The 63,507-nt window shown below is 40.6% G+C and overlaps 1 protein-coding gene across 2 annotated transcripts; it reads right to left on the bottom strand.

Annotated features, from left to right (window-relative positions):
* Positions 1-3,559: 3,559 nt before the first annotated feature.
* LAPTM4A (lysosomal protein transmembrane 4 alpha) lies at positions 3,560-28,548 on the bottom strand. Of its 2 annotated transcripts, none has more exons than XM_087437112.1 (7): positions 28,267-28,548; positions 20,489-20,609; positions 17,244-17,320; positions 17,019-17,141; positions 14,339-14,434; positions 13,701-13,799; positions 3,560-3,817 (listed from the first exon to the last, which is right to left on the bottom strand). In XM_087437112.1, the coding sequence occupies exons 1-7, from the start codon at positions 28,375-28,377 to the stop codon at positions 3,770-3,772; spliced, it is 675 nt and encodes a 224-aa protein (XP_087293238.1). In that variant the 5' UTR covers positions 28,378-28,548; the 3' UTR covers positions 3,560-3,769. The 2 variants fall into 2 exon arrangements, with proteins under 2 accessions (XP_087293238.1, XP_004418353.1); XM_004418296.3 differs by lacking the exon at positions 3,560-3,817 and adding an exon at positions 11,755-12,373 and having other exon boundaries at positions 28,267-28,545.
* Between the last annotated feature and the right edge of the window lie 34,959 nt (positions 28,549-63,507).

Genomic DNA, 63,507 nt, shown 5'->3' with positions numbered 1-63,507 from the left:
TCAGATGCCGGTGTACATGTTACACCATCTTGAATGAAGTGGAAATTGTCTGATAAGTTGTGTCTCTGGAATTCTTCCCACCAGAGTTCATATTCTTACATCTGAGATCCAATGATTATAAAACAAAACAAAGGCGGCTTTTCTGGCAGAAGGGTCTAAGTGGCCCCAGGGGCTAGTTAGTGTGTCACTAACTCATTGGCTGGCCCTGCGTATAGCCCAGGTTGTGGCCATGCTCAAGGAAAAAACTAGAATAATTTTTTGATAATCTAAAGATTTAGTTAGTGAAAAAGCCAAACAGAAATTTTTGAACTATTAGAAAATCAAAGAAATAAAAGTAATGAAGACTTACATATACTTTGCTTTGTTTTAAAATTTTTTCTTATTTTTTGAATAGGTAATGCATGCCTTGGTCCAAACTTTGAAAGGCAAAAAAATCTACCAAATGCTAGCATACTTTAGCTTTGCATCACTTCTGATATGCAAAGGATTCAACATGTTGGGAGGGTTATCTTTCTCATATAATTAGGATTCCGGCAGTAGTGTTAAGTCTTGTGACCTAATCAAAGAACCATTTTCTCCTGCCCTGCCACCCTTAGTGTGTGGATTTTGTCCCCAAGGCTGCTAGACCTCCAAGTATTGTGTTGCCATTTAGGCCTGAAGGAACAGGGAAACACAAGGGCAAAGAGCAAACTGTAGAGATTTTCTGCTGATATCTCATTGGCCGGAACTACATCACATGGCCACCCCCGCTGCCAGGGAGCCTTGAAGGTAAGTTTTGAGCTTTTAGGTCTACAATGAGGAAGGCAAAGAAAAAACTGGATTGGAATGGGGGTTGAGAGCTAACCTATGGTATCTACCACAGATATTCAATGAAAAGTAACCATCCCTACTCCACTTATCCCCACTGTGCTGGCACCACTGTTACCAGTATCTTGAATACACATGTACTTCTATGTATAAATGCTTAAAAATACTGACATATACATATTCTCTGAGTGTTCTATTGAAAGAGATATATGTGTCTATCTTTAGACAAAGAAGCCAAGGGTGCAAAAGAGCTATCCCTGAACAAGATGAAAATGTCTTAGATTCTGTGGATGCATTAAAGAAAATATTGTCCAAAAAATGTCTTAAGACTACTTAGGTCAGGTAAAGAAAATGTGAGACCAGGTACCTGGAGAACAAATACAATTTTTTTTTTTTCAAAAACATCTGAAGCCCAGGGTAGAAGTCTTTTCTGGAAAGTATAGGATGCTTTACTTGCTGTATGGTTTTTTGCTACTAAAATCCACCTGAGTAAAACTCAAGTGAATATGCAAAAATGAATGTGTTCAATGGCTTGTAAGTTGTGTTGCTGTCTTCTTTTTTAATTGCTGCAGATGTTAACCTGGTACTAATTGTGGAGTGGTCATGATTCTATTAAATCTTTGAGAATGAGCAGAAAACATGGGAACTAAATCTAGACTGTATGTTCTAATGTCTGTGCTACTTTTTAATACCACCCTCTTAGCTACATGAGAGTTGCTTGAGAACGATATGAGGCTTCTGAAGGCACTGTAGGCTGCTCTGGAAAAGAAAAGGACTACATATATATATTTTTTTTTTGCTGAGGAAGATTCACCCTGAGCTAACATCTGTGCCAATCTTCCTCTATTTTGTATGTGGGTCACTGCCACAGTATGGCCGCTGATGAGTGGTGTAGGTCCGCACCTGGGAACCAAACCTGGGCTGCCAAAGTGGAGTGCACTGAACTTAACCACTAGGCCACAGGGCTGGCCCCCAGAAAAGGACTATTTTTGAAACATATTTATTCGTTATTTTATTTTGTCTTTGTATTCATATATATTTTGTAGCACATTTTTATTCTTGCCAATAAGTTCTGAAGAGGTCTGTTAATGACCTACTACTATTAATTAACATTTAGAACACAAGATAAAGGAATTAATATTTGAAAAGAGCAACTCATAGCAATTTTGCTTCCTTTAATAAAAGATTGGCATTAATTTTTATTGTTTAATTTTACAGGTATAAGCATGAGCATTAAGTTTCACTAGTTAATAAAAATAAAATATCAAATCAACCAATTCATTGGTCATCAACGTAATGTCTTCCTCAGACAGCCTTCCCTGAGGCCATATCTTAGTTTTTTCAAACTTATTTTTACCACTATCCACTGTAACAGCTACATTTTATATTATGAGCCAGGAGCTACGGAAACATATAATTCACGTAGACAACAGAAATGACAGTTTCATGAAACAATATTTATACTTATCACATGTGATGCACCTAATGTCTTCTATTTTATTCACCTCCATTCAGTTCTATTTCATTTTTTTAAAAAAGATCTGATCATGAACATCTAAATAGAGTTCATGATTCACTGATGTTTCCCAGTCAGCAGTTTGAAAACTCTTGTTTTAAATAGATTCTTTCCTACTGTCTCTGCCTTTCCAATCTATTACATTATCCTGTTTGTTTCTTTTGTGGGATTTAATTTGTAATTATTTGATATACATTAAATGTATTTATTCCTATACCCCCACTAGATTGTAGTCTTCAAGAGGTCAGAGCTGATGCCTGCGTTGTTCACTGCTGAATTCCTGTAAATTCTACTTTACCACGTGCAGGTTCACAGTCTATGGTGGGACTGAGAGTTCAGGAAATGGAAGATTGTAGAACAGGGCTGATATTTAGCCCCGCCTTGGCTGGATAGTAAACTGGCATGATAGAGTGTTGGCAGGAAAAGAAATAACCTGGCATTACATTTTTCCAAGAGTCGAATGATGCTGAGGAAATGGCTTTGCTCCGTTTCACTTCACTGCCTGACAACAGACGGCTCTGTGCTGGGCACTGGCTCTACAGACAGGCCTTTCCTCTGGCCTCCTCTAGTGAGGAAGTTGGTCCACCTCCACCACCAGGCTCCTTCTCTGAAGTTCAGGAGGAGAAGCAACATAAAGTGTAATGATCTGTTTCAGCACGATGGCATGTAGGCACATGTAAAAATTAAAACTATTTGGTTAAGCTAGGGAATAAATTATGGGTAGCTTTCTTTAAAAATTCACTTTAATACGGTTTTTTTGTTTTTACAATTCTAAGAGACCATTTCTTTACTAGTCAGCTCTGGCTAGAGTACACTATGGTAACTAATGACTCCACAATCTCAGGGTCTTTTAACAACAAAGATTTATTTCTTGCTCTGTTACGTGTCTTTCATAGGTTAGCTGCAACTCTTCTCTACGTCTTCTTCATTCTGGCACCCAGACTTGAACGGCAACCCCAAGCTGGGACATGCCGGTCTTGTAGCCAAGTAAAGACACGAGAGATGGTAGAACCAGATGACTGATCTTAACGTTTCTGCAGGGAAGTAGCTTACATCAATTTCACTGGCATCTGATTGGCCAAAGCAGGTCATGCAGCCCAGCCTGATGTCAGTGGGTGGGGAAAAAAAGGCTTTTACGAGAGGGATAGCAAATCATTGAAAACCGTAATACAATTTTAACTGAGCAAGGGCTCATTCTGCTCGCCACAACCTGATACTAACCAATTGCAAGAAGAGTCAGTTGCTGAGAAAGGGTTTTATTCAATTAGGTCACAAAATTGGAAGATGGTGGACTCATGTCCCAAAGACCACCGTAAGCAAGCACAAGATCTTGAGGCAGTTATATGGGGAAGAGGGAAGAATAGGGAGGAGGTCAGGCTATTTCTGACATCCATTCTCCAGATTTATCTTCTGTTCTGCCCGCAGAGTCCAATGGTATTTCCTTCCTTAACAATGGGTTTCAGTCTCGGGTGGCCTCCTCATCCCTTTTGGTTCCTGAAAAATACCTCATTCCGATATCAGCAAAGTTTCGTGTCAGATTTGAGAGCCTGATGAAATGTTAAAACACGTCACTGTGGCTTTTGTACAATAGCCTCGTTACATTAAAGGTTAGTGATCAGCAATACGTGATTAGCAGTTACATGATCTAGTACAATTGATTTATACATCTTTTATAATGGGATGGATGGCTACTGCCTGAGGTCTCCTCTCCTGATTCAGTAAGAACCTTTGGTGTCTGAATCCACATCAGCCTCTCGTCAAGAGGCCCCTCATTTTGGTTGATCTAATCCTAATCACTTTCTAACAGCTTTCCAGCTTCCTAGGTAGAGAGCCTCGGGGACTGATTTCTTTGTTCTTGCTGCATGGCGCCCTGTGAGTGGGGGAGTGCACAGCTCTCAGCTCAGACCAAATGGGAAACATGACTGAAAGTCTCTTCCAACAGGCTGTCACTCTGGGAGCCCAGCCCTTTCTTGCCTCTGGCTGTGTACTGCTGCCCGGCTCCATAAGGCTCCCAGGACACATGCAAGGCCATGGTGTCCGTTGGATTCCAAGAGTATTTTCTCCACAATCTGGACTGACTGATTCCTGACCAAAACACCCAGTCATGCTGTTACAGAAACTCTCAGGTTGAATCCTCTCTGACTCTGTGCAAAGGAAACTTAAGGGAAGGAGGCCCGTTGCACACGCACCCTAATGCAGAGGTTCTGCTGCTTGCCTGTACATAAGAATCACCAAGGGGCTTTTATAAAGGCAGATTCCTGGGCCCCCACCCCAGATAATCTGATTCAGATGGTTTGGGACTGGAGGCCCAGGAATCTGCATTTAACAATCTCTGGAGGCAACACCCACACTGAGGGGCTTTGCTATGTCCTGGTTCTGTCTTAGCAACAGGCCTGAATCGCACTGCAAGGGCAGGTGTGAGAAAATGGCTGCCCAGCAGGGAAGGTCATGGTGGGGCCATGTCCCTGTCCAAAACTGGCCTGAGGGACAGGGTCATGAGACATCTTGGGCCAGGGAGTGACCCCCCTCTCTCCTCCTTCTCTCCACCACACTTCTCCAGAGTCACTACTGACTCAGATCACCAAACCCAAAGGCCTCTGCAAGTTCAGACGGCTCCCCTTTCGGCAGGTGCCCTGGGTTCAGCCCCTTCCTACCAGGCTGGTTTGTAATCCTGATTCTACATGAATTGTCTGTTTCCTTTGCCACTTCCTTTTCCACTTTCCACACTCCACACAGTCTGGAAATCCAGAGGCTTTTTTCCAGGTCAGCTTTCACAAAATGATAATAGATCTTTCCTTACTGTAAAAGTAATATTACTGTAGAGAATTCAGAAAATGTAGATAAGCAAAAATAAGAAAATAAAGACCATCCATAACACTACCACCCAAAGATAAGCTATGTGGCATTATCTCTTTTTCTGTGCTTGAATATTCATATATTTTTATTAAAAATGAGGTCACACTGTGTATTGCAGTCTTGTAACTTGCTTTCTGTACTTAATGTATAGTGAACATTTTTCTGTTACACATATTCCTCTAATACATCATTTTTAATGGCTATACTGTATTCCATTGTATATTCCATTTATTTAACCAATTGTCTATTGCAGGACCTTTAGTTTCCTCTTGTTTTTAATTATAAACACTGCTTCAATGCATCTCCATTTGTGAATCATTGCGAATTATTATTCTTTGCCTAGAATAAATTGCTGGAAGTGGAATGTCTGACTGACTAGGCCTTCCTTGGATCTTTGTATAGCATCTGTGTCTCTAGTGTGGTTTCAGCTACCACCTCTCTAGTGGTAATTCCCAATCTGTCTCTTGTCCCAATCCTGCTCCTGGGCAATAGACCCACATTAATAATTCTGCCTGTGGGACTCTCTACTCAAAAGTCACAAAAGTACCTCAAGCTCAACCATAGCCAAGGATGGCCTCCACATCTTCCTCTTTAACAAACTCCCTCTTTTATTCCTCATTTCTGCCAGTGGTACCAGTATTCTCCTAGCCACACAGGCATGAAATTGTGATGTCCTCTTTCCTTTCTTGATCCCCTTATACTAAATAAGTTACCAAGTCTTCTACCCACAGCTCCACCAGTTCAAATCCTGTCCAATTCTCAAGGCTTATGCCAAATCACCTCATAATAGGAAGCTTATCCTTATCTTTTCAGCCAGACATGATCCCCAAAGGAGAAGGAGGAAAGACAAAAGAAATATTTGAAGAAATAATGGCTAAAAAAATTTCCAAACTTGAGGAAATCTGTAAACCCACAGATCCAAAGTCAATGAACCCCAAGGATAAGAACACACAGGAAAAAAAAAAAAACCACGTATTTTAACATACATTGTACATTTTTTAAGATGTCCAAGAACATCATAAACAACCGTTCAAAACCAGTGATAGAGAAAAACTTTTAATCACTTGAAGGAAAAAAAATGATGTTCCATACAAAAGAATAAAGTTAAGGATGACAGCAAATTTCTCAGTAGAAATGTGTGCAAGGAGACAGTGGAGCAACTCCTTTAAAAGAACTGAATGAAAAAAACCCTGACAACCTAAGGAAAATATCTTTTGAAAACAAAGGTAAAATAAAGACATTTTCAGACATAGAAAGGCCAAAGGAATTCAGCAGCAGCAGAACCACACTGCAAAAAATGTTAAAAGATGTCCTCTGGCAGAAGAAAAATGATAACAGATGGAAATGTGGATCCACAAAAGGAATGGAGAGCACCAGAAATGGTAACTAAATGGGTACATACGTCGACTTTAAAATTATTTTTCTCTTTAAAAGATAACTGTTTAACCAAAAAATAAGAATCACAGAAGGTCAGAGCAGGAAGGAATCTGGTCAGCCACTCATTTGCAATGAGTTATTTACTAATGTCACTCAACTGGTGGGAGAGCCAGGAATATAAATCAGGTCTCCTGCTGCCCTGTCCAGATTTTAAGCTACCTAACTGAATGGTGATACAAAGCTCCTTTCTAGCAGACCAGAAACAGATACTCTTTTGCTGGTTTCCAGGTCAAATACTTTTCCTTTCCCTCTTCAGTCCTTCCTCCAGCCATTCCTCGCTCACATACCCTCTCAAGATAATATTTGCACTGTTGTACAGCTGCCAACCCTTCCACGTCTGTTACCTCACTTGATCCTAAGAACAACTCCAAGAAGTGGGTAGGTCAGGGGTTTGCATCTTCTTGATTTTACAGATGCAGAAACTGAAGCTCAGGGGCCGGCCCAGTGGCGCGGCGGTTAAGTGCGTGCTCCTTTTCAGCGGCCTGGGGTTCGCAGGTTTGGATCCTGGGTGTGCACGGACACACCGCTTGTCAAGCCATGCCGTGGTGGCGTCCCATAAAAAATAGAGGAAGATGGGCACAGATGTTAGCCCAGAGCCAATCTTCCTCGGCAAAAAGAGGAGGATTGGCATTGGATGTTAGCTCAGGGCTGATCTTCCTCACAAAAAAAAAAAAAAAAGAAAGAAAGAAACTGAAGCTCAGATCCCAGTTAAATTTCCCAGGATGAGGGAATAACAGCTCGGTGAAGTTAGGAATTGAATTTCAATCTTCTGACTCCAGATCTTGTGTTCATTCCACCAGCCCCATACTGCCTCTGTCATGTGCCTGAATTCCATGTTATTTGGCAACGTTGATCTTCTACATTATTTTCTTATTCTTGAAGTCACGACTTTCATAGAAAAACAAAGCAACCTCAGAAAAGCAAACATACAGTTTTTTCTTTCGGTCAACTCTTGGGCTTATTTATAACACATTCCTTCTCTGAAAGCAAAGGGAGTCCTGAAAATGGCAACTCTATCATTTGCCTCCAAGGAACACTGCAACAATTAGATTTAGACCAAACTAAGTTCCATGATGACTGTGAACAATTAGGTCACAGCCTGAAAAACAGAGCAATTAAGACATCACCAAACAGAGGGAAGAAACTGTACAACTGATTGATGATATCTTGGTTTCATATTCCAAGAGCCTTTAAATGTAGGTGTGGTATACCCTACATCGAGATAATATCCAATTTATATTGAAAATAATCTATTAGCAGGGTAAAAGTTGTGGAGGGGAAACAAACTTTCATCTAGCAAACATTTACTACTCTACCTCTCCCCCTTCCAGCTTTGTGTGGATCACTGTGCTAAGCGTTTTAGATGGAAAAACAAGAAGCCCTTATCTCCACGTTGTCCACTAACAGAGACACAGATACAAGATAACATGAGCTGTAATGGAGGTATATCTTAGGTGCTGGGGGTAGAGGAAAGGAAGCAGGCCAATTCACCAAACCATCCTCCAAAGCTAATTCATTGAAAGCCCATTTGCCAAAGGATCAAAGGAGAGAATGGTCAATTTACAGAATTTACTAAAACCTTCTTTTAAGTAATATTTTAAAATACAGGCATATCCCTCGTTGTATTGCGCTTTACAGATTGCATTGTTTACAAAACCCTCTACCAGCAAAAAGATTACAACTCACTGAAGGCTCAGATGATGGTTAGCATTTTTAGCAATAAATTATTTTTTAATTAAGGTAGGTACAGTCATGCGTTGCTTAACAACAAGGATATGTTCTGAGAAATGTGTCATTAGCCAATGTTGTTATTGTGAATATCATAGAGTGTACTTACACAAACCTAGATGGTATAGTCTCCTACACACCTAGGGTATATGGTACTAATCTTATGGGACCACTGTCATATATGCCGTCCGTCATTGACCAAAACGTTGTTGTGCAGTGCATGACTGTACATTGCTTTTTTAAACATAATGCTATTGCACACGTAATAGACTACAGTATAGTGTAAACATAACTTTTATATGCACTAGGAAACCAAAAACTTTGTGTGACTCACTTTATTGCAATATTGGCTTTATTGCAGTAGTCTGGAACCAAAACTGCAATATCTCCAAGGTATGTCTCTATTTCATATACATAGATGCATTCTTTTGAGTACTTACTACAAGTCTGCCATTGTGCTAAGCACTGGACACACTGTCTTCGTCTTAAGAGCTTATTGTGCAAATTAAAGTTTAGAGGTTAAGTAACTTGGCCACACTCATGGTAAATGAGTGGCAGAACTGGGATTTAAAACCAAGTTTGAATCCAACATCTGATTTCTCAACAACTCTCCTACACATCCTGCCTTATAACACCTACTGATTTTTTGTTATGTGCTAGGCACTGCACTAGGGTCTGCACATGAATTATATCATTTTTTACTTACAAGTCTGTGAGGTATCAAAGTCCTTCTCTACATGGGAAAACAGATTCAGAGAAGTCGTATCTAAGTCATTTCAGGACTCTGATCTGTTCAGAACTGTCCAGTAGCTTCCCATCCCACTAAGAGTAGGAGACAGTCATCGTAATGAACTACAATGGCCAATTCAATACCTCTCTGAGCCTATCCCCCACCACTCCCCACTCTTCCCCCTCTCTGCTCACTCAAGGTGGCTCTTCTTTGAACACACCAAGCCTGCTCCTGTAGGTCCCTCTGCCTGGGATATTCCTCCTCCTTCATCATTCAGGTCTTACATCTCACCTTCTAAGTGCAGCCTTTCCTGACACCATTTAAAATTGCACCCCTCCCCAACCCACCCAATTCCCACCCCCTTTTTCTAGTTTCCTTTTTCTCCATAGCTCTATCACTAACTTACTATATAGTTGATTTTATTATTTTTAATAATTTTATTTATTTATTTATTTTCCCCCCAAAGCCCCAGTAGATAGTTGTATGTCATAGCTGCACATCCTTCTAGTTGCTGTATATGGGACACGGCCTCAGCATGGCTGGAGAAGCGGTGCGTCGATGCTCGCCTGGGATCCGAACCCGGGCCGCCAGCAGCGGAGCGCGTGCACTTAACCGCTAAGCCACGGGGCCGGCCCAATAGTTGATTTTAAATCATCTCTCTCTCTCCACCAAAATGAGACTGGGGAATTTTTTTTTACTGTTTTGCCCATCACTACATTTCCTGCACCTGGAACAAAGTACATGCTCAAAATATATTGGTTGAATTGAATTAAACTTTTGCTTAAGGTTACACAGAGTGTGAATTGGGTATTGAATCCAACAGAAAATCCTTAAAGCCACGCTCTTTCCATTACACCAAATGTGCTAAAGATGCCAGGGAGACTGTGTTCCAGTGAGTTCAATTTTGAGATCATGGGCCTCCCAGGACTCTTGAGTTGTTTGACACACTTGGAACTCAGACACACTTGGAACTTTATAGAACTTTTGCAGCTGCCTTCATAGTGGTAAGTAAAAGTTGAGAAAGTGAAGCGAGGGGGCCAAAACCAGAATACAGCGTGGTGCAGACTAACATACACGCAGGGGAAAGACCTATAGCAAACTGAATAGATCAAAATGAGAGGCAAACCTCAATAAAATATTTTGAGAAAAGAGTGACTTTTAAGGTTGGGTAGTCGACAATGTTGAATAATAAAAACCAAACTGAAGTTAGAAAGGGTTAACAGGACTTTGTGATTAGGAGGGCATCAGCATCTCATGAGGCTTGTTTTGGGAATATGGAGCCAGTATCAAACTTAGGAGACAGAACAGTGAAATTTATGAGCTAATCATTAAAGGTGAAGTTGCTACTTATTTTAAAACACAGGGCTAAATATTTATCTTTCAATGTTACCTCTACTTGAATTTTAAAATCGAATATTCTAAGTAACCTATTCAAGTTTTTCTCTAGCACTAGCAGAGGGGAAAAATTCACAGTTTAAGGCAAACTATTTTGGCATATTTACTAGGATATTTAATTGTTATGTGACAACAAATTAACAATCACAGATTTTTCCCCTTCCTTGAGGGAAATGATTGAGATGAACACATTGTGACTGTTCTCTATTAAGTCTAAGGCCTGTGTCCTTTTCAGAAGATAAACCTGCTCTGAATGAATCGTAAGGAGAGGTAGTGACGGCCCCTCATTGCCGTCCCAAGGGGAAGAACAATGCCCAGCTGGGCCCACTGAGTTTGGCTGTGGGTTGTGTGCAAATCCCTTTGCGTCTACCCCCCAACAGTAAAAGGAGCCCCACCAGGACAGAGTCCTGACGTGTTCATATGCTGACGTAATCCCATCATCAGCAAGGGGCTAATAACAATGTGGTTAATATCTAAACACTGCTTAGCATGATCTTCAATGGAGAACAGAATTAAACCAATAATAACAACTAAGAAAACTTGATGGATCTAAGACTCCATTTCAGTTTTTATACAGAAACAAAGTGAGACTTAGCCCACAGAAGCCATCCCTGATTCTGAAATGTTCTACAACCATAAAGTTCTCAGTAAACCATCTGCCACTACCGAAAACCAAGTATGCGCCCACATACCATTACGCTCTTCTCACAGTTCACTCTTTATTTTGATTGTGGTAGTAGGTGTTCCTAAAAGTGAGATTGCAGCCAAACAATTCTGTTCTCCTTTTAAAAAATGTGTAAAATATATTCAAGCGTCTATATGGTAGATGTGTATAACGCCACCACTGCTGCATTCTTAGCAAGAGGCAAGGTGGAACACTTGCAGAAGAAAATTTTTGTTGTGGGATCTATAAGCTGCAGTTTGCTTCTGCCTTCTCTTTGGTTCCCCTCTGGAGGTCAACTGATAAATTTTAACCTGAATTGTTCTTGCTGCACTCATTACCTAACTAGATGATCTAAACATAAAAACATAGCTTGCTAATCATATAATTTTTCTATCAAACCGTCAATATTCATTTCTAGCCTCTGATTCAACTAATATCTTCACCATAACTTTAAATAATACTTCTGAGTTACTGGATTAAACAAATGCTTTCTAATGAAAAGTCTAGTGTGGCATTCTTGAAGGACCAAAAAACCCTGGCAGTCTGACTTTACTGTAATGGGAACATTAGCTTTTATCTACAAAAAAAAGGGTAACAGATTTTTTAAAAATGACAACAGTAAATACTTAGGAGATTTATTAAAGCATCTTATCACAAAGACGGAAACATACAAATTAGAAACATGCAACCATCATCTTCCACAGTCAAGTTAAAAGGTTATATATTTTTCCTGTTTTCATAGCTGAAAATTGCAGATCTTACACCCAACTCACTCACCCTGAATATCTAATTCATTCTTCCTGAAAGTATCCAGGGCAACAAATAACCAAAATGCAAACTATTACATAAGGAAAGTGCAAAGTTAAAAAAGAAAATGTGTAGAGAACACCCCCTTCCCACCCCCCAGTTAAAGGCAAAACAATGGCACTTTGCTCTTCCTTAACCTAGATTGTCTTTAAAAACTACTAAAATTTAATAGACTTAACAAAAAAAACTGACTTTTAATAGATGTCCAAAAAGCTTGTTAGTGTTTGACAATAAATGCTTAAACAAAGGAAAATGTATTTTCTATCAAACAAGTTTGAAGAGCCCTGTATTGCAGCATTCTGTAAAATAAACAAGACAAAAAGCTGGTATAGGGTTTATTGACAAAGGCAGAATTTCTTCAGGCAGGTATGTAAGGAGGCGGTGGTTCTTTCTCAGGCATCTTCACTGCCATTTCATAGGTTGGCAAAACATACTGAAGAGAGAAAAAAATTATATTGGACTTAATTCTCCTTTAAAATCCTACCCAGAATAATTAAGCTTTCAGATTTTATGTCGTAAAAACAGGGGTATATAAACCCATAGAGAAGAGCTGAAGAAACCAGTAGCTAAGCGGTTCCTGAGAGGAGAGATGACTAGTAACCTGGAACTTCACATGCAGGTGAGATGTCTGATCCCAGATTGCTAGGGAGGGAGGGCTGGCCAGCGAACAGGCAGAAGTTTGCTTCTGAACTAACCCTGAGGGTACCAGGATGCCCTGACAGGAAGTATGTGCCACTGCTCTCCCCCTGCTCCACTGTGACAGATAAAGTACCAGTGCCAACTACACCTCAGGGGCTGAAGATCTAGGTTAAGGGTCCCAGTGAACCAGGCTAAAGGAAGCCTCCTATAAGACGCTGGATCCTAAATTTCATCAGAATCTGTAGTCATGGACTGGCCCCGTGGCTTAGCGGTTAAGTGTGCGCGCTCCGCTGCTGGGGGCCCGGGTTCGGATCCCGGGCGTGCACCGACGCACCGCTTCTCTGGCCATGCTGAGGCCGTGTCCCACATACAGCAACTAGAAGGATGTGCAACTATGACATACAACTATCTACTGGGGCTTTAGGGGAAAAATAAATAAATCAAAAGAAAAATTTTTTTTTTAAATAAATTTGCATTTCTTTAAAAAAAAAAAAAAAGAATCTGTAGTCAAAGGATCAGGTACTTAAATCATGTCCTCTAGGGTAAAGGGCACATCTATGTAGGAGTCGCATTCTAACCTAAGTGACTCCAAGTGTGACAGGTTGGCCTTACATGGGCCATAATATTCTACATGTTGAAAACCTGGGAAGACAGTACAGCAGCAATTCGAGGGCCTGAGAGGTACGCCTCCCCAAAAGACTCATGGAAAGCACTGCATTCCTCTCCCTACAGAAAAACCAGCTGCCCTTTTGGATCATATGGATGTTTTTTTAAAGCAACACTAGCTTCAACTGATGGTACCCCATCCTTAAAAATTCCAGAAGCCATGGGTCTGGCATGGCTCACACTGCTGTTTCCCGTCTGACCTCCCCCGAAAAATGCAACACTCTTGGAGACTACTTATGAATCAAATCTAATAGCCAAACTGAATGAGATGAGCAGTGCAGGGTGCCTCTCACCCAGGTACCCAAGATTCCAACCGGGAAATGCCAAATCTTGTGGATTTAAGCTACTCATGCCCTAAGCCATAGTTATGGCATTGAAGAGAAAGGCAAGATACAGGTTCTTGAGAATCATCAGCAATGGCTGGTGAAGTTTTAATATATTAAAAGGTCATTCACCTGTGGAGGTGCTTCAAAGGCAGGGTACACAGCAATCTCTGGCATGTTTCTGTTGTTGATGTATTTATAGCAATTCCAAACACAGTTGATTAGATAAGCCTAAAAGAATACAGATTAAATTTACATATGCTAGGAACTTACCAGACTACCTGCTCTAAAATTAAGGTGACTTATAATGCCTTCCCCCACATTTTCTCTATGGAGAAGGGAACTGACATCCATTTAGACCTAACACAGGCCAGGCCCTTTGCCTATCTACTCTCATTTAAATGTCACAAGTTTTATTACCATCATTTTATAGAGAAATCATAGTTGGGGTTTCAATTCACATCTGATAACCATCATGCTGTAGAAGAAATTCTGTTTCTGAACCTTAGGAATTTTAATAGAGTTTCAATTCATATCATGAACCACTTCCAAAAACATAATGATGTTCCTTACACTTGGGAAGGATCCTGGCATTTCCAACCACTCTCTAGAAACGAGAGGGAAGATATTCCCTAGAAGCTACCTCTACTACTGTGTCAGAATAAACACTGTCACTTCCTGTGAACTGTAAGGAGATAGCACAACAAAAAGGTTTAGATGGACAGCGTCACAGTCTAATTGGCCCCCCAAATATTTAGTCAGCAACTCACCTTAAAAATGATGAATAAGGCAAAGAAGGTAAGAACAATGAACAGGAGGCTGCTGGAGTCCAATGCCAGGAGGTCATCTTTATAGGGAAAATCAGGCTATAAAAAACAACAAGGGAGGGATGAACAGGCAGAGCAGAGAGGAGCTTTAGTGAAACTATTCTGTATGATACTACAATGACGGATACATGTCATTATACACTTATCCAAATCTATAGAATGTACAACACCAAAAGTGAACCCTAACGTCAACTCTGGACTTTGGGTGATAATAATGTGTCAATGCAGGTTCATCAATCGTAACAAATGTACCACTGTGGTTTGGGATGTGGATAGTGGGGGAGGCTGTGCGCGTGTGGGGACGGCGGGTATACAGGAACTCGCTGTACTTTCCATTCAATTTTGCTGTGAACCCAAAACTGCTCTAAAAATAAAATTTATTAATTAAACACATACACACACTTATAATTCAGCCATGGCCCTTGTACTTTGAGATAACCTGGCAAGCATCTAAGAATATAAACAAAAGGCACCAAAGTCAGAACTAATATTCTAACAAAAACTTATAAACAGAATTTAACTCAAAGTGCTTTTAAGCCTTATTATCACTAATGCATGCTATTGATCACTTAAAATACATTTGTTTGAATACCCAGAACACTCCTAGAGTCCAAATTGAGCTCATTTGCTCTTTAATTTTCACTATTTTACATCTTTCTGGCCTTTGGAAAGTACAGGACCCCAGATTTGTCCCTGGGTCACTGAGTCAATAAGGCAGGAGGTGCTGAGATTTACCTAAGTTCCCTGGGCCATTTAGTCCTATTTAGGGAAACTAATTTTTCTAAAAGCCATTTGTCAGTCTCAAGGCTCATCAGAAAGGAGCAAAACAAAGGCATGCCCTGGTTATAAAGCCAGGCAAGATTATATGCTTTACTGCAGACATACTATGTTCTACTGAGAAGGATCAGCTATGTATTCAGATATTTATTTAGCATTTACTGTGTGCAAGGCAATGAGCTAGGTTCAGAGAGAAGGGCATTCCAAAGGGTAATTTAGGATTTACAAGCTGGCCAAAAGAGAAATATCTTCCAGTCTGAGAGATCAAATGAATAAAACCGAGGGAAGAAACCACTGGGGTCCGTAAAAGGAACCGTAATAAATTCATTTTGATGTTTTTTTATAAAGCTCATTTAATTTTTCAAAACTTATATCCAGTTTTAATGGAAGTGTCAACACAAATGCCCAAATAATTTCACATTTTCATAAAAGAGCAGCACACAGAAATCTCAAAAAAAAAAAAAAAGAAAGAAAGAAAACGAAAAAATAATCCATATACTAACCCCAAACCCTAGCTAAGTGTCTCCCTGGGATAAAACTGTTCTTTAAGCCTTCATCTATAAATAAATAAAACGACAAAAATTGAATGGGACCAGCTCACATGGGAATGCTATAGATTTTATTCAGAAGGCTTGCAATTTTTCAGCCAGAGATGACATGATCAGAGAGAACTATGCTTAGGAAGCCTCTGACCACAGCTGACCAGGCCAGCAGGCCCTGGCCCCGATCACTTCTCTCCAGCCTCAGCATATGCTGCTGCCCCTCCCTTACACTGTGTGCGAGCCACCACGGGCATCTTTTCATCCCCTGACCATACCACGTTCCTTTCTGCCTCAAGGTGTCCTCTTACCTGGAAGATGTTCTTCTGTACTTTCCCATCTTAATTCCTAATCAGACTCTTGAGTGCAATTCCAATCTCGCTTCCCAGCCCAGGTCTGATACCTGTGTGATACCTACTCACACAGCAGCCTCCACTTTTCCTTCACAGCTTTTATCACAATTTTAATTCAATAATTGTCAATTTTACAATTCCTTCACTAGGAAGTTAAGTTCTACTGCTGTATCTCTAGGACCTACAAGAGTGCCTTGCAAATAAGAAGCAATCAACAAATGTTTTTTGAATGAACGATAAATTTGGTAGTATGCAAAATGGACTAGGCAGGAAATCTGGAAGCAGGGAGAAAAGCCCTAAAAAACAGCATTTTTAAAATGAACTTTCATTTATCTGGACCCCATACTTCCTTCCAGACCTTACTTCAGCCCAGAGTATTCCCTGCCCCTCCATCATTGGGCATTAGTCTAAGCTCCTCATTTACTGCTGTCGTGTGACAGCTCTAGTTCATTATTACGATAATGTCTTCATATCTTGACTCCCCAAATACACAGTTTGCTCCTCGAAGAGAGGAAAGTTATGTTTACATCTACACCATTCACCAATGGTTCGCCTAGAATAGAGTGCAGGATACAGCAAACACTCAAATATTTGCTACAGATGCCTACAAAGACAAAAAGCTAATACTTCAATAAGTGCCAGCTACAGTCAAATTATTATACTTTTAGTATATTCAAAACAAAAGCTGAACTACTCCTAAAGTTCTAAGATATCCATCTTTAGGGACTTCTAGTATTGGATTATCCAAGGTACGGTAAGAAGATATTCTACCTTCATCTTACTGGTTTTAACATGGTAGTTAAGAGGAGTAATAGTAATTATATTAAAACACTTTAAAAAATAAACAGGGTAGGTTAAAATAAAAATTGCACCTAAAGCTGACTCAGAATTTCTATTTAAATATTTTACTTAAAATGAAAAAAAAAAAAAAGTTTAATTAGCATACACACTTACTAATTGATCCAGATATTCTTTGATTCTTGGCAAATAAGTGAGAGAACTGATAGCAACCAGGCAACTGAGAACAAAGTCAAAAAGCCGGTAACAGAAGAATGGGATCAGCCAACCCACTTGATACTGAAAAACAATACAACCACAACATCACATCACATACATGAAATTAATAAGTACCACTCAGTAAAGGTCAAGCTCTAAAAGTTGAAAACACAGGATACTCACAGAAATCGCTCCATATACCAGCATTGAACTGATTATAAACATAAGAACAGAGACGGCAAAAAGAACACAGGCATTATCTAAGAAAACAAAAACAGAAATCTAATTAAGCTACTTACATAACAAAAAGAACACAACTCTTCATGACAAAATAATGTTTTAAAGCTAGCTTTAAAATGTCTAAATATTTTCAAGATTGGCTATGAAAAGATGTAAGGTCAAGAGGGTAAAAGAAAAACCTGCCTCAGTATTAAGTAATGAAGCATGAAAAAGTCACACCTCTGTTTTCTCTGCTAAATTGCTACAACTCACTGACACGTATTTAGGATGGCATGTGAACCAGGTTCTCTGCGAGAAAGAATGATCTCTGCCCAGAGTCTCCGAGTCTGAAGATATGCAAACAGATAATTATAACCCAACGAGGCAAGTGCTACAACGGAAGCAAACAATTAGCTTTGCCTGGAAAATCAGGAAAAAAATACAAAAGAAATGACACAAGTCGGGTCTTATGAGATGAGCAGGATTCAACTGGAGGAAAAAGCTGGTATCTGCTTAAAAGACAGATGTTTTAAACCACAGAATGGCACACATGCCTCCTCCTGCCTTAGATAAAATACATAATTTGAAATTCAAGGTTCTCCATTAATCCCCTCTCCCCCATCCCAACACCCAAACTCAGGGCAGAGCACTGAGCAGAGCACCTTGGCTTCTCTGCCATACTGGGGTCTATTTTCTTCTTTGTTCCTCAACTCTTTCTTAGGTTGTTCCTTTTCTCTACATTAATCCATGTTCACTAATTTTCTCACAGAACACCCAAGTAATCTCAAACAATGCAAAACCACACTTGACTTGTTGAATTTCTTAGCACAAATCTACAGCTGATTCTGTGACTCTGGACAGACATTAAGAACCCAAAGGGCACGAATAATGATGAATGATTCACATAACTGCTGAATATTCACACTATTGGATAAATGTTATGTATCATCCTGTCACTTGGCAGGATAAACATCATTAATATTTGGCACTAAACTAAGAATAGCCCTCTTTAAATTTTCCTAGATGATACAGGATAGCTAAATATTAAGAATTTAAAGGACCTTCCTGCTGCAGCATGCAAAATGGCACTTAGAGGAAGAATTCAGATATAAACAAAATACAAAATTAAACAAGATAGGCACTGCCAAACTTGAAAGCAAAATTTATAATTCAAACAATCAGTTTTCAAGAATATGTCATGGAAGACCACACACATTTTGATTTCTTCAAATATTGAAATAATAAAGTGAAGTTCAAGGTCTTCCCCTGGAGCAACAAACAGCACAACAGGGGAGAAATGGGGTGGGGGTGGACAGTACATATAATACCTGAACAGGAGACACTCCAGTATTTGGGAATCAACAAAGCCAACAAAACACGAGGGTTAGATGCCAGATAGGAAGCTCAGGTTTCCACCCCAGCACATTCAGGAACCTCCTCTATGAGGCCCCCAAGTGTTTACCCATTCCCACAGTGAATATAAATAAGGTTAAATTCATATTTGAAAAACAGCTTGCATATGCTGCAGTATTTCATATATACTGAGTGTCATATCCTGTTTAGCTGATTAAAAATGAGCAATCATGAACCTCATTATTTAAAACCTGTCATCAGGCCAATGATCAGAAGTTAACTTGCCATTATGACACTGGGTCTGAGGGAAAGTCAAATTTCAGCTTCCAAACACAAACTACCACACGACCAAGAACTATGTACTTTATATTCTCTCAAGAATAAGGGCTTTGGTAGAATTATAATCAACAAAAATATGACAATATATCTGATTCTCTCTACAGGAGTCACAATACTCACGCAACATACAATAAATGCATGACTTCATACCTGCAGCTCTAGCCAAGACAGCCAGCTGTACAGACTACAAGAATCTCAATCACCATAAATCTTTCTCTACACCTCGATTTTAAGAGAAACATATACTAGGGAAAATGCTGACATCAGCAGTTAGCAAAATTTTACAGCCTAAAGTAAAATCTTGTAAATACCAAAAACAGCCACCAGAAGCTAAATTCTTTTTATTGTTCTATTTTGGTTTTTAAATAAAAACAGACTACTCAGAAAAAAAGCAAATGGCAGAAAGCATGTTTCTAATATGTTGTTGGTAATTCTTCTATCACATTTGACAATAAAATGAAAGGATTATATTATATCTGAAAAGACAATCAGGAGACTAATTTTTTTAAAAAAAGCACTTTAAAAAACATAGTGTGAACAACCGTTAGTGTCTGCATACTAGAATGTATGATGGATAGCCACAAAACTCTACCTGAGAAAGAGAAGTCAGCCCTGCAGATAATGAATCATTTGAATTAACAAATCTTTAAAACATACAACTTCATAAATGGATCAGAGAAGGTCATAAACGTAATGAAGCTCAGAACTTTATAATAAAAGCTAAGAAACCTAAAAACATGATAATTAAGATCCCATAATATTATAAACAAACATATACATGTGAACTGGGAACATTTTTGTAAAGTGAAATTTTTAAAATATCAACATTCAGAAATTGCTTGCACCGAAAAGTCTGAAGTATAATTTTCTGTTCAAATACTAAATTTCTAACATAATTTATAGTAATATAAAATTGTAACTAGAATTTTTCTGCACCTGAATTTCAGAGAAAGATAAATAATGAAAATACTGCTACTGGGGAATAAATAGGCTTATTAAAAAGGTAATTTCCGTGAATGTCCTAGGGTTATTCTATTTTTAACTCCAATGTCAAGTCTTTCTTCATCTAAACAACAGAAATATATTTAGAATTGTGACCCTGAGCAAAAGATATCACCAAATATTCAAACATTCATATATTTTACTATAAGCATATTTCTCCATGAGCAAACCTCCCATCCTCTACTACATGTGTCAGCTGACCCTCAAAGGCTCACAGCCTTTTTGAAATTCCTTCTTTCTCTCTCATCTCCATAGTACCCAACAGGAGTCAAGGTACATATTTCTCAAAAATCTTCTAGTAGTCCATTACATTTTCCAGCTAGAAATACTCAATTATAATTCTTACTGAATATCTTTGAAAAACCTACAAAAACACTTTTATGCCTCAGCAAGTAGAATAACTTAAACATAATTCAATCAGTTCTCCTCTAAATAACAAGTGTGTGAGTGTGTGTGTGTGTGTGTGTGTGTGTGTGTGTTTAATTAGCAGGAGATATTTTCAACTAAAAACATACCAGCCATTCTCTCAGACGAGTAATAATTACCAATGACTTCATACTGAATGTTGACAGCTGACATTGAGTTTGGATGAGTTACCTCCACAGTCAGCAAAATTGCCATCAATAGGTTTACCACCTGTGAAAGATAACATTTATCAATTATACTATTAATCAGAAAGCAATCTTCAGCACAATCTTTAGATGACTTCCCATAATTTAAAATAAATACTTCATAAAGTTAAAGCATAAACTTAATACTAATCATTTCAGAGAAAAGATATTTGATAGCTCCTGTGTAATATCAATAAAACAGAATAAAAAGGCACAACAATCAAAAATAAAGGATCATTACAAATTTTTCATGTTCAGAGTCATATATTCATTCATATACCAATCTCAGACTTTCTGGGTTTGAAGAAGCTACAGTTTATCCGATATACTTATCCATTAGATACACATAATACCCATCAGATAAGCCTGAAACCCCTCCACAGTATCTCCTACCCAGTGACAGAGAACTAATTTCCTCTTGAGCTGGACTCAAATGCTTAAAAGATTTTCCAAGATTTTGATTACGTAACTTCACTTTCACCTACTGTCTTAACTCTATCTTTGAGATAATCTGCCCCCCTTCCGGATAAGTGCTCCTCTAACAACTAAGGGCAGCTGACATGTGCCTCCAAATATTGTCTTTTCTAGAATAAACATTCAAGTACTTACACCATTTCTCTAACTAGCACATTTTCCAGCTACCTCACTATTTCCACTTCACTCTCCTCTATACACATGCTCCAGTTTGTACGACACACTATTAAAACGAGATAAGATAAGCCTGGTCAGAACACACCGGGATCTCAGTCCCCACATCCTAGCTAACAAATTTCAATTAATGCAGCCTGAAATCACACTGGCTTCATACATTTTTAGAATGTCACACGAGAGTAACTCCCTAAAACCCTAATTCTTCTTCACACTTGATCCTGCTAAGCTACCACCTGTACCTGTACCGCTGGATCCAGAGGCCCAAGCATAAGCCCTAATACATTTGCAACTGCATTTCATCTTATTACATTCTTGTCTATCAAGATTTTCTCCATTGAGATTCTGACACCCTACAGATTTACTATCTCTCCCAGCTTCCTGCATTTGAAATATGATCAGCATGTAATCAGTATCTTCATCTATGTCCCTAGCAAAAGAACAGGGCTGAGTACAAAGCTGCCAGAGGCTGTCCTCTTCTGGTTCATCAGCCATCTTTGAATAAAATTCTTTATCTGGTCCAGAAGAACACCTTGAGACTTTGTCAAACATCTTGCTGAAATCTCACCATAACAGCTGGTGCATTTTCCTACTCTACCAGAGTTGTAATTCCATTTAAAAAGGAAACTATTTATGCCTCTAGGTGTAGTGATTCCCTGCAGTATCCTAGGAGGCACCACTTCCTTTAAGTGCTCAAAACAGTCCTGTTCACGATTCAATATAGAAATCTCACCTAGGACTGGAGTTAGGCTTCCCCATCTGAAGTTCACAGAATCTGTTCTCCTTCCCTTTGAGAAAATCTGAACATTTGATACTTTCAAGGGATATTCGAGCCTTATCAACAGTATTTTAAACAAACTCTATTATGTAGCTCTTTCCTGTCCACCCTGAATGATATGTATCTAACATAGTTTATCAGCTGAAGGCATTTCACATTCTCCAAGAGAGCAGCCCAAGTTTTATCTTTAAATAAGATAAGGTTAGGTGATCTAAACGAAGTCACAATATCAAATTCAGAATCCACTCATATTTCTGAGGATATACCACAAACTAAGTATATTTACATATATTACTTCACTTATTCCTCACAACAACCTTGTGAACTAAATATTACTAAAGCCCATTTGCAGATGGGGAAAGGTTCAGCAAAGCACAATAATTTGTGTTAAGTTCACTGGGCTGATAGAGAACAGAGCTAGGATACAGACCTGGTTCTGAAGACACCCTGCTTCTTAGTACTACATGGTTACTTATAACCATTCCTAAGCAACTCCTGTTTTGAGGTCTTTCCAAAAGAAACCATTATCTAAGGCAATAAAATGTTTATACTTTACTCTCCAAATAAATATGTTCAGTAACATGCCTTTTTCCTTGCACTGCTCAGAGGCAAGCATTTGAGCGCGGGATAGGTGTTTAATGGTGAACCCTTCAACTCCTGAAACCTCTTATAAGGGACAATCATATTTGCAAGGTGGTTCCCCATTTGAGGGCTTTCTTTATCCCCCATTTTTATTGCTGTGGGTTTTGACCAGTGTATGTGGTGTCTGAGTGTATACGATTAGGTGAATTAATTATTGAAGAATCAGATATATACTCCGGAAACATTATATACTCTGTGTAAGGAAATCAATTTGAAATCAACTCAGCAAGCTCTTCTTTGCTAAACACAATACAGTCATAAAAGCTCTGCACAGTACAGAAACACATTCTCATGTCAAGAAAAAGACGCAAACAATTACCACATGAAGGAAATGACACACCAAAATATTTAGGAATTTAATTTTCCCTTCTTAAATATTTTTATCACATGGAGGATTTATAAAAATCTCTTTTCTTTTCTTCCATGGATAAGTCACAGATTCATCCACTATCATCATCATCTAGCATTAGTGACACTCCAAATTTCAATTCATTGTGAGTCACACCCCTGAATATCAAACAAAATCAATCCTAGGTCTAATCAAAAGGACCAAGAAATGGTAAAATGAATTTTAATGCAACTTATTAAAAGCTCAAACAATTTTTCAAATCTTCATTGAACTAATTATATTTCATTAGAACCCTAATTTACATTTTAAAATACTAAGCTGGAAAACCCATCCTTGTGATCTTAAAAGATTCACCACTAAGCACCTATACTGTGCTCAAATACAGGTCCCGGGCTATTTACTTTCGATTACAGTTTATATTTCTACTAAGTTCCAGGTAACATTTTTCAAAATACATAAAATTAACTCTATAGTCTTACTATAAAAAATTCCTCTGAAAAATAGCAACTATGTACAAACAATTCCAGAATATTTATTCCTGATTCATTTTTCCCTTTTACTGCATTCAGGAAAGAAAATTAACAAAAATGTAATTAAAATCATGATTAACTTCTAAACTTAGTAATACGGAGAAGTACAGAAGGCAGTAAATACGCTAACAGCACAGGCAATCAACACACCACTCAATGTGGGAGCGACACTGTAGATGTAGTAGGGCAAACAGTACAGTCTGCTTTATTTTCATAAGCCTTTGCACACCTTATATAAGGAAACAAACAACAACAAACCCAGATGTGTTAGATTTCACTTGTTACAAACAACAGTATCAGATCCATGGAAGCACTCAGCAGCCTCAGGACAGTAATTCTCGTTTGCTTTCTCATTTCATTGCCACACCCATCCCAGAAGATTCTTTGAGGACTGGTTTTTTTGTTTTAAATCAGTATTCTTCAGTCTTCCCACAGCATATTTTGCCACAACCCAGTATGTGCTGAGACTATAATTAAAACAATGTGCCTGCTGCAGAGCATCCTGATAAGGGCCTCACAGGCAGAGAGGGAGAGCATCCGCAGGCAGCCAGCCTACAACACCAAGTCAGCCAAGAATTATCATCAGACAAAGATCAAAACTGACTACCTTTAAAAATTTTGTTAAATATACATTATTTTATATACTATCCATATTTTTGTTGTTGTTGTTTACCATTATATGCAGTTTCAAAGGAGTTATTCCCATCATTTTTTGGAGGAGACAATTCATTTAACAAATGTCTAATGAACACTTCAAATGTTCTAATTAATAAGTTAGCTACTACACACATTTCATAGAGCAAGACATATCACCTTCCTCCCTCAAGGAGGACATCTTGTTGTAGGGGGAGAAAAATAAGAAAAAAATAATCACACCAACGTGTAATTAGTACCATTTAATAAGTACGTACAAAAGGTATGCAGAAACTTCCTAGATATAGTGAGGAAATCAGATCCCCTCTGGCTGGGAAGCAAGGAAAGCTTCACCAGGAACACATCTGAGCTAACCATTAAAAAATTAACTGGAATTGGCAAAATGCTGTTAACGATTGAAGCTGGGTGATAAGTGAACGGGAGATTTTTATACTAGTTCATTATTTTTGTGTATTCGAGATTTTCCTTAACAAAGTTTTAAGAAAGTGACTTGGGGCAAGAAGAACATTTCTAGGAGAAGGAACAGCATATGCAAAGGCATTGAGGAACAAAACAATGTGTCTGAGGAAAGACACTAACCTAACTTTGAAACATAAACCAGCTATATTTATTTAAAAGAGTTAGGTGAGGGCTGGAAAGGGTACAGCTTGAGGAAACCTGTCTTCACTTCTCCCCCAGCTACCTAACTTAAGTTTATCATTAAGACACTCATGAAAAATTAGCCATATATTAAATCTTTCCAAGACCTAAAATTGTAAGAAATGCTCAAAATGTACTCTTTCAATACACCATTAACCATGAAGGAGGAGACCCCCTACCACAGACTTTTAAGCCCATTTTCAATCATTTAATAAACATTTGAACTTACGGCACCTAGGAAACTGTTGTTTAAAATCATCTGACTTCAAATTCTTTAATAAATGATAGAGAAAACAATTACAGGAAAGCCACATTTTAAACTGGAGCTCATTCTGAAATTTAATATTACTTAACCAGGTATTAAGCCAGGCATGCTTCTTTCAAATCTAAAATGCTCAAGGCTGACACTTCAGGGCGGGTGCACATAACAACCAGCTCTGGCTTCTTTATGTCCTACTGTACTATTTAATACCATACAATAATACTTCAGTATACAGTGTTGCAATTGCCTTAACACTGCTACTTAACAGTAGCAGCAGTTGCTAGAAAGCAATGATACTGTATCAGATACAAAGTCACTGATACAATGTCTGGGCCCAGCATCAGGGAGGGCTGCACCGCCAGGTTTCAAACCGCACAAAGGCAATCTAAAGATAATCATACATATTCTCCCACCTGGAATAGAGGAAGAGCGCATCCTGACAAGGTAGGTGGACAGGGAAGTGACATTCTACCTCACTCACTCCCACATTATTTCTCTATTTTAGTAAAGACGCTTCTGGCAAGAAAATGCACTGTTTGGACAAGTCCTCTTTGTTTAGAGATACCATACTACACTTTTGTCTAGGTGGTCTTGTTTTCTAAACGTTACATGTCTCCCCAACTAGGCACAAATCGTGTCTTTATATCGCTATGGTACTGAAGCCACACTTTTGAAAGTCACCAGCAATACTGTGATCAACAAAACCAATAGCGTTTTCCAGTCCTTAACCTGATTTGAATTCGATATTACTGATCATGATCTCCTTCTCCCTTGATACTGTACCATAAGTTTCATTTTTCTATCTGTGATCCAAAGTTCTTTGTAATACCGTAAATATCTTAAGGACAGATGCCATGTTCAAGACAAGAAACGTTTAGGAGCCTCTATGTGGCAGGTAAGAGTAATACAAAAGATGAAAGACACACGGTCCCTGTGATTTACTCTTTGTGTATGTCCACCACAGCCTTTTACATTGTAAATGATCAACAAATCTCTTAAGACAGATTAATTGATTTAAGCAGCTTAAAACATTCTACTAACCAGAAAAGTCCATGCAAAATAAGAACAGGTATGGCATCTTCTTAAAATTGTGAAACTAAAGCATGGAAAAAAGGAGATATATGGAATGTCTTCACATCAAGTGCTTCCAGTGGGGAACAGGTGTCAACACTTCACCTCCTATTTTGGGAGAATAAATGCCCTTATTCAAGTTTTTCTCTCTGCATTTTGAGTTTCACTGTTTATAACTCCCACTTTTCCCTGCTATCCTTTCATTTTTATGAGCTGAGCCCATAGCATCAAGAAAAATCTGCCTAGGAAAGACTGGAAAGAAATACAGCCAATTACATTCAGATGGTTGAAATCGGGATGGTGCTTATTTTCTTTCTGAGGAGAAGCTAGAAATCCCTTGTTCTGTGAATGGAGGGAAGGATCTGAGAAGAAGAAAAAGGAAGATTAAGTTTTCAGGCAAGAGTCCCAGGCTGCTGGATTCACTCTCAGTTAAGGAGGGAAGGTCATCTTCTAGAGATGAGGGAGGCAGGGTTGAGTAAGAGGTTTGAGGACCCTAAAGATTTGAATTAACTCATTTAGGGGAATGGAAGGCAGAGCTAAGGACGAACAAAAGAAAACTGAAGACCCAGACCCTTAGCACAATGGAGAAGAAACAAAAGGAAGTTAGAAATACAATGCTGCTATTGCCATTAACTGATTAATGTCCAGTATTACGAATCTGTTAAAATATAGAACAAGAGGGGGTCTCTGCATAAAAATGTGATATAATTATACCAATAAGATGATGTTTCTGAACACAGAACTACAGGAAATACTAAAATAAACTTAGGAACAGGCAAATAAGCCTATACATTCAAACTTTGTTGTTGTTTATAAGGTACATCAATGAAGCACGACTGGAAAGAACAGGGCAGTCAGGAATAATGTGGAGGTCAGGCAGTCCCCTGGGGGTGGGCCATCAAACAGCATCTGCCTAACTGAACAAGATTCTCATCTGGTGTTTGTCCAAATGGTAATGATTTCAAGGCACTGGGTAGGAAAGTAATGAGAACAGACAAAGGCAGAAAGAATGTCTGTGATAAAGCTCTTCCCTTTTTTGCAGTTCACAAAAGTTATTAGAAATTGTGTGCTATCACAAATGCCACAACCTCCCACACTCAAAAAAAAAAAAAAAAAAATCACCAAGTCATTAGCGAAAGTGGCCAAGTCCACAATATGAGAAGTTTGTCAAAGCTTCTGTGAAGTCATCATAACCTAAAACTACCTAAACAGAATCATACTGAGAAGTCACAGACAAGTGAGCTTCAATGTGTACGGATATCGGAGATAGTGGTAAGAAATCACAAAAGCATTACTAGTGAACCACCAATTAATAACATTGTCAACTTGGTTATGACAGAAACACACAGATCTTGGAATTCAGGAAATGCTAGCATATGTGGGCAAAAGAGAGTAGGCTCTCAATAAAGGTCTCTTAAAAAACGCAACGAGTCTGATGAGAAAAGTGTCTAATGGGCAGGGACGAGTTGCACCAAGAAAAAGCAGATCGCGTGTAAATCCAAGCAAAAGGTCCCGCCTTTAAGAGAATCTCACAACAGAGGCCTTTCTGCCTACATCACAAACACACTGTAACAAATAAGGTCCAGGAGCCACAGACAACCGTTTACAACTGGATCTTTCGCTTTCCCTTGAAACAAGACATAATGTCGAAATCAGGCTGCATTTATCAAGGTCCGCTCCCAAATGTTTCGTTAAGGAAAAAAATTCCAGGGACCACTGGGGAGGGGGGAGCTTTTCAGATCACGGAAGTACAAAAACAACTGAAACCTGTTAATTTCCAGAAATCCTCACCAAAAACTAGCACTCTCGTCCGCCGCCCCCACCTCAGCAACGCCTCTGCCTTTCCCAACCCCGCTTTTCTCCTCGAATTCTGCCAAACAATCTCCCCATTGCCACCCACCCCCACTCCGATTCCTGGACAGTCTCCTCCCTCAAAGTTAGATCACCCTAAACAGAAGCTCCCCTACACCTTCTCGCCCCACCTAACACCCCGTTTCCAGTCCCACCTCCTCCCAGGGAACACTCCCTTCCTTTCAGACCCGGCTGCCCCACTTCCCGCTCATGCGCATTCCCCCAGGGCCCCTACCCTCCCGCCCCGCCCGCCCTTACCATGTACCAGGTCCCCAGGATGATGGTCTCGGTGCGGACATGGCAACAGCCGCAGCACCGGTTGCTGTAGAACCGGTCGCTGCGGCTCCGCTTGAAAGTCATGGACACCATCGGGAAATCGCGGGCCTCCTTCTTGGCTGGGCCCCTGATAAACGCTTTCTGCCCAGCGGTTGAACCCTGATAGCTCAGTCACAGAGTCCAAAACCAACCGACGCCTCTTCAAGCCCACTCCCGGCCTGGGCCCCCGCCAGCTTCTTCGCACCTGCGCACTGAATGCCGAGCGCCGCTCTCGCGCGACCTCGGACTACCCCTCTTCCTCCACCTTCCCCGAACACAGGCCAATGGAAGAGAGGAAAGCTGGGTGGACTCGGCCCCTGATTGGAAAAACTTGAAGATTGACAAGACGTCACGCCCAATCAGAAGTGCAACTCGGCTCAGCGCTACTAGATGCCCGCCTCTGCCGTGAGGGCAAGCGCTGGCTCGTAGGCCTAGGATAGTTTGTGTTGGGCGTAGCCTGATAGGTCACCATACGCGAGACTAGAGCGACAAGAGAAAAGAGGCACTTAATGGGGAAGGGAGAGACTAGATACGTAGGTGGCAGAAAGCCGGCACAAAAGACTTTTCTGAGTGACGTCTCTGCCACGTACTGCTTCGGAAGCGTCACGGGGCTGCGGCTGCTCACGTGACCTTTGCGCGCAGCTCGATTATTGGGCTGGCCGGGGGCGGGGCCTGTGGGGAAGGGGCGGGGCTCGTTCCCCGCTCTAGGGTCTTCCTCCCTGGGAAGGCTTCTTGGTGGGAGCAAGGAAATGCTGTGTAACCCTGGCAAAGGCAGCTAAGAGGCAAGAGAATTGAGGAAAAACCAGAAGAACTGCCTAGCTTCTGAGTGTTTACAGATAGAATGATTCTTCTAGGGAAAAATTGTGAAACACGTTAAAATAGCCAAAAGATTACTGGGTGTCTTCAATGAAAAAGCAGCCATAATGCCATCTGGCACTCTCTTCCTGGTATTCTGAAGGGGGCCTCTCCATCCTTCTTTGTGGAGCTCTGTACAGCTCTAAATTGTATATAACCGATAGCAAGGCGACATACTCTTCTCCACTGAACTTCATATTGAATCTTCCCTTTCCTGGGAAAAAGCCATTTTGCATCTGTTTGTAAATTCATTTCATATTTCTGATTCAACAATATAAGCGGGTACTTTAAATTCTCTTTTAAACCGGTTTTAACATCTTACCGGTCCCCTCATTAATTAATGAGTAAAATCTTTGACGCGTGTTCATTTTGTACTTGTATGAGACTTATGACTTTTACTTTTTTTAAAAATATGTATAGTTTAACTCTTTGGAAAGTAGACTTCCTTTTAGGGAATAGAAAGGCCTGCCACTCTGCCAACTATATTCTTAGCTGGAGACCACAGTGAATTTAGAGTAAAAGTTATTGCATTAGCATGGCTTCAGTGAACACTGCCTGAGATTATATATTGTTTTGTTGATTATCTCTCCCACTAAAGCGTAAATTCTGGAAGAGCAGAGACTGTGTTTGCTTCTGCAACACAGAAGGAATTGTCCATGGACAATTATCCTGGTTTGGATGATACTTCCAAACTATATGGCAGGCCATAGTTAAGCCAAGCTACACTGAAGGATGGAGTGGGATGGTAGCAATTTAGCTCATAATGAATTATGACATTTCCCCACTTATCAGGGAGTAGACTGTAACAACACCTCCCCCAAAAAAGACAATTACATAGCCCTTACCATGTTCTATGCATGGATCCAATCACTTTATTTTGAATCATTTCATATATAACACCAACTTTATGAGGCAGGTACTTTTATATTATTTAACCCCACAGAGAAGTTAAATTGTGCGTCCAAGGTTACAAGGCCAGTATGTGTCAGAACTGAGATTAAAACCTACCATGCGAGTGGTTTCCAAACTTTGCTGCACATGGGAATCGCCTGAGGATCTTTAGAAACCACTGATGCGGGGTTACTACCCCCAGACATTCTGATTCGGTTGTTACGGAGTAAGACCTCGGTACTGGAATTTTTTAAAGCTCTCCAGGTAATTCTAATGTGCAGCACTGTTATTCTGTCTTGTTACAAAATGTGGTAGACAAAAATAAATACAACACAATTAAATAAAAAATAAGATAGAAATATAAGATGAGGGAAAATTATCTGGTTTATGTAAAAGCCAAAATCAATCCGTATTCTAAATCAGGTATATTTAACATGGCATCAGATCAGCTCTTAAGGTTTACTTGTGCTAGGAATATCCTGAGTTAGGGACCAGGGGACCATGGCTAAGTGTGAATCACTGGAGAGCACGCATAGCTGTGGACTAAGGGGAAAAAATATGATTATGGAGTTTTGTCTGGATGACTTTTATCTAATATACCATTTTTTGGAGAAAATAATTTTAAGGTACTATTAGCAAACAACTTGTCCTTTTGCTGTTGCTGTGGGGGGAAGTATTTCTGGGGGAAAATAGCTTAAAAACATCCACAATGAAAGAAATTAGGGTAAGTCTGAAGCTCTTCATAGTTTAATCTACTTTTTTCTTTTAAATAATGGTGTAGTCTTATTTACATTAATTCAGCACATTTTTGTTGAGGGTCTTATATAGCATGTGGTGGGGGTACAAGAATGAATAAGACAGACTTGTGTCTTCTCTTATAGTTTTTATAGTCTAGAAGGGAAAAGATAATCAGCCATTATGGTAAAGCAGATAGCTGCTATCACAGGGTAATAAAGTGTGTTATGGGAGCACAGAACAAGAGTACCTAACCTATCAGGATAGGTTTCCTGGAGAAAGTGACACTTAAGCTGATAGTAGAAGGAAACTAGGCTGGCAACAGAGAAAGGGTGAGTCGAGGCAGAGGGAATAGTATAGAAAAAGTGTAGGGGAGAGGGAGGACAGAGTAGAAGATGTTTGTGTGGCCGGAATGGTGCCTGCCCTGCCAGGGGCTACATTTCCTAGCATCCCTTCTCCAGCATCCCTTATGTCAAGGTGGCTATAGGAATAGTTGCCATCAATAGAATGTGAGCAGAAATGACATGTGTCACAACTGGGCCAGAGCTTTTAAGAAGTGAGAGGTGGGGGGCGGGGAGAGGGTGGTGCTTCTCTGCTCTTGTTTTCCCTCATTCCCTGCTTGGCTGAATGCAGAGAACTGAGACCCTAGGACATGGCAGAGCCACAAGATGGGAGCCTGGGTACTTGAATCATCAAATAGGCGAAAGCCACAGGTTGACATTGGAGGGTTACATAAACAAGAAATAAACTTTTATTGGGTTAAACCAATACTATTTTGGGGATTGTTTTTTATAGCAGCTAGCATAATCCCAATCTGAAAGAAGTTTGGTATAGTTAGAGAAATGAGAGGGTTGGGGAGGGGAATGGAAGGGAGGAGTAAGAGCTCAGGTCAGACAGGAAAGCTTGGGCCAGAACAAAAAGTCCTGATAAGTTTAGGGAAAACTGGGAGAGATCTGGGCATGGACCAAAAAGCCAACTGGGTACCTTGTCTAACTCACCCCACTGGATTATCTGATTCTGGGGTCTCTGTGCCTTTCTTTGTTTTTGGAGCTATTTAAAACTCCTAAATTATGGATAACTGATAGCAAGACTTTTGTCCATAGACCTGCAGATGAATTCTGACCCATGGAGGCACATAAATTTTCCCACCACCTGTGGAAAAAGCCGGTTTTGCATCTATTTGTAAATTATTTCAACATTTCTGATTGACCTATGTGGATGTGGTACTTTGAATTCTCTTTTGAACTGGTTGCAACATCTTACTGGTTCCCTCATTAAATAAAGAGAGAAATAAAATCTTTGACATGTTAAGTTTATATTTGTAGGAGAGTCATGATTTTATTTTTTCTAAAGTAATATTCTTTAACAGAAGCTATGTTGGACTTTATGCTAAGTATAAGAGACCATTAAAGGGTTTTAAGCAAGTGAGTTGCATTATAGATTTGCAGTTTGGAAAGATTGTTCTGGATGTAATATGGGGAATGGATTAAAGTGGGCATATTGGAGGTGGAAGTCTGTCACAGAAGTATATGTGTGAGCTTATAATGGCACGAACCAAGTAAAGTAGTGGCAATAAGGATGGAGAGGAATACATGGATTTGAGATGTATTTATTCAGTAGGTATAATTGACAGAGTTGATGACAGAAGTGATGGGAGTCGGGATGAGAGATGAGTCAAAAATGGCTTCTAGATTTCTGGCTTGAGCAACTGATTAGATGTATTAGCTGGGGAAAGAAGAAGAAGAAGGAGTGGGGGACAATGAGAAACTAAGGTATGAACATGTTGAATTTGTTACAGTTAAAGGATCTCCAAGAGACATGTCTACTTAGCAGTAGGATAAGTGGGCTTGAAACTCAGGAGTGAGATCTGGGCTGATGATGTTTATGGAGGAGTCGTCTTGTAAATAAGTGAAAATTGGGAGAAGGTAAATGAGAAAAGAAAAGGGCCTGACGCAGAACTCTGAAAAACACCAACATTTACAGGATGGACAGTGGAACAGAGAACTGCAAAGCAGAATGAGAAGGAGCTGCTAGACAACTACACAGAAAACAAGAGCACGCGGTTAATTGGAAGCCACAAAAGAATGTCTCATGCTAAGGAACAGTCAACATATACTATGCTGCAAGAAGCGAGATGAAGACTGAAAATGCTCATTGAAGTTAACAAGAACAGATTGGGTATCTAATCAAGAGTGGTTGTGTGGAGAGGTAAGGACTAAAGCCAAGCTGTAATTGATGAAGAGTAGGAAGATAGAGAAGAAGTGGAAGCAATTAGGAGAGACCACACTTTCAAGATGTTTGACAGAGGAGATAAAAGAGAAAGGATAAGAGCTGGAAGGAAAGAGAGTCCAGAAAGTTTGTTTTTGTTTTCCTTTAATATGGTAGAAACTTGACTACATTATATACTGATGGGAAGGTGCCAGTAGAGACGGAGAGATTATAGACGGAAAAGAGAGAAAGAATATACTTGAAAGAGATTAAAGAAGACCTACATAAATGGAAAGACATCCTTGTGAATGGATTGGAAAACAATATTATTAAGATGGCAGTACTCCCTTAATTGATGTACAGAGTCAATACCATTCCAATAAAAATCCCATCTGCGTTTTTTTTAGAGAAATGGACAAGCTAATTCTAAAATTCATATAGAAATGCAAGGGACTCCGAATAGCCAAAACATTCTTGCAAAAGAAGAACGAGGTGGGTGAAGTCCCACTTTTCAAATTTTACTACAAAGCTATAGTAATCAAGATTGTGTGGTACTGGTATAAGGCTAGACATATAGCTCAATGGAATAAGATTGAGAATTCAGAAGTAAACCTTTATGTTTATGGTCAGTTGATCTTTGATAAAGGAGCCAAGATATTTCAATAGGCTAAAAACAGTCTTTTTAACAAGTAATATGGGAACAAGTGGACATCCACATGCAAAAAAGTATGAATTTGGACTTCTACCTCATACCACACACAAAAATTAAATAAAAATGGATCATAGTCCTAAATGTAAGAACTAAAACTATAACATCCTTAGAAGAAAACACAAGAGTAAATCTTCATGACCTTGGGTTAGGCAATAATTTCTTAGCTATTACATCAAAGTGTAAGCAATAAGAGGTTAATAAGTTGGACTTAATCAAAATTAAAACTTATCTGCTTCAAAGGACACCACCAAGAAAGTGAGAAGACAACCCACAGAATGGGAGAAAATATTTGCAAATCATATGTCTGATAAGGAAATTGTATTTAGATTATATAAAGAACTTTTACAACTCAATAATAGAAAGGCAGCCCAATTTAAAAATGGGCAAAGGATTTGAGTAGACATTTCTCCAAAGATATACAAGCGCTCAGTAAGCATATGAAAAGATGCTTGACATCATTAGGCATCAGGGAACTGCAAATCAAAAGCATAATGAAATACTGCTTCATACCCACCAAAATAGCTGAAATAAAAGACAATAAGTGTTTTCAAGGATGTAGAGAAATTGGAACTCTCATACTGCTGGTGAAAATGTAAAATGATGCGTCTGCTGTGAAAAAGTTTGACAGTTCCTCAAAAAGTTAAACATAAAATTACCATAAGATTCAGCAATTCCACTCGTACATATATACCTAAGAAAATTAAAAATATATGCGCACACAAAAACTCCTTACAAATGTTCTTAGTGGCATTACTCATAATAGACAAAAAGTGGAACCAATCCAAATGTCTGTCAACTGATGAATGGAAAAATAAAAGGTAGTATGTCCATATGACGGGATATAATTCAGTAATAAAAAGGAATGGAGCATTGGTACATGCTACAAAATGGATGCACCTCAAAAACGTTATGCTAAGTGAAAGAAACCAGTCAAGGACCACGTGTTGTATAAAAACATTTCTATGAAATGTCCAGAATAGCCAAATCTATAGACACAGAAAGTAGATTATTGGGTGCCAGGGGCTGGAGAGGGGGAGAACAGGACATGACTGCTAAAGGGTACAGAGTTTCTTTTTTTTTAATGGAATTTCTTTTTAAAGATGAAAATGTTCTAAAATTAGGTTTTGATGATGGTTGCACAACTCTGCAAATATACTAAAAACCATTGAATTATACACTTTAAAAGGGTGAATTGTGTGGCATGTGAATTATATCACACCAAACTATGAAAGAGAGAGCAACAGAAAGAGGGGAAAATGAGGTAGGGGACCGGCTGTTGGGCACAAATGGAAGGGTCAGCCTTAACAGAAAGAAGGACTCAACAAACAAAATAAATAATAAGAGGAACTCTGTTGAAACAGGAAAAGTCAGTGAAACAAAAAATCTCAATAGACTAGATAAACTCTCGATTGAGTCATTTTAAGAGAGAATTGGTACACTGGAAGATTGCACTGATAAATTAACCCAGAACTCAGCACACAGAGACAAAGAGATAAAATATGAGCAGTGTTGGGGCCGGCCCAGTGGCGTAGTGGTTAAGTTTGTACTTTCCACTGCGGTGGCCCAGGGTTCACAAGCCCAGATCCCGGGCACAGACCTACATGACTCATCAAGCCATGCTGTGGCAGTGACCCACATACATAATAGAGGAAGGTTGGCACAGATGTTAGCTCAGAGACAATCTTCCTCAAGCAAAAAGAGGAAGATTGGCAACAGATGTTAGCTCAGGACCAATCTTCCTCACCAAAAAAACCCAAAATGTTATGAGCAGTGATGACATAGAAGATAGATTATTAGGATATATGAGCAGATTTTAATTCCTCAACTGTAAAATAGGGATACTAATAATATTTTTCTGGTGGGGTATTGTGAGGATTTAATGAGTTTATTCACACTAAGCCTTTTAACAGGGCCTAGCACATAGTCAGCATGCAATAAATATTAGCTATAACAGATTTGAAATTTATTTGTGTAAATAGTATGAGGTAGAGTCTAATGAATTTTTAATATAGACTGTTTAAATTATATAAATGCCCTGAAAAAGATTTCTTACATCTGCTCTAAACTTCCCCACAGATTTTTATAAGCCTATTTCTACCTCATCCCTACTGCTATCCCAACTGATATTATTTCATTACATGTTATTTTCATTTGACCTTTCACACCACAATTTATGGTTAAAATGTGCTCCTCTATATTATCTTTCTTTATCAACTTTAATCATAGCACTCTTGGAGAAGATAATTTTTAAAGACTTCCACTAAGGAAAATCTGACTGCCAATAAAAGTATTTATAGCAGATGAATGGATCTATAATGCAATATATTCATTAATTCCAAGAAATAAAAGGATTAGTGAAAAATCAATTCAAATCTCTATTAGACTCCTCATTAGACTCTCTTATCAGTTGTGAGGCACCTGGAAATATGGATGAAATATTCAAGTTAATCTGTCCTCCCATCTCCTTCATGAGGCAAAAATTGTTTTGGCTGAAAATGCTCCTTAATAAAATAGAACCCAGGTGCTTTCCTTTAACATCCTATTGAAATATTTCAAAAAGAACTTCATTTCACTTTTTCAAAAGTTGCCCATAACCATCTCCTCAAATGTTTTTTCCTATAAATTCTTGATGTCGTGTAGATTTTTTTAAAGTCCCACTTGGTACATTTCATGATTTTGTTGAAATATTTGCCTTTTAATCACACAGGATGGAGGCTTAAAAACAACACAACTACCTTCATAAAAATAATTTAGGGCTGGTTCGGTGGCCAAGTGGTTAAAGTTCTGCGCACTCCGCTTTGGCAGCCTGGGTTCACGGGTTCGGATCCTGGGAGCAGACCTGCTCCACTCATCAGCCCATGCTGTGGAGTCGTCCCACATACAAAGTAGAGGAAGATCAGCACAAATGTTAGCTCAGGGCTAGTCTTCCTCAGGCAAAAAAAAAAAAAAAAAGATGAAGATTTCCAGGGAATGTTATCTCAAGGCGAATCTTACTTACCAAAAAAATAAAATAAAAAAATAATTTAGCAGGGCCAGCCCAAGTGGCCTAGTGGTTAAGTTCAGAGTGCTCCACTTCAGCAGCCCAGGTTTGGATCCCAGGCGCAGACATACACCACTCGTCTGCCAGTGGCCATGCTGTGGTGGCAGCTCACATATAAAAAGAGGAAGATTGGATGGATGTTAGCTCAAGGTGAATTTTCTTCAGCAAAATAATAATAATAATTTAGTGGCCTGCCCAAAGTCTTCAGTTCAATAGAATTGTTATTTTTCTGTAAGATAATATGAATAGTAGTTAATGAATTTGTTATATACCTGAAAGAAGCTTAACAGAGAAAAAGAAATCTGGAACTTTGAATTTTGCTTCATAGAGTAGTTTATTAGTAGAAGTCAGTAGCACATTTAAGCTGTGTTCTAAATCAATTTTCTTCCCTCCCACCCCAAAATTGAGCTTTAGAATAAGGAACAGTGCCAAAGAAAATGAATAAACTAAGGGTAAACAACAGTGAAAACAACAGTGAAAAATTATCTATAACAAATTGACAGATATCTTTGCTATCTAAAGATATCATCAAAATTCCTAAGTAAAACATCAAAGCAGAAATAGATAAATGGGCAAAAGATGTGAACTGACGATTCACAACCAGTAACTAAACTTCCGAAGAAACATGGAGGAAAGTGACAAATCAAAGAATTGAAATTAAATATAAGTGAAAGATTATTTCCCTCCTTTTATTAAATGAATATAACTTTAAAAAGAAAAGATAATATCCTGATCTGGTGAAGATATCATGAAATGACTACTTTTGTGAACAAACTTTTGGGATCCCTCTCCCCGGTCTAACAGGTGAATCTGGCAAGCAAGCAGCATAGGCTTCAAGTCACTGCAAAAATCCATACTGTCCTGTGAAACAGCTGTGCAGGCCATCTTCAGCCTGTGTTAGAATGACCTTGAACCCCTTACCTCATGACTGAAGATGCCAACTGAAAAGATCAAGAGGAAAGGATAAAGGATACCTTGCTCTCACATTCCCCAGCTGCATTTCTCAGAGATTGAGGGGAAAAGTAAGACTCTGGTCCTTGCCTCCCTCCACACATAGATAACACCAACATTCCAAGCCTTGTTTGATGTATAACCAAAAGTTCTTGTTATCCTTGAAGTGTTTGACTATTAAATGTGTAAGCCCTTTCCTGCACATACACTGCTTTGTTAAAAAGTATGTAAACTGCACTCAGCTCTGTAGAACTTGAAGCAGGTCCTCAGAGTACTCTGTTGGACTGTTCCCCAGACTCGAGTTCCTCACTTTGATTGTCTAATAAACTCCTTCATTTAACCTTTACCAAGACTCTTTAATTCAGTCGACACTTTTATACCTAGCTGGTGGGATTGTAAATTGGCACAACCATTTTGGAAAACTCTTTGGTAGTGTGTATGAAAAGCCATAATAAATTCACATTCTCTAACCTAATAATGCTATTTCTAAAAATCTATTCTTAGAGAAAAGTCTAAAAAACGAGAAAAGAATCTGCACAAAGAGATCCTTTATCTCAGCATGATTTATAATAGAAAAAACTAGAAACAATCTAAATGGCCAGTGATAGAGGAATAGTTTAGCAAATTATGGTATACCTACATGATGAGATGCTACAATGTTTTTAAAATTGTAAAACAAGGGAAAATATTTATGTTATAATGTTAAGTGAAAAGAGAATACAAAATTGTCTATACTATGTTTATGGCAATACTAAATATAAACCAGAAGTAAATATATTAAAGTGAAAACCAGTGGCTGTTAGGCTAGTAGAAATTATAGATTTATCATATTCCTTTTATCTATTTTCTGTTTCTATTTTTTATTTATATATTTTCTACTTTGTGTGTGTTTGTTCAAAAAGTTTACTTTATAATAAGACAGCAGATAACCTTAAAACACACTAAATGCTTACCAAGTGTCCAAACTAGTGAAAAGAACAAGTCATAGAATGTTTTAAAAGAAATCTACCTTTATTTCTTTCTATTACATAATTAATGAATAGATAAACTTGATTGTGATCAGCATGTTTGTTGCCTAAGATCATTTTTACAATGGGAGTAAGATTTTCCTTGTCTGGACTCTGACTCAGTAAGCAGGGAACTCTGCGGTGCTGGCTCAGCTCCTGTCTGGGTATTCTGAGGGACACTCTCAATTGCTGAAATGTCCTTATTGTTACATGTGAGGGTTTTACACTATGCCACTTTCCTGGGCAACACTCAATAGTTCAATTGGCTTTATTTTCTTCATGTGTAAAACTAATGGGTTAAGCTGAAAGATGTCTAATTTCAGATCTAGAATTCTGATTTTAAATTAAGGCTTTCAAAGTGCCTTAAGCCTACTAATTCTCAAATTGTTTAAGACTTTGATCTAACAAGCTTCACCTCCAGAACCCCTCTCTTTCTTAGGCCTGGAAAAGCCCCTCGCTGTGTGTTAAAAATGATCATATGTTTTTGTTTAGTCTGTAAAAAGTAAGAGACACCTCCATCGGGTAAGACCACCAGCTCTTTCCACTTCTGCTTCCCCTTTGTAACACTTCCTCTGGTATCAAGTGGTGTCCTAGTGGCTGTGGGGATTTTGGGCACTCAAGTAAGGAGAAGTTGCATTGGGGTTTCATTATTTTGGGTGTAGTGGATATTCACATGCCACAGTTGCATTTCCCTGTTGTGGGAATGGCTTCCAAGACCACTCTTATTCCCACTGTGCTGATTTACCTGATGTTTTGCTATGAAAGGCAGGGCCAGAGGTACCATCACATTATAAGCGTGTCCTTCAGCAACTGGCCCTGGAAGTACCTGGGTCATGGAGGAGAAACAAGGTTTGAAATATTCAGAGCCAGAAACTAGTCTATGCCGAATATTTCCAAATCTCTCAGCTTTGAAAGAAACCGTATTGATAGAGTTTTTTACGGAGCTTAATTGAGATATAATTCACATACCATACAATTCACCTATTTAAAGTATACCATGCAATGACTTTTTTAGTATATGCACAGAGTTGTGCAACCATCACTACAATAAGTTTTAGAACATTTTTATTCACTGCCCCCCATAAAACCCTTTGCCTTTAGCCATCGCTCTCTAGTCCCTCATCCCTCCTACCCTTAGGCAACCACTAATCTACTTTCCTGATGGAATTTTCCCAAATTAGACAACAATCCTAAAAACTTACATGACATTACCAATAAATACTTATGAAGCTGATAAAAATCTTTCCTTAAACTGTCAATAAAAAACAACAACAACAAATTTGATCAACAATGCTACAAGAAAGACTAAATTCTTTCTCCTTTATCTGTGGATGTTATAAAATCATTGTCAAACAAAGAGGCAATAAAAGAGTTTGTAGCCTAAGAATGAAGGAAAAAAAGTATTATAGATGTGTGTCAAGTACTTAGTCCATCTCAATATTATGTTTTTAAAAATATTTTGTGATGTTATGGTGGTTGTCAGCTTTCTAAAATTTGTGAATCATTGTGGTTTCTATCTAATTCTAAATAAATATTTACTTTCACATTTAATTTTGATATTGTGATTTTGAATTCTTTTTCTTAAAAAGTCCTCCCATTTGTGTAAGTTTCTAGTCCCACAAAACTCAAATTCACCCCATGACTAGCCCAAGGGAAAGACCTAAGGATAATGACATTGGTGGTTTCCCAATGAATGGGCCACCCAGGTCAACAGTGAAGCTCAAAGCTGATAAACGCCACCAATATGTTCAGAGCTTACAATCAGCCTTTTAATTTCCGACTCTTAATGTAGAACAGATAATGGAGGGGTACCAGACTTTAAGGAAAGCCTCTAGCATGTAGACAGAGGCCAAACCATCAGAAGCAGAGACTAGCAGGAAATAGAAACTGTGAAAGGAGGGAAAATGTCCAGAGAACCTAGGAGAGAAAAGACCAGATGCTGTATCCATACGACAAGAATAGGATTCCATAACAATGAACATTCACAGGACCAAAAAGTTCTTAGAAATTAAAAACATGAGAGCAGAAATGAAAACTCAATAGGCTGGAAAATAAGGTTCAGAAAATCTTCCAGAAAGCGGAGAAAAAGACAAAGATATATAAAATAAGAAAATTAGAGGATTCATTCAAAATATCCAATATATGAATAATAGGAATTCCTGAAAGAGAGAAAGAGGAAATAGAAGTGAGGAAATCATCACTATAATAACATTTCTCAGAACTAAAGGAATGAATTTCCAGGACTAAAAGGACTTGCTGAGTGACCATACCATTGGAGTAAAATAGGTCCATGTAAAGGCACGTCAGAGTGTAATATCAAGACACTGTGAACAAAGAGAAGGTTCCATAAGCTTCCAGAGAAAGGGCAGAAATACCAGCCATATAGAGAGAATCAGCATCAAGTAGCCTTGAACTTCTCAACAATGACCCTGGAAACTAGAGCACAACTGAGGTTTTCCTTCAAAACTCTGAGGAAAAAATGATTTCCAACTTATGTTCTACACACAGCCAAACTATCAGTAAAGTATGAGGGTAGAATAAATATATTTTCAGACAAGTCTCAAAAAATTTACTTCCTACAATACTTTTTTCTCAGAAAGCCACCAGAGGATGTGCTCTATCAAAATGAAATGAAATGAAGCCATGAAAGGGGAAGATGTGAGAGTCAGAAAACAAGAGATTCAACATAGGTGAGCTGTGAATGAAGACTCCAAAAGGTGATAAAGAGAGATCCCGGGATGAAAACTGCCTCAGGGGCAGAGGTCAACCAGTCCAAGTTGGAGCACTGTGACTCAAGAGAAAAGCATGTGGAGGGCTATCATCATTTTTGTCCTCTGAAATTCTACTGGGTTTTTATCTTGATGAAGCTACTTGAAGATGTGCTCTACCAAAACAAAGGAGACAAACAGGAAAAAGGAAGACATGAGAACCACAATACGGAATCAAATTTAGGAGAAAAAGCAAGGGGAATTTCATAGGATGAGAGCAAAGGGAAGTGTCAGGATGACAGCTGCGTGATAGGCCTATAAAGCAATCAGTACAGATAGAAGAGAACGAAGGTCTCCAGAAGGTAAGTCAGTAAGAAAAAGATCAGAACTGATAGACTGGGCCGGCCCCGTGGCTGAGCAGTTGGGTGCACGAGCTCCGCTGCTGGCGGCCCGGGTTCGGATCCCGGGCGCGCACCAACGCACCGCTTCTCCAGCCATGCTGAGGCCACGTCCCATGTACAGCAACTGGAAGGATGTGCAGCTATGACATACAGCTATCTACTGGGGCTTTGGGGGAAAAAAATAAAATTAAAAAAAAAAGAAGAAAGAACTGATAGACTGCCTAATGGGACAGACCTGGCAGAAAGGTTATGATGAAAGGATTGGGAAAGTGTGGCAAGACGTAGCAAACAATAAGCACAAAGAAAACTAAGCACAGGAGTAAACAAGGCAATTATTGTAAGTTCAAGAAATAGAAAAATGTGGAAAAGAGTTTTAACCAGAGTATACCAAAATGTTCAGATGTGGATAAGAATTACATGGCATAATCAAGTAAACACTAACTATTGATTTCACAAAACGTTATAATATGTATATTTGGGAGGGTAGGGAAGGAGAAGGAAAATAATGACAGTGCAAGAGTAATAAATCTTCATCCATCATAATAGAAGCCAATAGATAATGTCAAAGTCGATTGGTAAAAACATAGAGTATATGTCTATTGTCTAAAAATATGGAAGTGTGTGTAAGCCAGGAAGAAAAAAAAAAAAGGCTGAAAGCATTGTGTCAGTCAGCTTTTGCTGTGTAACAAAATGCCACAAAACTTAGTGACTTCAAACAACAAGCATTTTTAGTTCTCATAATTCTGTGGACAAACTGGGCATTTCTTCTGGTTTGGGCCAGCTCAGCTGAACTCTGTGTCAGCAGGTGAACTTACTGAGGTTGAATGGTCTAAAATGTTCTCACATGTCTGGTGGTTGGTTCCATGTCAGCTGGGGTGATGGTGATGATTTAGGCATCTGTGTCTCCTCATCCAGCAAGCTGGCCCAGGCTCTTTGTTATAGTTGTTGCAGGATTTGCAAGAGCACCATGAAAGGACAAACCCCATGCACAAAGCACTTTTAAAGAGCTTGTTTTACATCTGCTAAAGTTCCATTGGCCAAAACAAATCACATAGCTAAGCCCAGATTCAAGAACGGAAAACTAGACTTTGCTTCTTGATGGCAGGAACTGCAGAGTCACATTGCAAAAGGATGTGAACACAGGGATGGGAAAAGTATGCAGCCATAAGCGTCAGAAGTGGTGGCCTCTGCAAAGTGGGGCTGAGGAAGTGGGGAAAGGACTGGGCAAAGTGGGGAGGGGGACTCGGGGGCTGGGAAGGCTGGGGAAGGGAACTGCTGTATTTTATGATAAAGCTTTTAGTACCACTTTATTTTCTTGTTGGCAGAGTCAGCTTTTTTGTATACATTTTTTGCAATTATCTTTAAAGGCCTTTTAAACAATATTTGTAATAAACAGCACGCATACAAGTTTTTATCTAGCTTTTAAGTGGTTTTCTTTATGCTTACATAGGCTTTACAGGAATCCACTTTGATGGCTCTATGATATTTTGTCAGGTGAATAAACTGTAATTTACTTAACCACTCTAGTATTTTACTACTATAAATAGCATTGCATTGCAACAAGCATCTTTTTTGCTAAAAACTGTTTTAAAAATGATGATTTTCTTAGAATAGAGTCTTAGAAATGGGTTTCTTAGATAAGAAGCAATAAACATTTTAATGCTTTTTGAAAAATATCTATTTACATACATTAAATATACATATATATATATATTATTTTCCAGAAAGTTTGTAACAATTTACTCTGCCATTAGCAGTATATTCTGATAACCCGTCATACCACATTCTTGCCAGCATTACCTTTGTGTGTGTGTGTGTGTGTGTGTGTGTGTAACAAGTCTACTATTTTTCTTTTAAAAACCAAATGCACGTATTAATTCGATTTAAAAAAAGACAATTAAAAGGGAGGGAGTAGTCAATAGTGTCAGATCCCTAGAAGTGTCAAGTAAGAGAAAGTTTGAATTTAGCAAACCCTTGGGGAGGCTTTAGTGAGGTTTATGAGAGTATGTTCAATGTAGCAGTGGTGATGGAAGCTAGATTGAAGTGAAAAATGAGAAGGGGAGGCACTAAGGATAAATTATGTTTACAAGAAGCAAGATTATAAAGCGAGTGAAAAAGATAGGATACTAGGTAGAGAGAAATGCTGTTTTATAGACCACATATCAACCCACCAAACCCAGATTGAATTCTATCCATCCAATCGTCCGTCCATCCATCATCTATCTTCACTTCTGTCTCTCTCTCTTTGTTTTTCTAATGATCATGTTAGGGAAAGGTTCAAAATGGCAATTTCTTAAATATTGACAGGGCTCACTGTTCGCTCAGGTAAATTATCTAAGCCACTGGTTCCCAAAGTACGGTCCACTGACCCCTGTGGGTCCCCAAGACACTTTTGGAGGATCTGTGGGTTCAAAACTATTTTCATAATAGTATGTTATTTGTGTTTTTCGCTGTGTTGACATCTGCACCGATGGTGCAAAACAATGGTGGATAAAACGGCCGAAGCCTTAGCATGAATCAAGATGGTGGTACTAAATCTTGCTGGTCATCATGGTATTCTTCACTGCCACACATCAGCAGTTTAAAAATGCTAGTTTGGGTTCAGAATGTTCACAATGAGCAAAAAATTATTAATTTTGTTATTCTGACCCTTGAGAACACATATTTCTAACATTCCATGTAAAAAGTGGTAAGTATGCATAAAGCACTTCTCCAATTGTTTGGCTTGGGAACTGAACTATCTGCTTTTTTTAGCATCATTTTCGCTTGAAAGAATGACTGACAGGCAAATATTCATATTCAGACATAGGTATTTGACAGTCATTTTCTTGAAAATGAATGAAGTGAGCCTGTCCTAACTAGAGTATTTTTTGCCCAGGATAAAATTAGAGCTTTTGAGAGAAAAATTAGAGTTTTGGAAGACGCATTCACCACCATGAGCTTGATGGTAATAATTAATGATTTTTCTGATGAGATTGGAGGTGAAATAGAAAAATGTAACTTTTTTGATGTTGTACAATGTTGTTGACATTTGAATATCTGCACAACTCAGTGAACCAATGTTTCCCAGGTAACCAATGCATAGTCTTACAGAATCATGCATGGTAAAAGAGCTGGTCAAAATACAAGGTAGACCAGTAACTTTTTTTTTTTTTTTTGTGAGGAGGACCAGCCCTGAGCTAACATCCAATGCCAATCCTCCTCTTTTTTGCTGAGGAAGACTGGCCCTGGGCTAACATCCGTGCCCATCTTCCTCTACTTTATATGGGACGCCGCCACAGCATGGCTTGACAAGCGGTGCGTTGGTGCGCGCCCAGGATCCAAACCGGCAAACCCCGGGCCACCACAGCGGGACGCGCGCACTTAACTGCTTGCGCCACCGGGCTGGCCCCTTTTTTTTTTTTTTTTTTTGGTGAGGAAGATGGTCCTTGAGCTAATTGTGCCAATCTTCCTCTATTTTCTACGTGGAACACTGCCACTGCATGGCTTGATGAGCAGTGCGTGGGTCTACACCCGGGATCCGAACCCTCGAACCCCCACCGCCAAAGCCAAACATGAAAACTTAACCACTACACCACCGGGCCGGCCCCAGACCAGTAATTTTTTAATGTAACAGTATGAAAAGTTCATTGATATGGTTTCACACTGTACATTGCAACTTACCTTTAAGGAATTACCACTCACTAAGTTTTGGTGTAGAATCAAAGAAGAATTAATTGTGGCTATAATTATCTAAAAGCGCTATTAAAATACTCCTCCCTTTTCCAACTACCTTACTGTAGGCAGCGGGATTTTCTTCATATATTTCAACCAAAAGAACAAATCACAGCAGATTGACTGCAGAAGCAGACGTGAGAATCCTGCTCCCTTCTACTCAGCCAAACATTAAAGAGATTTTCAAAAGTAAAACAATGCCACTCTTCTCACCGCTTTTTTTAAATTTGGGAAAATATGGTTATTTTTCGTAAAATTACATTGTCTTTGTTAACATATAATGGACTTATTATTGCTATTTTAAAATCAGTTGACAAATATTTTTAAATTTCTCACAATTTTAATTTCTAATATGATAAATGTCAGTAGTTATAACCTAGATAAACAAAAGCTCTTTAGTGTCGTCTATAATTTTTAAGAGTATAAAGGGTTCTGAGAGCAAAAAGTTTGGGAATCACTAACCTAAAGCCTTCTAACCACCTCAGGGGACAAACGTTACTGGTATTCAGAACTTTGGGGACTAAAAGCTGCCATCAGCTGATTTTTTTTAACAGAGGAAGAAAGTGGATTTAGGATTTTCAAAATTCTTAGTACTGTAGGTTTATACAATTCTCACATTAACTTCTGTTTAGATTATTGGCTAATCAGTGTGTCTGCCTGGGTAAGAAGCTTCTTGTCTGAATCTGTTTCTTCATCTGCAAAATGGAAATAAGATTTGCTTCCTACTGAAGCTTTCATTTCTTTACTCTGATGAACGAAGAAGGCAATCAGGCCTTGAAATATTTTTACCATGATTTAATTACTCATCTCCAGTCCCTCAAGGTATGTCTTGTCTGCTAATATTGGTAATTATCTCCTTTAGCCAAATTAAATATGTGGTTTCTATTTTTAATTGCCCCAGGGTATTGGAAGGAGTAATTGGTACGTGTTGCCCAAGTACCTTGAAGCTAAAAAGTACTATGTAATTATCACCATGAGAAAATTACTTTCCATGCACTTGGCTAAAATCACTACTTGGGCTTGTGGAATTGAATTTTAACCTTCAGGACCCCTGGTATGAATGTGGTGGCATAGGTTTAGCATTTTTCTGTTTCTTCTTATTTAAATCATACAAAAGCGTCAAGAAGGATGACCAAATCAGTGAACTTGATGTTCAGCAAAATGGGGGGCAGCTATCCACAGCCTTCAGAATATGAATCAGGGCCACTAAGAGCGGCTGAGATTAGACAGAAACCACGAAGGAGGAAGCGGTGGAGAGATACGAGGCCCAGGCAGCAGCAGAGTTCTCAAGGCATCCGCAAATAGAAGCTTCCTAAGGTGAAGGACTCACCTTGAACAGAAGGTGCCTGTCTCCTCTTGTCAGTGGATTTCAGTGAGCAGGGCTGGTGGCAGCAGTCTTTCTGGAACCTGATTTATCTTAAAGTAGCTGAGGAAGTGGTCTACACGAATAATTAAACAGAGAAGCCACAGGCTTTAGTGTGCTGGGGCTGCTGTAACAAAGTACCACAAACTGGGTGGCTTAAACAACAGAAATTTATTGTCTCCCAGTGCTGAAGGCCAGAAGTCCGAGACGAAGGTGTTGGCAGGGTTGGTTCCTTCTGAGGGCTGTGAGAGAGAATCTGTTCCATGCCTCTCACCTAGTTTCTGGTGATTTTCTGGCAATCTTTGGCGTTTCTTGGCCTGTAGAAGCATCACTCCAATCTTGGTCTTCATCTTCACGTGGCATTCTCCCTGTGTGTGTGTCTTTGTGTCCAAAGTTTTGCTTTTTATAAGGACATGGTGCCCTTTGGATTAGGGCCCATCCTAATGAGCTCATCTTAACTTGGCTAATTACATCTGCAATGACCCTATTTCCAAATAAGGTCACATTCTGAGATACTGGGGGTTAGGACACACTTCAGCACATAACATCATACATCCAGGAAGCACTCTGTGGCTGCAAGAGCAGAAGAGAGAGCTTTGGGCAGTAAAACCTGAAGGACTGCCTTTGGCCTCTCTCCACATGTCAAATGACTGTGTTTTAAAGTAACTTGAAGTAATTCCTCTCTGTGTGGTTCTGTCATCAACTGGATACACAGCTATTTGTTTGACATTTTTCTCAACTTTTGAGAACTGCTTTTTCATTTCAATTTTTTTTTTTTTTCGCTGAGGAAGACGTTAGCTCACCCCGAGCTAACATCTGTTGCCAATCTTCCTCTATTTTGTATGTGAGCCGCCATCACAGCATGGCCACTGATAGACAAGTGGTATAGGTCTACACCTGGAAACCAAACCCGGGCTGCTGAAGCAGAATGCGCTACTCTTAACCACCAAGTCACCAAGGCTGGTTCTGATTTATTTATTTATTTTTGTGTGTGTGAGGAAGACCCAGCCCTGAGCTAACATCTGCCAATCCTCCTCTTTCTGCTGAGGAAGACTGGCCCTGGGCTAACATCTTCCTCTACTTTATATGGGATGCCGCCACAGCATGGCTTGCCAAGCAGTGCGTCAGTGCATGCCCAGGATCCGAACTGGCGAACCCCGGGCCGCCACAGCGGAATGCGCGCACTTAAGCACTTGCGCCACCGGGCCGGCCCCTGATTTATTTTTTTTAATTAAGTAAAACTAATATGTCTCCAAGGTCAAATCTACAAAACAAAATATATTCATAGGTATCCAGTTTTTATCCCAGTCTGCTGTACATTGTCCCCTCTCCTCCAGAGATATTTTTAAAATTAAAAAAGAATGTTAATCTAAGCATATATGTACTTATGTTCCTATCACTCTATTTATTCAATAAATAATTGCATACTTGACTTTTCTCCACCTTGCTTTTTTCAGGTAACAATATCTTCCAGAAATCACACCCTAGTAATAAACAGAGATATCGCTCGCTTGTTTTTATAGCTACGTGGGAGTTCATTGTGTGGATGCCCCATGGTTGATTCAACCAGTCTCTTATTGATGGATTTTTGATTTGTTTCCATCTTTTTGCTGTTACAAAGAGTGCTACAGTGAATATTCTTGCAGACATCTTTTTGTATTTTTGCCAGTATGTCTTTGGGCTCCGTCTTCTCTATTATTGCCAAGTGTTATCTGCTGGCTCTGTTTCCCCCCTTCATTGGACCTCCTGCTTCCTCTGCCCCTCGTGTCCCTGTTCTGTTCAGTTTGGATAATATCCCAGCAGTTTTCTTTAAGGTGGAGCTTTGTCTTAGAAGGGATCTTGGGTGGGTTGATTTGAGAGTTCACAGGACCCAGGTTGTCTCAACACCGTCCAGCCTCACCGGCCATGCATAGCCACACTTACCCACAAATTGGAGCCTCAAAGCACCCTCCCAGTTTGGGCGCTGTCCTCGGGGTGGCCAGCTGAGCTTCCTGTGAGTATCTGTTGGCGAGTGTGGCGTCTCCAGCTTGCGAGGCCCTCAGCAGTGCCTCATCGTCGCGCTGCTTCCCCTGCATGGAAACTGACACCACACAGGTCTTGTTGCCCTCAGTAATTTGTCCCATCTGCTTGCATTTGGGCATCCACAGGAGCAGTTAATGATGTCATTGGTCAGTTCTTTGGTTTTACTCATAACTTCACTATTAATTAGAAAAAATGCAAATTAAAGCTTAACCAAGAATATATAGGAAGTCTTTGCATGTTCTTACAAATTTTGTCAGTTATAAATTTTAACAAAATCAAAAGTTACCACAAAAAATTCAACCGAAATCTATTTTTGACTTAATAGCTTGGCAAAAATCCAAAAGTTTGGTAATATACACTCTTGACAAGGTGTGGGAAAACAGTCCCTCTCATACATTGTTAGTGGGAGTGTGAACCCGTGCAACCCCTGTGGAAGGCACATTGACAAAATTCATCAAATTTCAAGTGTATTCACACCTTTTGGCCCGGCAATCCAACTTCCAGTAATTTATAGTACAAATGCATTTGCACATGTGTGAAATGATATATGAACAATGGTATTCATCTTAGTGATGTTAGTAATAGCAAAAGTCTGGAGGCCATCCAAACTGGTTTAGATTGTCATCACTAGAGACTAGTTTGATAAACAGTGCTGTGTCCTTTTAATGGAAAGAATGAAGAAGCTCTCTGTATAAATAGGAACAGTAAGATCTCTAAGACATTAGAAAAAAAGGTACAGAGCAATGTATACATATCATTGTGTAAACAAAAAAATGAGGAATAAAATATATATTCATGTTTGTGTATATTTGCATAAATATATTCTGGAAAGAACTATACAAAACTAATAAGTAATAACCTGGGAGGAGGTGGAGCATAGGGTACTGGGTGTGTAGGGGTCAAGTGTGGGAGGAAGAGTTCTCATTCAGCACTTTTTGTAGTGTTTTGATTGTTGAACCATGTGAATGTATTACCCACGCAAAAATATAAAAAAGTTTGGAAGCTTATTTTTTCAGTGTATTTGTTAGCATCTGATTCTCGAGTTTCCTTTACAAGAAGAGCAAGCAACTGGGTGTGATCTGGCTGCTTCTAAGTCCATCGAGAAGCAGCTGTAATGTCACAAAAGCTCAGCGTTACCAAACTTGCATCATGCAGGTGGAATCAGATTCCTCCCAGCTGCGGTAGTCAGCGCCATCACATGAGGTCAAAGGTGACCTTGGGGAGACCCGCTGTCTAGAGAAGCTGGGCTAAGACCACCCACCCACATACACATCATCTGCCGCCAGGTCCTCATGGTGTTGAATCCACTTGTTGGAGTGGAATGGACTGGAACGGACAGGAGACTGAGGGAGCCAGAGTCCAGCCAGAACCAAGCATGTCTCTGGAGGGCCAGAAAAGGGGAAACTAATTTTCACAGCAGCTTTCTGATAGAGTTGTGCCTTTCCCTTCCTCGTCCTCATTTCCTCATATACATCTCACCGCGAGCCTGGTGACCAGATGTGGACATGTACCGGTCCTGCTGTGCGACTCCACTGTTCTGCCTCTGCAGAGTCATACACCTCTCTTGTCTGCTGCCAGCCCCTGTGAAGAGCCTGATTCGATCTGACGGTTCTGGTCATTACCGCATCATGTGATTATAACACCTTTTTTCTCAGAATAGTTTCAAGTGTAATTTTTTTTATCAAGAAATATATTCACCTGGTCCAAAAATAAAACAAATTTCTTTCAGCCTGTCCTCAGAAGGTAAGATTTCAAGTCTTCCCACTGCCCTGGTTTTCTCTTTTCTTGCCATAGGGCAGAGGGTCAACGTCTCTGGGAAGGTGCGCTTCCCAGTGTGATCCAGAGCAGAGAGACCTGATGGGGTGGCCTCCTGCCTTTCCTGGAGACCCTATTTCTACTGATACAGTGAATCTGAGTAAACAAGTCACACCGAGGTAACAGCGAGTTAAGTCCCCCCACCTCCTTATTGGTGTTTCGAAAAAGGAGGCTGGGGAGCCCTGACCGCCTAGAGGTTAATGTTCTGCATGTTCTGCTTGGCGGCCTGGCCTGGTTCCCGGGCATGGAATTACACCACTCGTCTGTCAGTAGCCATGCTGTGGCAGCAGCTCACATAGAAGAACTGGAAGAATTTATAACTATACACAACTATGTACTGGGGCTTTGCGGGGTGGGGAAGGAAGAAAAAGGAGGAAGATTGGCAACAGATTTTAGCTTGGGGCGAATCTTCCCCTGCAAAAAAACAAAAAACAAAGGAGGCTGGGGAAGGCACCACTTAACTCCATCAGAATTAAGCTATCATGGTAAAATTTCAGTAAAGTTTTTAGGTAAAACTTCCCCTCTGGAAGGCATGGGCAGGCTAGTATCTTACTTTTGCCGCTTATATCACCTGATTGGTGAGAGAAATGGGAAACGGCAAGTGGTCTCAGTAAGCACATGGTGGAGAGCTGGCCCTGGTAAACCTGCTGGTGGGCACTTGCCAAGGGGCCAGAGGGAGTGCACGGAGGGCTGGCTGGCCGTGATGAGGTAATGCTGTGAAAGATCACAAGGAAATCTGCATGAATGCTGAGCGTGGCCTGCCAGTGGGCCTCCCTCTGTCAGGCTGGTGCCCTCCTTCGTCCAGTGCTTCACCAGGCTAAAACCAGGCCTCCTACCTCCATCATTGGCAAAGGCCCAGCCAGTGGCTGCCAGCAGGAGAAAGGAAGAGGAGAGATGTGGTCATTGAACAGCCAATTTCCCTGACCAGTCCAGCCCAACAGGATCTGCCTCTCCTCTGAGCTCTCAGCCTTGACCACAGTGGCCAGGACTGCCATGATGCACAGCTCCACAGGGACCATTCACGTGGTGCTCCACGTGCCCACGGGGCTGGTTTTGTTCAGTATCTGTGTATAAGTTTGTCTTACTACCTCCGCTAGACAGCTCCTGGCGGGCTGGGACGTGTTTATAAGTCTTTTTATATACCAAACCACCTAGCACTAAGCACAGCTTAATAAATATTTGCTGATGGATGGGCAATGCAGAAATGGGGTCATCAACCCTGAATCACAGATAAACGGACTATTAAACTGGTAAGCACATCTATTTTGGAGCTCTGCAAACCTGATTCTGCCCAGCTTTGGCATCTGGTGCTAACATTAGTCATTTAGAAATGGGACCTTTCATGACACAGGGCGTCTCCCAGCGGCAATGTGATATACCTCACTGTGGCTTTCTGCGCCTGCTGCCAGTGTCGGTTTCCTCCTTCCTGAAAGAGTTTCGTTTTGAGCAGGGATTTCGTGAGCCACAGGGAGAACTGAGGCGCTCTGCAGAGCCCAGAATGGGGTCTGGATTAGTCATGGTCGTGACCACTGTTTATGCAGCCTCGGAACGGGCCAGGGCTCATATTTCTCCCAGAGGCTCACAGCACTTCCCTGTGTGATTTTTTCTTGAAGTGTGAGACCTCAAAATCATACTTGAATACTTCTCCTCTAAGGTAAGAGTTTGAGTAGCTAAATTATACCTTGTTGAGCCCTCTCGAGCCTGCCTACCTTCCATCTGGCAACTAACACGCAGTAAGAACAGTTTCATGCCCTTTCATGGCATTGTCTGTGTGCTGGGCCTCCCTGCTGGAATCAATTGGAAACGAGTGAAAAATAGTGGGAAAAAAAAACAAAAACAAAGAAGCTGAATTGTGAATTAGAGGACTGGAGCTTTCAGTCAGTAGCTTGTTGGATGACCTAGAGTCAATTATTTCTCTCTGCTCCACGTTGCTGTTTGTAAGATGCAGGAGAGGAACAAGAGGAGGCTGTGTCTGCTCCGCCATCCAGAGAACACCTGTCCTGCGCCACGTATCCCTCTGAGAGTGAGAACTGGGGAGGACGGGATGGAGGAGGCCGGTGTGGAGCTATCCAGCCTTTCCCTGGTGCCCTTGGCATGGATGGCTGAGGTTAGGATGTCACCTGTGGACACAGGACCGAGGTGGTCATATTTTTTCAGGGCAAAGACTGAGTTTGGAATTGTTCTCATGGCACAGTCTCCAAGCCCTCTGTTTCCTAACTGGTTATCTAGATTAATGAATTGATCCTTCTTTTCCAAGAAAACCAAACTCCAAATGCCTGAGGATGAGAGGGGTAGCCTCTGGTGTCTCCAGCTCCCTGGGAGGGCAGGAGGGCCGAGTGGGCAGTGGGGAAGCCAGTGCTGTGCCAGGAGGTATGGGCCTGGCTTCAGTTCCAGTTCTATCCTCAAATCACAGAGTGACCCTGAAGAAGTCCCTTCCCCTCTTAGGGCCTCAGTTTCCCCATCTGTGCAACGAGGGGGTAGACTTTGGGAGCCCCAGGGTTGCTTTCAGCTCTGAACTTTGAAGATCTGTCTGCCTTTCCTCCTCCATCAGGCCTTTTTCCTTCTTTCCTTCTTTAGCCTTCTAATTCCTTCCCCCACTCTTGCAGATGGGAGACCTCGATTCTTTTTCTAGCTGTTAGTGACTATTTCACTGGTCTGGGCCATGGTTTTCTCAATGGATAATGAGAGAGGTTGACTAAGATTGTCTAAAGGCTCACCCAGCTCTGATGCTCTGGTCTTCCTGGGATTCCGTGGTGTCAAGTCCCAAATGGTGCACAGCCAGGTGGTGCTGGATAATCTGGGCTGAGGCCCTGTCATTCACCCATCACAGGGGAACTTACTCCTCAGATGCCCAGCTGTCACTCACCTACTGGTCCACCAGACTTCTCAGGAGGCCTCCATGGAAACGGTTTCAACTGAGGCCACAGGTGGAATCTGTTGTGATGGTTTTTTTATGTGTCAGCTTAATTAACAGTCTCCACTTATTCAATCAAACACTAACCTAGGTGTTGCAGGGAAGATATTTCATAGATGTGATCAAAGTCCATAACCAGTTGACTTTAAGTAAGATAGATTATCCTAGATAACATGGGGGGGCCTGATTCAATCAGTTGAAAAGCCTCAAAAGCAGAACTGAGGTTTCCCTGAAGAAGAAGAAATCTACTTGTGGACAGTAGCTTCTGTCCATGCCCCAAGTTCCAGCCTGATGGCCTTCCCTACAGATTTCAGATTTGCCCAGCCAGCAAATCTTAATGTAACGTAAGCCAATTCCTTGAAGTAAATCTCTTAATATATACTTCCTACTCATTCCACTTCTCTGGTTGAATCCTGACCAACACACTGTTCTAAACTATCTCTAGTCTGACCTGTAGTCTCCAGGTTATTTCTGAAAAAGGTAAAACAGAGACCCCTAGTTCTCCAGTCTAAGCCTTCAACCTTGACAATGCATGTCAATCATTTCCTACCTGGGCAGAATAAACTGGCCCCTACACTCAGCCATGTTCTGGCCCAGGTAAAATGAGGCTCCTCAACTCTTTTGCCTTTGCTGGTTTTTAATACCTCACAAGTCCTTGATCTTGGGATTCTTTGTACACTTCATTTACCTGGTGTCACGTTTGTGTGTGTGTGTGTGAGGAAGATCAGCCCTGAGCTAACATCCATGCCAATCCTCTTTTTGCTGAGGAAGACTGGCCCTGGGCTAACATCCGTGCCCATCTTCCTCCACTTTATATGGGATGCCGCCACAGCACGGCCTGACAAGCGGTGCGTCAGTGCGCACCCAGAATCCGAACCCTGGGCCTCTGCAGCGGAGCGCGCACACTTAACCACTACACCACCTGGCCGGCCCCTGGTGTTACTTTGAATGGTAAAATCCTCTAACTGCATCTTACTGAGAATGGAATATTCCACCACTCTACCCATTCAATTTAATAGCTATTCTTAAACATCAAAAATGAAGATAAATAGCCAAGTGTAACCAAGCATGCGAGTCCCTAGGGAATACAAGGATCCTGTGTGTGTGAGCTAAAGCAATCCTGCAAATTAGGAGAGTCTGCGGAATCATGGGCTGGAGAGGGGTCTGGGGCAAGTGAAACCAAAGAACCCAGAATCCTTTGCCGTTTTGTTTTCAAGATCTGAGCTTTCAAGCATTTCTTTTTTCATCCCACAAAGATGAGCTTGCCAAACACCTAGACTATAATTTTATTTTATTTTAAAGATAGCTCTATTCATTTTTTTTTTTTTAATTTTGGCTGGGAAAGATTCGCCCTAAGCTAACATCTGTTGCCAATCTTCCTCTCTTTTTTTTCCCTTTTTCCTCCCCAAAGCCCCAGTACATAGTTGTATATTCTAGTTGTAGGTTCTTCTAGTTCTTCTACGTGAGCTGTCGCCACAGCATGGCAACTGACAGATGAGTGGTGTGGTTCTGTGCCCAGGAACCCCTGCCGCAGAAGCAGGGCGCGGCAAAGTTTAACCACTAGCCCATTAGGGCTGACTCTGTAATTTTAGAAAGTAATAAACGATGCAGATTCCATTCATGTTTGTCACTGCTGGGTGAGCAGGGGATGGGCAGGATGTGTTGACCGTTTTTGTACAGTTCATAAAATGGAGAGTATTGTCCTCTGAAGTCCAAGAGAAACATAATGACCCAGCAGATCCTTCTGTCAGGGGCTGGGGGGCTAGGATTGGGCTGAGATGGGGAGTGAGGGAGTCCTTTGAACCAACAATGGATGTCAGTGAAAATTACATAGAAGACAAGCAAAGTTTGCTGGAGTCTTCCGCTTCGGGACAATCCCAGGCCATGGGGTATAGGGCTTGCTGAACTACAGTGACCACGAGACTTTGAAAAATCTCCTGGTCCTCTCTGCTACGCAGCCTCAAAGCAGGGCTGGACCAGCTAGTGTTGAACCATTTCCACCCTACCCTGCAGCGTGCAGCTCTTCCTCCTGCGCTCAGTGCATCCATTCTCTTCTTGCTTCTGGCCTGTGCTGGCACGTAAGAGGGACCGGCTGCTTCATAACAGGAGCTTCCGATTGCTCATCCAGCAGCCAGCCCTATATCTGGGGCAGCTGCTGGGGGCCTGTCTGGGCCTGGCAGGAGGGCATCTGCACAGGCTGCCAAGCAGTGAGGAGTGCCCCGGCCTCTCAGCCGGCATCTTGCAGGCTGCACTGCGGCGCTGGCTCATCGTTCTCCTCCCACAGCTTGGAGTCAGGCAAGGAGAGCCCAGCGCAGAGCAGAGAAGGGCATCAGCCCCTGGGACATCCTCAGGCTTCTGCCCTCAAGGCTGGAGTGAGCTCCTGCTCTGGAGACTTTGCAGCCAGTTTAAGCTTTGCCTGCTCTGCAGGTCACAGCGCCCACAGCTGGTGTATCTGGGGAAATGACAGTTCAGGATGGTGTAGTTTACCCAGCCTTCTGGGTGTGATGGGAGATGAGGCTGAAGAGCAGAGTCGGGGGAGGGGGCATTTTCACAATATAAATTTGTAACTGGAATGATATTTTAGAAAAATTTCAACGTGCTCTTCTCTTTTGCCTTTCTGAGTATGTGACATTCTCTAGTCTACCCAAAGCATTCATTTACACGGTGGAGATTAGATTGTTCTAGAAGGAATACACAAGAAAGAAGGCATTAATATTCACCTTTTGACATTCAAAATAAGATTCTTATAGCTTTGTTGATATACAATTGAAATATAACAACTGCACATATTCAAAGTGTTCAATTTGATGAGTTTTGACATATGTATACATCAAGAGTAAGGAAGTGTCAGAGACGAAGGCCAAGATTGTCCACACCCTCGTATTCCCAATTACTATGTACGGATGTGAAAGCTGGACAGGGAAGAAGGCTGACAGGAAAAACTTTGATTCACTTGAAATGCGGAGGGAGCTCCGCATTGGAAGGGAGCTCTACGATACCCTAGACCGTCAGAAAGATGAACACATGGATCCTACAGCAAATTAAGCCTGAACTATCGCTGGAGGCAAAAATGATAACACTGAGGCTCTCCTACTCTGGTCACATCATGAGAAGGCAGCATTCTTTGGAAAAGACAACAATGCTGGGAAAAGTAGAAGGCAGCAGGAAAAGAGAAAGACCAAATGTGAGATGGATTGACTCCACAAAGGAAGCCACAGGCATGAGTCTACAGAAGCTGAGTAGGGCTGCTGACGACAGGACATTGTGTAACACACATAGACAGCTGTGAAACAGTCATCACAGTCAAGACAGTGAACATATCCATCACCCCTAAAAGCTTTCTTGCTCCTTCACTCAGTTCCAAGGCAACTACTGATTTGCTTTCTGTCACTATAGATTAATTTGCATTTTCTATAATTTTAGCTATATGAAATCATACAGTATTTATACATGTTTTGTCTGGTTTCTTTCACTCTGCATAATTTTGGGGGGACTCCTCCTCATTGTTGCATGAATCACTAGGTCATTCCTTTTTATTGCTAAGTTATAGTCCATTGTACGGATATCCTGCAAGACGTTTACCCACTGATGGACGTTTGGTTGTTTCTAGTCTTTCACTGTTAGAAATAAAGCTGCCGTAAGCATTTGTGTGCAAGTCTTTGTGTGGACCTACGCTTGCATTTCTCTTGGGAAAATACCTAGGAATGGAACGGCTGCGTCATAACGTTGGTGTATTTTGATCTTTTTAAGAAACTGCCAGACCGTTTTACAAAGTAGTTGTAATACTTTATCCTCCCACCAGCAGGATATGAGAGTTCCAGTTATTCCACATCTTCACCACCACTTAATAAGGCCAGTCATTATCATTTTAGCCATTCTAGTGGGTGTATAGCATATTTCACTGTGCTATACAATTTGCACTTCCCTGATGACTAATGGCATTCAGAATGAGATTTGTAGCAAGACATTACCCAAGCTAGCCTGGCTATTGCTTGGGGAGAGAATTTTCTAAATTCCTTTATACTGAAGCCAAATACCACAGTGGTTAAAACACGGGTGTGGCATGTGCCTAATGACATATATACAAGGATATTCATCTCAGCATTCCCTGCAATAGCAGAAAAATGAAAAACCTAAGTGTCCATTAATAGATTCCTGGTCAAACAGATTATAGCATTGGATTAGGCAGGTTCTCCAGAGAAATGGAACCATCGGATATGTGTATACATAGAAAGAGATTTATTTACATAGAAAGAGATCTATTTTGAGGAAGTGGCTCATGTGATTGTCGAGCTTTGGTGAGTCCAAAATCTGATGAAGGACGCCGGCAGGTGGGAGACTCAGGAAAGGGTTGTAGTTCAAGTCCAAAGGTGGTCAGGCTGGAGACCCAGGAGGGAGCCGATGTTGCAATTCAAGTTCAAAAGTCTGCTTGCAGAATACTCTCTTGCTCAGGGAAGGTCAGTTTTTTGTTCTATTCAGGCCTTCAACTGATTGGATGAGGCCCAAATATTATGGACGGCAATCTGCTTACTTGAAGCGTATAAATTTAAATGTGAATCTCATCCAAAAACACCCTCACAGAAACATCCAGAATAATATTTGACCAAATATCTGGGCACCCCATGGCCCAGCCAAGTTGACACATAAAATTAACCATCACATGTATGAATGGAATACTATGCAGCCATTAAAAAGGAAAGGCAGCTCTATATGTACTGAAATGAATATATCTCCAAGATATATTATTAAGTGAAAAAAGCCAGATATAGTTAGTATGTAAAACATGCTACCATCACTAAAAAAATTTTTTTAATAATATATGTGGTTATGATTGTAGACGCATAGATATATATCTTAAAGGACATACAAAACATTGGTATGGGGAAGGAGGAGGTTATCTCTGAAGAGGAGAACTGAGTGGCCAGGGAATAGGGAATAAAGGAGATTTATTTTTTCTTTCACTCTGTACCCTTTTGTATTTTTGAAATTTTATGGCATGTGCAGAAGAAGCCTTGGCTTTGCATGGATCAGAGCTGTGTCGCAGCCTTCCCCTTGAGGGCTGCAGGCACAGGGGCAGCTGCGTTAGAGCAAAAGTGCTGGCGAGGGGGAGGGGCAGGGGTGGAGGCCAGAGTGCGTTACAGAGTGGCGTGGACAGGATCCAAGAGCGCAGCCCATCCCTTTGCTGTGGGCTGGACGGCCCAGGCCAGGGACTGGGGAAGAGGGGGCTGGAGCTTGAGGGGTCCTGTGAGAGCCGGGATGAGGCTGACTCTGCCAAGGAGCACCCTGGCTCCACCAAGCAGTGCTTTTTGCTTTGCAGTGAAGTCTGGCCTGCTCACTTGTTGGTGTGAGGACGGGAAAGATGACATAGGTCCCAGGGGCCTTTAACCCCACCCAGAGCAAGTCTCTTGCTGGTTACAGACTAGCCTCTGCCCTGACAATCTGGGTTTACAAATCTCTGTAAAGAGACCCCCTCCTCACTGGGGGCCTGCAGAGGAAATCCCTGCACTGAGTAGACAGGTAAACCCTCTGCTTTGCCAGCTCTTTAAGATTTGGACTCCACAACAACAGGGCTTTGCTCCCCCCGGCCCCCTCCCCCACCAAAAAAACAGCCTATGTTGCAACTTCACGATCAACACATCAACCCACAGTCGTGGTTAACAGCATGCTGTCATTCGTTGGGTAATTCCAACTCCCTCCAGGCCTCTTCCCCCTTTCCAGTGTTCCTACCTCCCTAAGCCCCATCTCCCACTTCCCCTAATCTTCCCCCAGACTCTAGGCTGACTTGACTCAATACTTCCCCCTCTCACCCTGACCGCCCCACCGCTCCTTTGTCGGATGTTCTCAAGGCAGCGAACAGATCCCCAGCCCCGACAGCCACTCACTGAGTCGACCCACGGGCGTGTTCTAAAGCAGGCCTTTGGTTTTTTGTTCGTTTGTTGGAGTTTCTTTGGGGGGGCCAGTGGGGGGGGACGATTCTTTAATAGATTTTTTTCTTTTCCTTTCCCTTCTTTCCAGAAAACCAGCATTGCATGACTCAGGACCCAGTGAAGAATCAACTTTAAGTGCTAATAAAATCAGAGGGAGAAAGTTAAAAAAGGAGTTTGTCCCACTGGTCGAGCTGTCTTTAAAAATATAAGGGTTTTTCTTTTCAATGTAACATGTAACTAAAATCCTGTTTACTTCCTGAACTCTTTTAAGAGGTTTAAGCACGTTTTGGTGCATTCTTGAGAAAAGTACAGCTTGTCGCTTCATTATCTCGCATCATGTGTGTCTGGCACCACATTCCAAAAGACAACCACAACCAAGGACTCTTAGAGCTTCCGAGATAAAACTGCTAGTGGCAGCTCATTCACGTGGCTGTAGCTGCCACCCTCATGTGACAGAGCTGACCCTCAGATGGACAGCCCATTCCATACCCCCTGCCAGAGCTTTCCCACTCGAGGCAGAAATACAGCGCCTGCTATGCATTCCTGTCTGGTGTGTGGGCACACGCCCCTAGTCTCCAAACTAGAAGTTATTTATGTCATATGCTCAAGCCCAAAGGATTACTCAAGATGTGATCCTTGAGTTCCTCTGTCCCCTCATCTCCCACCTCCAAAATATGCTGGAAGACTATGCAATCGCTTCCTAACTTGTCTCTCTGGTTTTGCTTGTGGCAGAAAAACTTACCGAAAAGTTCTCTCTGTATTTTTCCCTTCTTTGCTTCACTTCCTGCCCGCCTCCATTTCATTTTTCAAGGTAGATAGACTTTGTAAACTCATGGTCCTGGAATTACAGAAAGTCTGTAAAGCAGCCTAACGATGTCTGTGTATGTGTAGAAGCTTGAATCAGAGATGCCTTTTTGCTCAATGCTCTGGAGGGTGTGGGGAGAGAGAGTATGTCCGGACCCAGCAGCAGAGCCAGAGACGAGATTTTCCCAGACTGGAAAGAGAGAGACTTCTGTGACCCCTGAGAGCAGTGGAGAGCCCAGCCGAGGCTCCCAGGAAGCGGGGAACCAGATCAGACAGCTTGGCAGCCCGGGGTGCCAAGAAGGGAGACTTCACCCATGGCATGGGCAATCATCAAGGGGCCCACCCTCGACTTGAACAGTCAGGGTACCTGCTGTAACCATGCCAACCAGAGGCCCTTGCCCAGTTTTCCGAGTGCCTAATGACTCCCTTGTGGTCCTGAAAGGGCAAGAAGTCTCAATAATGACCTGTCAGGAGAAGGGGCTTAAGGAAAAATCAGGCTCAAGCTACTGGAAGTAAAGCAACATTTCACGAAGACCTGAATACAGACCAAGAGTCATACCTATGATACACTTAGGGTGACCAGCCATCCCAGTGTGCTCAGGTCTGAGGGGTTTCCCAGGACACGGGACTTTTTAGTACTAAAAGGCAGTACGGGATGAGCTGCTCATCCTATTCAAAATTCCTTCTACAAAATGGTAAATTAAAAAAAAAAAAATTGGGTCATGTTACATACCTTATTCAAATCCAGATTCCTAACCATGGCCTCCCAGCCCTTTGTGATCTGGATCTCACCTCTCCCTCCCCACCTCCTGCTCCTGGGCCACTCTCAGCTCGCTCCTTTCTGTCAGCCACCTGCCTCCATTCTGCCCTCAACAGGCCAAGGTGATTCCTGTCTCTCACCTGTCTCTCCTCCTCCTCCTGATCCTTTCCAAGGGTCCCCTCCTGCAGATCTCAGCTCAGAGAAACTGTCTCTCCCCATCCACTTTAAAGCAGCTTCCCCCACCCTGAACCTAGTCCCCCTCCTGATATCACTCTCTTTAACTTGCTCATGGTACTTATCACACGTGGAAATTAGCCTGTCTGTGTACTTGTCTGTTATCTGTCTCCCTTTAGCATGGGAGCTCCCAGACTCTAGCTCAGAGCTTTACACAAAGCCGGTGCTCAATAGTTGTTGATTGTCTGGCTGCAATTTTTTGCAATTTTAGTTTTTCCTCTTTTCTTTTTCTTGTTTTACTAAGGAAGAACAGTGAATAAGCAGATTCAATTTTTTGAGACTAACACTTATTTTGGTGGATCAAATGAAAACCAGTCATTCAGCCTGCTGAGTGTTGGGGCTTAGTAGAATAAGTATTGTTTTCTTCTCCTTGGCGAACATGATAGCTGATTTCTCTTTACTCCCATCCTCCTTTGGGATTTTCTTTCTAATCTCTATAACATATATAAAGGACCCATCAAAGGTAAAACAGGAGAGGGAAAAAAAAACAGAACAATGAGGCAGAGAGCCCAAAGTATGATGGTAAAAACCAAGTCCAAATGTATCAAAAAGCATAATAAATTTAGTTATTCTTAATTTTCCATTTAAAAGATTGTGATTATCAGCTTGGATAAAAAATATGTTCTTTACATGGGACACACCTGGAAATAAGAGAGTGAAAAAGTTGAAAATCAAAGAATGGGCAAAGATAGGTCAGGTGAAAAATAACCAAAAGAAAGTTAATTTCAGACAAAATAGATTTTTAAGACAAAAACCATTATTAGGGATGAAGAATATCACAGCATAGTGGCAAAATGTTCAATTCACCAGGAAGATATAACAATTCTAACCATGTATACCACCACTTTAAATAGCCTTAAAAAATATAAAGCAAAAATGAGAGAATTATAGGGAGAAATTAACAAATTCACCATAATGGTGAGAGATTTTGACATATCTCTATCAAGTATTGATATGTCAATCACAAAAAAAAATTAGAGATTTGAAGAAGTGACTAATGAGTGTGATTTAATATATTTACATAGTATTGGGAGACAATCCTCCACCAGTCTCTCATACTTGTACACATCTTGTGAGTGCAACTTTTGTTCCAGATATCTGTTCAAGGATGATTGTATAATGAACAGCCTTGGAATACACAGACAATGCCTCGCTCCAGAGCAGAGGAAAATTTGTTCACTGCCCACTACAATAAAGATAAATGTCTCCCTCCAGGGCATAGTTTGAGTAGGTTTGCTTGCAGCCCATTTTAAAAAATTGGGGCTTCCCAAGCTTGGGGTTCCTCAGCTGTGAAACAAACCTACTGCATGTCCAGCATCCACCTGGGGACCTCCATATCACCCTTGTGGGACTGGAGGGGCAAGGAGAATCGGACACCCATGAAGCTCATGCTGCCTGCTCTGCTGTGAGTAATAAAGTCCTTTGCCTCTGATCCAGGAGTCTCGTGTCTTCTGTCAGCATGCGTGAAACTGTAGCAGGCTGTTACTAGATTGCAAGTAGGATAAAATATTAGACATTTCACAGTTCTTGATATGTAGAATCTTGCACCCAACTTTAGACAATACACCATCTTCTGAAGCAATACATGGAACATGTACAAATTACCTGGCACAGTGCCTGCAGCATGAAAGACAGTCAATAATTGTTAGTTCTCACTTGCCTCCAGCTCTCCTGTTCCTCTTATTTCCTTGAGCAGTCAGCAGCCTCTGGGAAGAAATGAACCAGGTGAACAGAAATCATAAACGAGTGTTAAAACCATCTGAGAGATGGTTCTGTCCATCTCTAGCACGAAACAGGAGCACAGGGAACTACAGGATATAGAATAGCCCCTTCTGTGTTGGCCCTACACTATGTGTCTTCATTATTTGATCTGAGGCAAGACCAATCCCACAAATATTGTGTATTTATATTCAAATGTCAAGACATTTTCCTAAGGTCCAATGGAAATTAAATCTATATTATTAACTGTTTTCTTAAAGCTCAGATCAGCAATAATCTGGCTTATTAAACCATAATGAACTTATGTTTTAAGGACCTTCTGAGAATGTGACCTTTTTTCATCCCTCCTCTTAGTGCTACAAAGCTTACTTAATCTTGGCTTAGCTCTATTTTTTTCTGAAGCC

Source organism: Ceratotherium simum, chromosome 11 (assembly GCF_057802395.1).
Source record: "Ceratotherium simum simum isolate JZ-2026a chromosome 11, ASM5780239v1, whole genome shotgun sequence".
Taxonomy (NCBI): domain Eukaryota; kingdom Metazoa; phylum Chordata; class Mammalia; order Perissodactyla; family Rhinocerotidae; genus Ceratotherium; species Ceratotherium simum.
This window is presented reverse-complemented; position numbering and strand designations above follow the sequence as displayed.

Coding starts and splice junctions, on each gene's coding strand:
- LAPTM4A (XM_004418296.3), bottom strand. CDS start 28,377: ATGGTGTCCATGACTTTCAAGCGGAGCCGCAGCGACCGGTTCTACAGC. Junction 17,321..20,488: donor CTCGTCTGAGAGAATGGCTG/GTATGTTTTTAG, acceptor TTGTTTTCTTAG/ATAATGCCTGTGTTCTTTTT. Junction 17,142..17,243: donor TGGTATATGGAGCGATTTCT/GTGAGTATCCTG, acceptor ATTGTTTTTCAG/TATCAAGTGGGTTGGCTGAT.